The sequence below is a fragment of the Hylobates moloch genome, unplaced genomic scaffold, assembly GCF_009828535.3.
Source record: "Hylobates moloch isolate HMO894 unplaced genomic scaffold, HMol_V3 SCAFFOLD_1, whole genome shotgun sequence".
In the NCBI taxonomy this organism is placed as follows: Eukaryota; Metazoa; Chordata; class Mammalia; order Primates; family Hylobatidae; genus Hylobates; species Hylobates moloch.
In genome coordinates, this window is record NW_026652276.1 from 193,461,558 (window position 1) to 193,533,646 (window position 72,089).

General features: G+C 38.4%; 2 long non-coding RNA genes across 2 annotated transcripts; both read left to right on the plus strand.

Annotated features, from left to right (window-relative positions):
* The first annotated feature begins 35,080 nt into the window (after positions 1-35,080).
* Positions 35,081-37,684, plus strand: LOC116809649 (uncharacterized). The gene is made up of 2 exons (XR_009209200.1): positions 35,081-35,294; positions 37,449-37,684. It is a non-coding gene; the product is annotated as an uncharacterized LOC116809649 (long non-coding RNA).
* Positions 37,685-39,469: 1,785 nt separating this feature from the next.
* LOC131380907 (uncharacterized) lies at positions 39,470-58,555 on the plus strand. The gene is made up of 5 exons (XR_009209199.1): positions 39,470-39,636; positions 49,544-49,651; positions 52,265-52,352; positions 52,823-52,907; positions 58,430-58,555. It is a non-coding gene; the product is annotated as an uncharacterized LOC131380907 (long non-coding RNA).
* Positions 58,556-72,089: the final 13,534 nt, after the last annotated feature.

Consider the following 72,089-nt stretch of genomic DNA (forward strand, 5'->3'; position numbering starts at 1 on the left):
GTGGCGGGCGCCTGTAGTCCCAGCTACTCGGAGAGGCTGAGGCAGGAGAATGGCATGAACCCGGGAGGCGGAGCTTGCAGTGAGCCAAGATTGCGCCACTGCACTCCAGCCTGGGTGACAGAGCGAGACTCCGTCTCAAAAAAAAAAAAAAAAAAAAAAAAGTTAGTGTGAAACAAACAAACATTGATAAACAGATGCCAGAAGAGAAGCTCATTCCATCAACAGTGATGTACCAATTATCTTTTGAAATAAGTGAGAAACCTAATTACATAGTAAATGATAACAGACACAATTTATTAATCTCATGGCTGTCTTGAAGTGTGAGAAACATTTGATGAATGAAATGTTTTTGACTATTAAAAAGGTGACATTATAAAACAAATATATATATTTCTTATAAGAAATCTGGAAAATAAGAAAATTTAAAAATCACCCCTACTTCTACCCCAGATCAAATAATAAGTGTAAATAGTTAAAATGAAAATTACTTTTTAAAAATTACTACATCCATTCCCTTTCCCAAGAGCTAGTCATGTTAATCTTTAGCTTACTAATTTCACATATGTAAGATTATACTTAATATATTGTTCTATTTCTTGGCTTTTCATCGAATGTTCTATATTTTTATTACTCTGGGTGACACTATCACAAATCTACATTTATTCGTCTACTTACTGTCGGGAAGAGAGTATTTTCATGTTTCTGCTTGGTTGGCTTCCTGAGCAAAGGAAACTGACATGTTTGAGCATGTCCCCATCTCCTCAGATCTCTTTGCTCCTCATGTGCAAGGGTGTTAGACCCAGAGCCATCTGCTTCCATTTGAAGAGTAATAAACCTATCTTTCCCAAACTATGGAGACATTCTAAAGGTTGTAAACTGAGAAATGCTTGTGTTAATTTCCCCTTGGAAACACTTACCTATATTCCAAATGATGAGAACCTAGGATTCTTTCTCTTCTGCTCCTAGGAGAATTTGTTTAGATTGGGGAGCAAAGGTTTCCTTTCTTTTCTAAGGACAAAAGTTGGGGACTAGCTGCCCTCTTCTGTATAAGCTCCCAGATTCATATTTATGAAGTTCCTCACACCTACAATACAGACCCTGTTCTATATATGATGATATCTATCTGACTCTCATTATACCATCTCAGAAAGCGAAATAACTGGGGCGAAGGGGGAACAGATGTGATTACTGTAAGTAATAATTGATCTGTCCCTGTACTGAAGTCTTGTGTCTATTTCCAGGAATAAATAGACATAGATATCAAAAGCTGCTTACTTATTATTTTCATAGAATGGCTGTGCCTAAGTTATTTAACACTATTTCCTTTTGATGAAAGCATTTAGGTTGTCTCCATTTTTCACTATCACAAATGATGCATTACTAAGTAGATTTCTGGATGTCTGATTCCTAGAAGTGAAAATGTTCAGTTAAATGGCATGTACATTTAAAATTCGGTCATATATCAGAAATTTTGACAAATGGCTCTCCAGAAGATAATACTAATGAATACTTCCATCAACACTGTATGTCAGCAACTAAATATTTTTTTTCTAATCTGATAGATCAAAATCATATTGCCTTGTGTTAATATGCATTTCACTCTTCAGTGGTTAGGTTCAGAATCCTTTCATGTGTTTATCATTTGTGTATATTTCTTTTTCTATTCATTGTTCTGACACTCTCTTCATCTTTCTATTGTGTTTTTTTCTTAGTGATGCAGTCATCTTTATACATTATGAGCACTGATGTTCATCTGCTCTATATATTGCAAACATTTTCCCCCAGGATATTGCTTGTTTATTGTTATTGTTTTGGTTTATTTTACTTTTTTATCACTTATTTTACTATATCAAAGTTTAAATTTTATGTAGTTCATTCATCAATCATCCCTTTTATAGCTTCTAAGTTTTCTTTCTTATTGTACAAGGAATTGCAAACTGACTCCCTTGGTAAATTTCCAACCTGCTTGTAGTATGCTTTAATTCATACTAGAGGCTAGAAAGTAGAAAGACTACAATGTGTAAAAACTAAATTTCACAAAATCCATCAAAGCTTAAATTTTTCATGTAAACTAATATCTAGCAGACAATTCCTTGCCTGCCAGCATTTAGAAGGTGGAAGTGAAGAGTACATCTATGCCTTTGCTATTCTAGCTATTTCCACAGGCAAGCAGAGTGGGAGGTGCATTTGATTTTCAGAGGCAGCAGTAGTAGAAGTCCCAGTTCCTATCTTTACTTTCATGGCTATCAAGAAATCCGGTAGATGGGAATTCATTTGGCTAATATGGAAGGGCTAAGGTAGAGTGGTCTTAGTGTTAGTGGATTCCCCAGCTTCCTGATGTTGGAGTTTTCTGATCACAGAAGAGTTACTGTTTATTTTGGTGGCCAGATCTGCAGTGATGTTTGGAAATCTTTTCTGAAAGTTCTACTTAAATTATGCTCCTTCAATCCCTTCTGTTAATTTTCTCAGTATTAGGCTCTTTGTGTTAAACTGTTTTCTGCTTAAGCCAGGTAGAATAATTTCTGTTATCTTCTAGTGAACTCTGACTAATATACTTTGCAATGCCTCCCTCTTAAAGTTATATACTTATTTCCCTATATTTTCTTCTAATACTTTTATAGTTCATTTAAGTAGAGACTACATCTGGAATTTATCTTTGTATTTGGTGTTGGATAAAGATACAATGGATAGTTATTAATTCCAACAAAATTCTTTAAATAGTCAATTCTTTTTCCATGGATTTGAAATGTTACATTTATCTTACGCCAAGTCCCACATATACAGATAAAGGAATCTGCTTCGACTTTCTATTTTATTGTATTCTTTATTCATTAATGATGTTTATTGTTTTAATAAATACTACACTATTTGAGTTACCAAAGTTTTTCACAGTATGCTTTCAAATAGATGCAAGGCAAGTTCCCTGTCATACTCATATATTTTCATAGGTAATTTTTATTTTTTTTTGAGATGGAGTCTCGCTCTTTCGCCCAGGCTGGAGTGCAGTGACGCTATCTCAGCTCACTGCAAGCTCCGCCTCCCCAGTTCACGCCATTCTCCTGCCTCAGCCTCCCAAGTAGCTGGGACTACAGGTGCCCACCACCACGCCTGGCTAATTTTTTGTATTTTTAGTACAGACAGGGTTTCACCGTGTTAGCCAGGATGGTCTCGATCTCCTGACCTCATGATCCACCCGCCTCGGCCTCCCAAAGTGCTAGGATTACAGGCATGAGCCACCACGCCCAGCCTTTCATAGGTAATTTTTAACATTCATATTTGCAGATGAACTAAAGAGTTAATTTTTCATGATCCATTAAAATATTTTTGGCATTTTATTTAAAACTGCATTGAAATTATAAATTGAGAAGACTTGTTTTTATTACTAATAACAGCAAACAATGACATTATACTTTACATAAGTTAACTATGTATTTTCATTTATGACATATTTTTATTAGTGATAATAGCAGACAATGACATTATATTTTACATAAGTTAATTCATTTAATCCATATCACAACCTAATGAAATATATACTGTTTTGCTTTTCATTTCAGAGACAAGGGAAAGAAGACATAGGTTAAATAATTTGCCCTACTTATACAACTGGAAAAATAGTATATCCAGAAACATACTGTGCATAACGTGATGTTCCACTTAATCAAGTCTTTAAACATTTTTTAATAAAGTTTTGATTTTTTTTCTGATGCATTTCTTATGATGTTTAGTCCAAGGCTTGGGAAACGCCACTTCTCTCGTGGATATTTGCACCCCTAGGATCAGGAGATCCCCTTGTGAGCCCACATCACCAGGGCCTCAGGTACGACATACAGAGCTGTGTGAGGTCTTGGCAAGCAGCTGCTCAGGCATGCACAGAGACCCAGGAGCTTTACAGTACTCCAGCCCCAGGAACCCCAACAAATGCGTCTGCAATGAAGTCAAGGTGGGAGGTCCACACATAGCCCCAGGAAGAGGACAGAATCCAGGGAACTGAGTGGCATCATCCTGTAGGCCCCACTTTCACAACACCTCACAAGATAAGACCCACTGGCTTGGAATTTCAGCCAGCCACCAGCAACAGGATAGAGCCTGCCTGAAAAGAGAGAGAGTCCCCAGGGGGAGAGGTGGGCACCATCTTGACTGTTCAGTCAGCTCAGCCATTCTGGCCTGCTGGCTTTGGAGAGTCTGGATGGTCTGGACAAGGAAGGGTCCCCCAAGCAGCACAGCACAGCAGCTTTGTTAGATTGTGGCCAGTTTGCTTCTTTAAGCGGGACCCCTATCCATTCCTCCTCACTGGGCAGGACCTCCCAGCTGGGCCCTCCAGCCACACACACCCACATGTATTATAGACAGAGCTCTGATCTCTCCCTGGGATGGAGTGCCCAGGGGAGGGGAGGACCGCCACCTGGGTTGGTTGTACGATTCAGCCATTCCAGCCTGCGGGCTTTGGAGAGTCCAGGCCAAGGGGGCAGAAGTGGTTCCCCACCATGACACAGTTATTTTGTTGAGGCATGGCCAGACTACTTCTTTTAAGTAGGACCCTGATCCACTCCTCCTTGCAGGGTAGGTCCTCCCAGCCGTGGCCTCTGGCCACCCCCACCTGTGTTCTATGGGACTGACAGAGCTCTAAGTTCTCCCTAGGATGGAGTGCCTGAGGGGTGGGGCAGGCCACCACCTTGGCTTTTTGGGCTTCTCAACTGGTTCAGCCTATGGGCCTTGGAAAGCCCAAACTGATTGGGGGCTGAAGGGATCCCCAGCATAGCATAGTTGCTCTAACAAAAATCAGCCAGACTGCTTCTTTAAGCAGGTCCCTGATCCTGTTCCTCCTCACTGGGTGAGACCTTTCAACTGGGGTCTCCAGCTACCTCCTATAGACGTATTTGGGCCAGCAATAGATCAGAACTACCCAGGACAAAGCTTCTAGAAGAAGGGGCAGGCTGCCATCTTTGCTGTTTCACAGTCTTCCCTGCTGATACCTCCAGGTATGGGAAAAATCTAGGCAACTAGGGTCTGGAGCAGACCCCAGAAATCCACAGCAGTCCTAAGGAAGAGTGGCCAGACTATTAAAAGAAAAACAAACAGAAAACAACATCATCAACAACATAAAACCCATAAAAAACCCAATCTGAAGGTCAGCAACCTCAAAGATCAAGGATAGATAAGCCCACAAAGATGAGAAAGAATCAATACAAAAATGCTGAAAACTCAAAAAGCCAGAGTGCCCTTTTTCCTCCAAATGCCCACAACACCTCTTCAGCAAGGGCCTCAGAACTGTGCCAAGGCTGAGATGGCTGAAATGACAGAAGTAAGCTTCAGAATGTGGATAATAACAAGCATCACTGAGCTAATGAAGCATGTTGTAACCCAACACAAAGAAGCTAAGAATTGCAATAATACAGGAGCTGACAGGCAAAATAGCCAGCTTAGAAAGGAATGTAACTGACCCATTGGAGCTGAGAAACACACAAGAACATCACAGTGCAATCACAAGTATTAACAACAGAATAGACCAAGCAGAGGAAAACCTCTCAGAGCTTGAAGACTGATTTTCTGAATTAAGACAGGCAGACAAAAATAGAGAAAAGAGAATGAAAAGGAATGAACAAAACCTCCAAGAAATAGGGGATTATGTAAACAGACCAAATCTAAGACTGATTGGGTTACCTAAAAGAGACGGGGAGAATGGAACCAAGTTGGAAAACATACTTTAGGATATCATCCAGCAGAACTTCCCCAACCTAGTAAGACAGGCCAACATTCAAATTCAGGAAATGCGTAGAACACCAGTAAGATACTCCATGAGAAGATCATCCCCCAACACACATAATCATCACATTCTCCAAAGTCAAAATGAAAGAAAAAATCTTAAGGGCAGCCAGACACAAAGGCCAGGTCACTTACAAAGGGAAGCCCATCAGACTAACAATGTACCTCTCAGTGGGAACCCTACAAGCCAGAAGAGATTGGGGACCAATATTCAACATTCTTAAAGAAAAGAATTTCTAACCCGGAATTTCATATCCAGACAAACTAAGCTTCAAAAGTGGAGGAGAAATAAAATCCTTTTCAGACAAGCAAATGCTGAGAGAATTCATCATCTCCAGGCCTACCTTGCAAGAGCTCCTGAAGGAAGCACTAAATATGGAAAGGAAAAACCTGTACCAGCCACTACAAAAACACACTGAAGTACACAGACCAGTGACACTCTGAAGCAACCACATAAACAAATCTGCAAAATAACCAGCTAGCATTATGATGACAAGATCAAATTCACACAAAACAATATTAACCTTAAATGTAAATGGGCTAAATGTCCCAATTAAAAGACACAGAATATCAAGCTGGATAGAGCCAAGATCCATAGGTGTGCGGTATTCAAGAGACCCATCTCACATGCAAAGGCTCACATAGGCTTAAAATAAAGGGATGGAGGAAAATCTGCCAAGCAAATGGAAAACAGAAAAAAGCAGGGGTTACAATCCTAGTTTCTGACAAAACAGACTTGAAACCACAAAAAAGACAAAGAAGGGCATTGCATAATGGTAAAGGGTTTAGTTAAACAGGAATAACTAATTATCCTAAATATCTATGCACCCAATATGGGAGCACCCCGATTCATAAAGCGAGTTCTTAGAGACCTTCATGAGACTTAGACTTCCACACAATAACAGTGGGAGACTTTTAACACCCCACTGATAATATACAGATCATAGAGATAGAAAATTAACAAAGATATTCAGGACCTGAACTCAGCTCAGGATCAAGTGGACCTGATAGATATCTACAGAATGCTCCATCCCTAAACAAGAGAATATACATTTTTCTCATTGCCACATGGCACTTACTCTAAAGTCGATCACATAATTGGAAGTAAAACACTCCTCAGCAAATGCAAAAGAACTGAAATCATAACAAACATTCTCTCAGACCACAGTGTAATCAAATTAGAACTCAAGATTAAGAAATTGACTCCAGGCTGGGCTCGGTGGCTCACACCTGTAATTCTTGCACTTTGGGGGGCTGAGGCAGGCAGATCACAAGGTCAAGAGATCGAGACCAGCCAGGCGCAGTGGCTCATGCCTGTAATCCCAGCACTTTGGGAGGCCAAGCAGGGCAGATAACGAGGTCAGGAGATCAAGACCATCCTGGCTAACATGGTGAAACCCCGTCTCTACTAAAAATACAAAAAAATTAGCTGGATGTGGTGGCAGGTGCCTGTAGTCCCAGCTACTCGGGAGGCTAAGGCAGGAGAATGGCAAGAACCTGGGAGGTGGAGCTTGCAGTGAGCTGAGATCATGCCACTGCACTCCAGCCTGGGCGATAGAGTGAGACTCCATCTCAAAAAAAAAAAAAAAAAAAAAAGAGATCGAGACCATCCTGGCCAACATGGTGAAACCCCGTCTCTACTAAAAATACAAAAATTAGCTGGGTGTGGTAATGCATGCCTGTAGTCCCAGCTACTCAGGAGGCTGAGGCTGGAGAATCACTTGAGGCAGAGATTGCAGTGAGCCGAGATCATGCCACTGCACTCCAGCCTGGTGACAGAGCGAGACTCTGTCTCAAAAAAAAAAAATTTACTCCAAACCACACAACTACATTGAAATTGAAAAATCTGCTCCCGAATGACTTTTGGGTAAATAATGAAATTAAGGCAGAAATCAAGGTCTTTGAAACTAATGAGAACAAATATACAATATACCAGAATCTCTGGGATGCAGCTAAAGCAGTGTTAAGAGCGAAATTTATAGAACTAAATGCCTACATCAAAAAGCTAGCGAGATCTCAAGTTAACAACCTAACATCTCAACTAAAAGAACTGGAGAACCAAGAGAAAACAAACCTTGAAGCTAGCAGAAGACAAGAAATAACCAAGATCAGAACTGAACTGAAGCAGATAGAGCCACCAAAAAAAAAACAAAAAAACAAAAAACTTTCAAAAAATCAATGAATCCATGAGCTGGTTTTTTGAAAAATTAACAAAATAGGTAAGCTGCTAGACTAATAAAGAAGAAAAGAGAGAAGACTCAAATAAACACAATTAGAAATGATAAGAAGGATATCACCACTGACCCCACAGCAATACAACCACCAGAGAATACTATAAACACCTCCATGCAAATAAAGTAGAAAATCTAGAAGAAATGGACAAATTCCTGGACACATACACCCTCCTGAGGCTGAACCAGGAAGAAATTGAATCCCTGAATAGACCAATAATGAGTTCTGAAATTGAGGCAGTAATAAATAGCCTACCAACCAAAAAATGCCCAGGTCCAGATGGATGCACAGCTGAATTCTCCCAGAGGTTCAAAGAAGAGCTGGTACCATTCCTACTGAAACTATTCCAAACAATTAAAGAGGGACTCCTCTCTAACTCATTCTATGGGACCAGCATCATCCTGATACCAAAACCTGGCAGAGATACAATAAAAAAGAAAACTTCAGGCCAATATCCTTGATGAATATCAATACAAAAACCCTCAACAAAATACTGGCAAGCTGAATCCAGCATCACATCAAAACCTTATCCCCCACAATCAAGTAGGCTTCATCCCAGGATGTAAGGTTGGTTCAACATATGCAAATCAATAAATGTGACTCATCACATAAACAGAACTAAAGACAAAAACCACATGATTATCTCAATAGAGGCAGAAAAGGCCTTTGATAAAATTCAACATCCCTTCATGTTAAAATATCTCAATAAACTAGGTATTGAAAGAACATACCTCAAAATAATAAGAACCATATATGACAAACTACAGGCGATATCACCATACTGAATGGGCAAAAGCTAGAAGCATTTCCCTTCTAGAAGCACAAGACAAGGTTGCCCTTTCTCATCACTCTTATTCAACATAGTGTTGAAAGTTCTGGCCAGGGCAATCTGCAAGAAAAAGAAATAAAGTGTATTCAAATAGGAAGAGAGGAAGTCAAACTATCTTTGTTTGCAGATGACAGGATTCTTTATCTAGAAAATCCCGTTATCTCAATGGTTGAGCTTCTTAAGTCCAGCCTAAAAGCTTCTTAAGCTGATAAGCGACTTCAGCAAAATCACAGGTTACAAAATCAATGTGCAAAAATTCTCATGCTATTTTCATTCTATTCCTATTCTCATGCTATTCTTAGATTATTGAGTGTAGTGGTTAATATTTAGGGTCAACTTGTTTAGATTGAAGGATGCAAAGTATTGCTTCTGGGTGTGTCTGTGAGAGTGTCGCCAAAGGAGATTAACATTTGAGTCAGTGGGCTGGGAGAGGCAGAGTCACCCTCAATCTGGGTGAGTACCATCTAATCAGCTGCCAGTGTGGCTAGGATAAAAGCAGACAGAGGATGGTGGAAGGACTAGACTGGGTGAGTCTTCTGGCATTCATCTTCTCCTGTGCTGGATGCTTCCTGCCCTCAAACATCAGACTCCAAGTTCTTCAGCTTTTGGACTCTTGGACTTACACCAGTGGTTTGCCAGGGGCTCTCGGGCCTTCAGCCACAGATTGAAGACTGCAATGTTGGCTTCTCAACTTTTAGGTTTTGGGGACTTGGCATGGCTTCCTGGCTCCTCATCTTGCAGATAGCCTATTGTGAGACTTCACTTTGTGATCGTGTAAGTCAATACCCCCTAATAAGCTCCCTTTCATATATACATCTATCCTATTAGTCCTGTCCCTCCAGAGAACCTGGACTAATATACTGAGTTTATTTCAGGAGTAGTTTTGGAATTTTACCAACTGCCTTTTCAGCACCTATTATTGCATGAATCAAATAGATTTTCTGGTTTTGTTTATTTATATAAGAAATTAAATGAATACATTTCTTATTATTTAATCATCTAACCACCCTTTCATTCTTGTAAAAAGTTCTACTTGGTTATGATATATTATTGTAATATGTTGCTACTTTTGATTTGTAATCTTTTAAGAAGACTTTTCCTTTTATAATCTTATGTGAGATTTAGAAAAAGGTTATTTTGGATAGTCTTTCTTCAATTTGGTGTTGTGCTAGCTTTATAGAAAAAATAAGGAAATTTTATATCAATTCAATTCCCTGAAATGAATTAAGTCAAACTTGAAAAAAAGTCTTTCCTTTAAAGGTTGTAGAACTCAGTCACACAATGGTCTGGGACTGATGCCTTTTTTTGTAGAGCAGGTTTTTAAAAACCATGTTTTCAAGTCTTTTCTATGGCTATTTGGCTATTCAGTTGCACATTTTCTCTGATATTCCTTTAATAATCTATGCATCCCTAACAATTCTTTCCTTTAAAATTTTAGATTTATTGATATAAGTATTAGATAGATTCTTTTGTGGTTTCACAAGTATTATTTGCATCCTTGGCTATGTTTGCATTCTTATTTCTGGTCTTCTCTCTTTCTCTGTCTGGAGAGAATTGCCAGAGGCTTCTGAGTTTTATTGGACTTTTTAAAGAACTAACTTTATCTTAATTAATCCAGTCTGCCTTTGAGGGGTTATTTTGTATTTAATCTATTTGTGTTTTTATCTTTTAAAATTCATTTATAATTTTTTGTTTTGTTTTTATTATCATCATGGGTTGAAAGCTTAACACACTCATTTTCTGTCTGTCTTGTTTTCTAAAAATGCACTTAAGGCTGTGCGTTTCTACTGAGTATTGCTTTGACCCCATGCCACAGACAGGAAATGCAGTCTTCTCATTGATGCTCATTTTTATCAGTAATTTTCGATGTAACTTCTCCTTTAATGCAAGGATTACTTAGAAAAATGATTTTAAATGTCTCAAATGCCTTTACTTTCTCTTCACATCTGTTTTTCATTAGACGAATTCGACTGTGTTCTTTAAATACCACAAATAGGTCCTAAGTACCATTCAGCATCTCATTGTTCCCTTAGCTGAGCAGCTCCCAGATGGTATTCATCTGCCTGCTGAACCGTTCCTTTATTATAGACAGACACTATTAAAAACCTCTCTGATATCCTTGGTCTCAACTATCAGGGCTTGTTGAATTGAAGCAGCTGAATTCAATACAATTTAAAGTTGTTTCCTTCAAGAGTTAACTCATTTTTCTGGGCTTCAGACATTGAACAAGCAATGGCCTGGCCTTATCCAAAACTTGTGAATATATATATGACCAATTTTGGATTTCAAGACACCTACTCTCCTGAATAATAACATAGTTGGGGAAGTGAGGATACACGGACTTCATCTTGTAATGGAAGATGTCTCCCAGTTTTGATGATGTTTTGTATATGACTACAGATAGTATGAACCATGTGTAGTGAGCTCCTGTCTACTTTCCCATTATTTGTCAACCCAGGTCTTATCATTTTTCTTTCCAAATGGATTGGGTTCTATGGTGAAGTGACTGATGTCCCCCTGCGATATTCCTCCGTGGCCGTTTGTAATAAATGTGCATTCCTTCAGATCAGCTAAACACTATGCTCTTAGAGTTTAAAAATAAAATTAAAACTAATACAAGCCATAAACAAAACAAAACCAAAAATGCCAGCTAAGGGTGTTATTCTTCCATCTTTTAGGAAAGGAAGATTTTGGTACCTGAATGACTCCTCTGAAGTTCCTCAGGGGACAGAAAGAATAGCAGTCCTTACCCAGGGACCACAGATCTCTACAGGCCAATTTTTCCCTAGAAGCCTCAGCTACTGGTCTGCTCTTCCTCCTAGGACTTTCTCTTTGAGTCCCTGGGTGCTCCTTGGGCTCATCTCTTTCCTTAAGGACTGGCCAGAGCTCACACCTTCCAAGCCCAGGAGCCATTTGGCTGGACGGTGTTCTGGCTTTTGGACTGGAAGTGAGGGCCCAGCAAATATTGAGCACGCAAAACTAATTCAAAGCACTATCCTCCTCCCTTAGACATTTACATCTTTGCCAGTCTTATGAGCATAAAATGGCATTTCATTGTGTTAATCTGATATTTTCTAATTACTGGAAAGATTGAGCATCTTTTTATATGGCCATTCAAACTCTCTCTTTTGCAAGTTGCTAGTTCATATCACTTCCCATTTTCATACTGGCAGTTTACCTTTTCCTTAATAATTTGTAGTTGTATATATTAACATACCTAGACTCCAGACACTAGCCCTTTGTTAAATGTATTACAACTCCCAGTTGGTGGCTTGTCTTCATTGTGTGTTGTCTTCTTTTTTTTTGTACAAAAGATTTTAATGTTAATCTAAGTAGTTAATTTTTTTCTTTTTAATGAAGGAAATAAATTTGAGGATGTCTTGTCTTCTCCACTGCCTCCAATTCCCAAGAAAATGTTGAAAGGGGGAAAATTAATGATTCACTTCTCTGACTATGATAATAAATAATAGGTGATGTTAATAGGAAAAAACCCAGACGGTGTTAACATTTTTATACTAGAGCTTTAAAGAGCTGCTTAAATGTCAATTTGTGCTAAAAGACAGGCTTTAAAAGAGGCCTGCAAAATTAACTGTCGAGGTTATAAATCCTAAGAAAAAAACCAAACCTTAGGTCACATGAATATCTGCCAGGACTGGGTAATTTTCACTTTAACCACTTTTTAGTTTACAGGAGTAATCTGTAAATGTTGCAACCTTATTATTTACAGGACCGAGTGGCTGAGTCATCTTGATATTAAAAGGAAAGAGTTTAAGTGCATTGTGGATCATCTTTATGCTGTAATATTAGAGGGAAGAAGCACATTTAAAAGAAACATAGTTGAAAACAATGGATCTAAAACGTTACTACTCACATTTCATCTACGTAGAAAGGGAGGTCTCTGGCCACCATGGTAACTGTTTTTACACATATACTCATTGGTCACGTAAGGACACCAAGTAGACTAAAAATAAAAATGCCAAATTTTACATTTCAAGACCAAAAGTGAATCCTCTCACACAAAAAATATTTTTGTAATTAAACATCTCATAGCTGTTCATTTTCACTCCAAACTATGTATTTAACTCTTGATGGAAACATGCATATGTTTCTGACATTAATTCTGAAAACTTGCTTATGACATTTAAAATAATTTAAAGTGTGGCTTTGAGTTATTATTAGCATTCATCATTTTTTATATCCCATTTTTTCCCCTAATGCATGACATTGGGAAAAAACTCAAAATAATAAACTTCTAGATTAATAATTTAAGCAATTTATAACTCTGGTCTTTTAAAAGTGATCTTCTGCAAACTCCTTCCTTCTTTCCAATCCTTCAGGGCAAGCTAAGCCCTATATTGTGAGAGTGGTCCATCTCAGAGGGTGAGACTTTTATTGGCCCCATTGTTGAGGAAGCCAGCAAACTGCGTGCATCTAGGGTTGGTCAGCCAACTCCTGTGTTGTTTCTGGATGCTGATCAAACAAAACTCAATTCTGTTTGACTCTGATCCCAGTTCCATCTTCTAACTTCTAGAAGAAACCCATACTTTCTTGGGTTCTGTGACATCCTTGACTTGTGGCTCAGATCTTTGGCAGTGCTATGGGGCCTCAGTTGTTCTCTAGGTCGCTCTTGTTTCCTCAACCCTGTGATAACTCCCAAGTTGGTTCTTAAAACCTGTATTTTAGAACATTTTTATTGAGTATACCATTCGCCCTTTGTATTCTTGAGTTTCACATCTGCAGATTCAACCAAGTACAGATAAAAAATATTGAAAAATAATAATAATAAATAGCAATACAACAATAAAAATAATTTAAAACCAACACAGCATAGCAACTATTTACATAGTATTTACATGGTATTATGTATTATAAGTAATCTAGGGATGATTTAAAGTATACAAGAGGATGTGCTTAGGTTATAGTCAGATAATATGCCATTTATATCAGGGACTTGAGCATCTGCAGATTTTGGTATCCATGGAGGTCCTGGAACTAATCCCCCTTGGAAACCTATCCAAGAGACAATCTGGGGATACATATAGATAGTATAATGGTTACTATAGTGAGGCAGATTAGCATATCTGTCATCTTACATATTTGCTTTTTGTGACAAGAATAGCTAAAATCTACTTATTTAACAAAAATCCCTAATGCAATACAATTTTATTAACTTTAGTCCTCATTTTGTATATTAGCTCTTTAGGCTTTTTCATTCTACATACCTGCTACTTTGTGTCCTTTGTCCTACATCTCCCTATTTCCTGCCACTCCCCCAACTCTTGGTAACCACTGTTTCATTGTCTGGCTCTATGTATTTGAACTCTTTTTACAAATATATTCCACAGGCAAATGAGATCATACCATACTTTTCTTTCTGTATCTGGCTTATTTCACTCAGCATTTTGTCCTTTAGGTCCATGCATGTTGTGGCAAATGGCAGAATCTCCTTCTTTTTAAGGTTGAATAATATTCCACTGTGTGTGTGTACACATGCCACATTTTCTTTATCCATTTGTTCATCAGTGGACATTTAGATTGTTTCTATATCTTGGCTACTATGAATGATACTGCAAGGAACATGGGAGTGCAGATATCTTTACAAGGTGGTGATGTCACCTCCTTTGGGTATATATCCAGAAGAGGGGTTGCTGGGTCATATGATAGTTCTATTTTTAATTTCTTTAGGAACCTCCGTATTGTTTTCCATAATGGCTGTACCAATCTACATTCCCACCAACAATGTATTAAGTGTCCCTTTTCCGGAGACCTTTGCCAACATTTGTTATCTATTGTCTTTTAGATAATAGTCATCCTTATGAGTGTGAGGTAATATTTCATAGTGGTTTTAATGTGCATTTCCTGTATAATTAGTGATACTAAGCACCTTTTCATAAACCTGTTGGCCATTTTTATGTCATCTTTGGAGAATTGTCTGTTAAGATCTTTTACCCATATTTTCATTGGGTTATTTGTTTTTCTGCTATTGAGTTATAAGGGTTCTTTATAAATTTTAGATATTAAACCATTATCAAATATGTAGATTACAATTATTTTTTCCCAGTCCGTAGGTTGCCTTTTCATTTTGTTGATTGTTTCCTTTACTGTGCAGAAGTTTTTTAGCTTGATGTCATCCCATTTACTTATTTTTGATTTTGTAGCTTAAGCTTTTGTGTGATAACCAAAAAATTATTGCCAAGGTCAATGTCAAGGAGCTTTCCTCCTATGTTTTCTTCTAGGAGTTTTATGGTTTCAGGTCTTACATTTAGGTCTTTTATCCATGTCAAGTTGATTTTTAAGTATGGTATAAGATAAGAGTCCAGTTTAATTCAGTTTTCCCACCACAATTTATTGAAGAGAGCACCCTTTCCCCATTGTGTCTTCTTGGTGCCCTTGTCAAAAATTAGTTGTCCACATATCTTAGTCCATTTAGTTTTGCTATAACAGAATACCTGAGACTTGTTAATTTACAAAGAAAAGAGGTTTATTTGGCTCACAATTCTGGTGGCTAGAAAGAAAGTCCAAGAATATGGTGCCAGCATCTGCTTGACTTCTGTTGAGGGCCTTGTGCCACATCATAACATGGCAGAGAAGTAGAAGGGGAAGGAGGCATCCCAAAAGAGGCCAAACACTAGAGACATCCTTGCTTTATAACAACCTACTCTCTGGGAGGCTGAGGCAGGAGAATCGTTTGAACCAGGGAGGTGGAGGTTGCAGTGAGCTGAGATCATGCTATTGCACGACAGCCTGGGTGACAGAGTGAGACTCCATCTCAAACAAACAAACAAACAAACAAACAAAAAACCTACTCTCTCAGGCACAAATCCATTTCTATAAGAACGAGAAATCACTCACTCCTGAAATATTGCATTAGTCTCTTCATGAGGGATCTTCTCCCATTATCCAAATAAATACCTCCCAGTAGGCCTCACATCACAATTCTGGTACATTGAAGATGAGGCTTCTTACATAGAAACTTTTTGGGAACACACTCAAACCATAGCACCCCACATGTTTAAATTTATTTCTGTACTCTATATTATGTTCCATTGGTTTATGTTTTTGTTTTATAATTTTAAATCTTCCCTGTCCTAAAAGATGGAAGAATAACACCCTTAGTTGGCATTTTTTGTTTTGTTTTGTTTATGGCTTGTATTAATTTTATTTTTTTTAACTCTAAGACCATAGTGTTTAGCTGATCTGAAGGAATGCACATTTATTACAAGGGGCCACAGAGGAATATCGCAGGGGGACACCAGTCACATCACCATAGAACCCAATGCATTTGGAAAGAAAAATGATAAGACCTGGGTTGACAAACAGTGGGAAAGTAGACAGGAGCTCACTACACATAGTTCATACTATCTGTAGTCAGAACTGCACAACTACATGGAAACTGAACAACTTGCTCCTGAATGACTACTGGGTAAATAATAAAATTAAGGCAGAAATAATTAAGTTATTTGAAACCAATGAGAACAAAGACACAATGTACCAGAATCTCTGGGACACAGCTACAGCAGTGTTTAGAGGGAAATTTATAGCATTAATTGCACACAGGAGTAAGTGGGAAAGATCTAAAATTGGCACCCTAACATCACAATTAAAAGAACTAGAGAAGCAAGAGCAAACAAATTCAAAAGACAGCAGAAGACAAGAAATAACTAAGATTAGAGCAGAACTGAAGGAGATAGGGACACAAAAAACCCTTCAAAAAATTAATGAATCCAGGAGCTAGTTTTTTGGAGAGATTAACAAAATAGATAGACTGCTAGACAGACTAATAAAGAAGAAAAGGAGAAGAATCAAGTAGACACAATAAAAAATGATAAAGGGGATATCACCACTGATTCCACAGAAATACGAACTACCATCAGAGAATACTATAAACAACTCTATGCAAATAAACTAGAAAATCTACAAGAAATGGATAAATTCCTAGACACATAAACCCTCCTAAGACTAAACCAGGAAGAACATAATCCATCACATAAACAGAATGACAAAAACCACGTGATTATCTCAATAGATGCAGAAAAGGCCTTCGATAAAATTCAACACCCCTTCGTGCTAAAAACTCTCAATAAACTAGGCATTGATGGAACGTATCTCAAAATAATATGAGCTATTTTATATGACAAACCCATAGCCAATATCATACTAAATGGGCAAAAACTGGAAGTATTCCCTTGGAAAACTGGCACAAGACAAGGATACCCTCTCTCACCGCTCCTATTCAACATAATATTGAAAGTTCTGGCCAGGGCAATCAGGCAAGAGAAAGAAATAAAGGGTATTCAAATAGGAAGAGAGGAAGTCTAATTGTCTCTGTTTGCAGATGACATGATTGTCTATTTAGAAAACCCCATTATCTCAGCCCCAAATCTCCTTCAGCTGATAAGCAACTTCAGCAAAGTCTCAGGATACAAAATCAATGTGCAAAAATCACAAGCATTCCTATACACCAATAACAGACAAACAGAGAGCCAAATCATGAGTGAACTCCCATTCACAATTGCTACATAAATAATTAAATACCTAGGAATCCAACTTACAAAGGATGTGAAGGACCTCTTCAAGGAGAACTGCAAACCATTGCTCAAGGAAATAAGAGAGGACAAAAACAAATGGAAAAACATTGCATGCTCATGGATAGGAAGAATCAATATCGTGAAAACGGCCATACTGCCCAAAGGAATTTATAGATTCAATGCTGTCCCCATCAAGCTACCATTGACTTTCTTCACAGAATTAGAAAAAACTATTTTAAATTTCATATGGAACCAAAAAAGAACCCGTATAGCCAAGACAATCCTAAGCAAAAAGAACAAAGCTGGAGGCATCATGCTACCTGACTTCAAACTATACTACAAGGCTACAGTAACCAAAACAGCATAGTAGTGGTACCAAAACAGCATAGTAGTGGTACCAAAACAGATATATAAACCAATGGAACAGAACAGAGGCCTCAGAAATAATGCCACACGTCTACAACCATCTGACCTTTGACAAACTTGACAAAAACAAGCAATGGGGAAAGGATTCCCTATTTAATAAATAATGTTGGGAAAACTGGCTAGCCATATGCAGAAAACTGAAACCAGACACCTTCCTTACATCTAATACAAAAATTAACTCAAGATGAATTAAAGACTTAAACGTAAGACCTAAAACCATAAAAACCCTAGAAGAAAACCTACACAATATCATTCAGGACATAGGAATGGGCAAAGACTTCATGACTAAAACACCAAAAGCAATGGCAACAAAAGCCAGAATAGACAAATGGGATCTAATTAAAGAGCTTCTGCACAGCAAAAGAAACTATCATCAGGGTGAACAGGCAACCTACAGAATGGGAGAAAATTTTTGCAATCTATCCATCTCACAAAGGGCTAATATCCAGAATCTATAAGGAGCTTAAACAAATTTACAAGAAAAAAACAACCCCATCAAAAAGTGGGGGAAGGATATTAACAGACACTTCTCAAAAGAAGACATTTATGCTGCCAACAAATGTGAAAAAAAGCTCATCATCACTGGTCATTAGAGAAATGCAAATCAAAACCACAATGAGATAGATACTATCTCACACCAGTTAGAATGGTGATCATTAAAAAGTTAGGAAACAACAGATGCTAGAGAGGTTGTGGAGAAATAGGAATGCTTTTACGCTGGTGGGAGTGTCAATTAGTTCAACCATTGTGGAAGACAGTATGGCAGTTCATCAAGGATCTAGAACCAGAAATACCATTTGACCCAGCAGTCCCATTACTGGGTATATACCAAAAGGATTATAAATCATTCTACTGTAAAGACACATGCACACGTATGTTTATTGTGGCACTGTTCACAATAGCAAAGACTTGGAACCAACCCAAATGCCCATCAATAATAGACTGGATAAAGAAAATGTGGCACATATACACCCTGGAATACTATGCAGCCATAGAAAAGGATGAGTTTATGTCCTTTGCTGGGACGTGGATGAAGCTGGAAACCATCATTCTCAGCAAACTAAGACAAGAACAGAAAACCAAACACCACATGTTCTCACTCATAAGTGGGAGTTGAACAATGAGAACACATGGACACATGGAGGGGAACATCACACATCGGGGCCTGTTGGGGAGTGTGGGGCTAGGGGAGGGATAGCATTAGGAGAAATACCTAACGTACATGACGGGTCGATGGGTGCAGCAAACCACCATGGCACATGTATACCTATGTAACAAACCTGCACGTTGTGCACATGTACCCTAGAACTTAAAGTATAATAATTTAAAAAGAATCATCAAGAAAGGATGCTAAACTTCGTCAAATGCTTTTTCTGCATCAATTGTGAGGAACATGCGGTTTTAATCTTTTGTTCTGTTTATGTGATATATCACATTGATTGACTTGCATATGTTAAACCAGCCTTGCATACTGGAGATAAATTCCACTTGGTCATGATGAATAATCTTTCTGATGTGTTGCTTAATTCAGTTTGCTAATGTTTTATTGAGGACTTTTGCACTGATGTTCATCAGAAATATTGGCCGTAGTTTTCTTTTCTGGCAGTGTTTTTGTCTGGCTTAAGTATCAAGGTGATGCTGACCTTATAAAATGTGTTTGGAAGTGTTTTCTCTAGCTCTGTTTCTGGAAAATTTTAAGAAGTGTTTGTAATAATTCCTCTTTAAATGTTTGGCAGAATTCAGCTGTGAAGCTATCTGGTTGTGGCCTTTTCTTTGTTGGAACGTTTTTAAACCTGTTTTAGAGTGATATGGAGCAACTTTAAACTGTTATAAAGAAGTTCTTCCCTGATAATAGTGTATTATTTTAAATTAAAAACGTTGATGTGTGGGATTTGGGGAACAGGTGTATTCCAATGTTCTTTGTTTCCCTCAGATAGGTTGTTCTCCTCTTTTTTTTTAATGCGAGGAGTTCTTTTCCCCAAGACAGTCCAGCTCTGGGACCCTCTGCTTTCAAATCAAAGGCTTCACATTTTCCCCCAGAATGAGGGAAGCCCAGAATTCCCTAAAACTAAGCCCAAATTACTCTCTTAGGAGGGAAACAAAAATACAGGCCTGTGTAGAGGGGGAATGGGGCACCCCTAGCCGTATCCCTAAATGGTACGTAATATAGTGAGGCTGTTGTTATTGCTATTATTATTATTTTTATCGTTGTTAGATTTTTTTTTTAGTTCATCAGTAAACAACTCACCTTTTCTTTTCAGAGGGCACCTCAGCTTCCAGGTAACAACAGTTAGTATGTGTTAAGTTCTGTAATGGCTTTATATGCAATTCCCACGTGTCGTCACAACCACCCCTTGATACAAGGACTGTTAACATTACCATCCCCATTTTACAGATAAAGACACTGAAACCTAGAAAGTTTAAATAATTGCCAAGTCCCACAGGAGGTAATGCTGGATGCAGCTCAGAAGCCCTTCTCAGAAGAGTCCGGAGGCTACTTTTTTTTTTCTCCCGGGATTCTGCCTGACAGTTGCATGGTGCTGCGGGGTACATCCAAGACTGCTTTTCCCTTCCAGATAATTATGGCCCCATGCCAGACTCTTCCTTCTCCAAGGGGGATTCCCTTCCCTTCCCTTGCCCTCCCCTCCCCTCCCCTACTCTCCCCTCCCCTTCCCTTCTCTTCCCTTCCCTTCTCATCTCTCTCTGTTGCCCAGGCTGGAGTGCAGTAGCATGATCTCCGCTTACTGCAACCTCCACTTTCTGGGTTCAAGGGATTCTCCTGCCTCAGCCTCCTGAGTAGCAGAGATTACAGGTGCCCACCATCACACCTAGCTAATTTTTCTGTATTTTTAGTAGTAACAGGATTTCACCATCTTGGGCAGGTTGGTTTCAAACTCCTGACCTCAAGTGATCTGCCTGCCTCCACCTCCCAAAGTGCTAGGATTACAGATGTGAGCAGCCACCATGCCCAGCCAGGGGGGAATTCTTTCTTAAGGGCACACCTAGATTCTCTCAGTTCCCCTGCTTCTTATCCTGGTCCATCAGCTGAGTCTTTTAACTGTGTACATGTAAACATAACTTGTTATTCAAAATTTTTTTCCCCAAGAGAGTCTTTAGTTCCCATATAAGTCAGAGGATGAGACTAAGTATGAACTTACCAAGCAATTCCAAGTTCTAGCTATAGTCTAATCAGGACCTATGCTAAGAGCTAGGAATTATGATTCATAAATGCAGTTGCCCCTTCTTTCCTTCCTCCTTTCCTTCCCAGAAGCTATATATTTCCTCCTATTCGCTAGGTCTACATTTAAGGAAAATTACAACCAGGTGAACAGTAAGTAACATATGGATTGCATTTTTATGGTGTGAATATAGATTTGGTTTACTGGAAGTATGAGTAGTCACATTTACACTCAAATCTGTCTGTCTGTCTGTCTACCACCTTTTTTTTCCCCTGCAGAGCTGATACTCAGAAAGCATGTACCAGTATGACCATACTGGGTATTTGTTGCCAGTCTCTGTCCTAATTAGTTGATGCTAAACTGGTTGTAAAATATTTTGAATATTACTCCAGTGTATATGTATTCACAGAATCACATATCTATATTTAGATTTATATCTATCTCCATTAAAATAACAAATTCCTACATTCAGTATAATTTTAGATTTTAGATTTGTGCACCCTGAACCATCCAAAGCGAAACAAATGATCAATGGCAATATTTGGAAACTAGAGAGCTTCTGTGGCTTACCAGAGGACACTAACAGAAAGAATGAAGTCTGTAATCCACTGGAGATCAAAGTTTTAAAAAAGATAAACATCTGAGTACATTTAGGTAAACTGCCCTGTACCTTTTAACAGAGTGCATTTTTATTCTAAGCTTTGGTTCTCCTAACTGACCTTAGAATTTTACCTACAGCTATTAACAGTGAGTATAAATTCCTTGATGCAGGATTTTCCCCTCTTGATGACAGTTTCCTCATACTCCAGCTGCTTTCTCCAGCTTCCTCCTCGGACATTCCTAGACTTCCCATTCAGTGGAAGTTCTCTTGTTAGCTAAATGTTTTTCCGTAGCTGCTTGGTCATCATTCTTTACTTGAATTCCCATGTCTATGTTTTTTTCCCAAACAGAAGACACAAATACTTTCTTCTTTTTCACATTCTTTTCCATCCTTTCTCATTTGCTCCTTTCCATTATATATTTACTTCAACCTAGCATATAATGGTTAAATCTACTTGTTTAACATTTTCTTTGTCAATGTACTCTTCCTAAATTTTTGCAACCTGTCTTTTACCATAGGTTGATTTTGAAAGGCATTTGAGATACAAAACTGCAGTTTATCCTGAAAGTAACTTTTAAAAGTACATTTAAGAAAATATAACAAGAATTTGATAAACAGTGTTTTTATATATACTTTCCAATCTGATAATTGAACTGATTTTCTACTTACAACAAATTTCAGAGCACTCTAAGACCATTTAATTCTGAATTGCAAATTTTCATCTTGATAAATCTTATGATTTAATTCAATTTTTGTATGTCCCCATCCATCTTTTGTATTTTAAAATCACTATCAAAATGATTAAGTCACTATCAAAATCACTATCAAAATGAACAAAGAAAGACATTTTTCTCCTTTCCATTTCAGGGAATAGAAAATGAACAATGCCAGATGTATAACAATGTGAGGAAGGGTATGGCTGATAGAGAAGCCTGTCAGGACCATACAAATCTGACTAAATTCTATATATTAGTCAGGGATTCTGCTATTGAAAAAGTTGAAGCATCCTCACCTCAAGGAAGGTGAGGTTCTCAGACATTTTCCTTCCAAAAATAAATTAAATAAGCTTAATAACCAGCTTAATAAATTTAATAACATTGTGCATACTTCAAAAACAATAGAGCTGTGGTTATAAGTTGTGTTAATTCATTTGCTTGGCATTTAAACTCTTATTATATGATATCTTTGTCAACTCTGGATCACACAAGAGAAGTAGACGATGATACTTCCTTGTACTTAAGGATACTGTTTCTAATTTGATGGAAAGCCACACTGAGCTTATTTAAACCCCTAAAATAACAATATAAATTCATACAAAACCATATCAACGATTTTTACAAAGTGACTGCCTAGTGCAAGATATTACAGTGTAAATGTGGATCATAATTGTTGCTCTCTTCTTCCTTAATGATAATAGTAAATGTTTATTGAGTGCCAAGGGCTTTTCAGATACTATTTCTTATGGATTAAATTGTTTCTCCTCAAAAAGATATACTGAAGTCCTAAGCACCAGTACCTTTCAAATGTAAATTCATTTGCAGGCAGGGTAGTTGCAGATGTAATTAATTAGGTCACACTGGAGTAGTATAACCCAATATGACTGATGTTTTTATATGAAAAAGAGAGACACACACAGGGAGACGATGGTCCTGTGATGACAAAGGCAGAGATTGGAGAGATGCATTTATAAGCCAAAGAACATCAAAAATTGCCGGCAAAGGCCAAAGGCTAGAAGAGGCAGGAAGGATTCTCTCCTACAGGTTTTAAAAGGGGCATGGCCCTACCAACATCTTAATTTTGGACTTCTAGCATCTAGAACTTTAAGACAATGCATTTTTGTTGTTTCAGGCCAAACAGTTTGTGGTACTTTCTTATAGCAGCTTAGGAAGCTAATACTCCGTCTCATTTAATCCTCTCAATAAACTTATGAGTTAGATAATATTATTACCTCCATTTTAGAGGCTAGAAAATGAGTAACTTGTTCATAGTAACACAGCTAGTAAAGGAATAAGAGTAGAGCCTGGATTTGAAGTAAAGCTGTTTCATGGTTGTTATCTTTAATAACTTCAATGACTCCCATGGATGCGAGAGCTCACATTCCCAGTGCCAGTTTTTAAAGATAGGTATTTTATCTAGACATTTGCTAAATACAGCAATACAATTGATCAGGAATTGATATTTTTTCATCACACATCTAATAATGTAGCTGATTATAGAAGGAAAAATTTAAAGGCTCTATTTCCAAAGTCGTCATTTGACTGTGGCCTTTTCCCTCCCCTCCAGCTCCATTTATGAAGCTAGAGTGTCCCTGTGGTGCCACACATATCAGAGGCAGAGCACTGCTTATGGAGCCACATCCAAGTTGCCTAGTTTAGCCTATGGGGCCTTTCATGATCTGGCCCTTGCCATCCCACCTGTCTTATCTCCTGCCAACCCCACTGACCTTACATTGTGATTATACCCTCAACACTGCTATTGTTGCCAGAACACTCTATGTCACAAGAGGAAGAATAGCGTCTGTCCCTGTGCTGTTTGATTTGCCTGGAATGCCGTTCTTCCTCTTATACACCTAGAAAACTGTCTGCTTTCAAAACACAACTTTGTGAAACAATCTCCAGAATGCCTTATCTAACCTCCCCCTAACTCTCTTTACTCCTACCCCCAGAGGGCCTATAAATTATATATTGGGACCCTATACTCAAATCCCCACTAAGCACTCATCATCCATGCAGTTGATATACATGGGGCCATTTTTTTCCTACCTTTCCTCTCATTGTTTGAGTTACGATCAAGGGGAGCTCTGTGGACAGTAAGATGGGAATGGAACCTAATATCGCCCTGTTTTGTTTCTCAGCTTAATGCATTGTTGAAAAATATTGAGCCTTTAAAGGTTTGGTTTTGTTCATGAGCAATTCAGATGTGAGTCCAAGTACCTGGAGTGAAGAGGTGAAAGTGACATAGAAGCAATACGTTAAGTTCTGGGAGAGAAGACTGATGTTACTGGGATTTGTAGAGAAGCAATGACTAGCTGAGTTGAGCTGCTCTCAGGGGTGTCTAGAAGACTTTATTAGTTTATGGGGGCCCCTGATGGGAAAACAGCTCTACATGGGGGCCATGGTCTGAATGTTTATATCTCCCTAAAATTCAGATGTTAAAAGCCTAATCACCAATGTGATGCTATTTGGAGGTGGGAAATTTGAGAGGTGATCAGGTCATGAGAGTGCAGCCCTCATGATGGGATTAATAGTCTTATGAACAAGACCCTGGAGAGCTCCCTCACCCCTTCACCTTGTGAAGACACAGTGAGAAGGCACCATCTATGAAACAGGAAATGGGCCTTCACCCGACACCACATCTATCAGTGCTTTGATCTTGGATTCCCAGCCTCTAGAATAGTGAAACACAAATTTATGTTGTTTATTAGCCACCTAGTTTATGCTGTTTTGTTATAGCAGCCCTAATGGACTGAGACAGTGGGCAACAAAAGAAGCAAGTGTGCCCTTCATCCTCTCCTGCATGTTCCAATATTGGAACTCTCCCAGCGTGATTCCAACCATTAGATGTTTTTCAAGACTTCTAGTTCCTTCCTAGACATTGTAAGGCTTTCTTCCTTTGCTGGACCATTTCAAAAGTCTTTTCTTAAAATATATAAGAAGCAGGTTTCCTCTAATGTGTTGGGAAGAGACAATGCTTAGAAATGACTCATTAAGGAAAATTCTCCCAGAAAGGATAATGATATATTCTGGATTATACCTGAGGAGTTGGCCTTCACTGACCTTTGGGAAAATAAGTCACAAGCAATTAAAGCCAATCTTTACTTGTTTGGTGTGTAGTTAAAATATGTTTTTAACTTGATGACTTTGAGGGGCTCAAGACTTTGATGGAGGAAGTAACTCAGATTGAAAGAGTTGCAGTTTTGATGCAGAATTTTGATCTGACTTGCATATCCTGGCAACAGATTTGGGGAAGATTGTCCTATGAACTGATTGCTGCATTCAATTTATGAATTTATTTAATTCATACATTTATGAATGTGTCTTAAGGGACAAATGTAAAATATCCTTAATTTTCTACTTAGAAGACGAAGGCCCCCAAAAGAGTAAGTACTTTTCAAAGTCACCAAGAACTTTGCTTGGAATAAAACGTGATTCCTGTGTTAATCCCCAGGAAAATCAGGGAAAATATGCCAGAGTGGTCAATGCTGAGCTGTTAAAATGTACTCATATACCAGTTAATATTGTTAGGTTGCATCTGTATGTGCTTTACATTTGACAAAATAATTGCAGTTCTCAGAACAACCAGTTCTATAGAGGAAACTAAAGCACAAAGACTAATTAAGTAGAGCATGAGTTCACACTGAGATCTTCTGACTCCAACTTAGTAACTATCACCCACCATGTCAACTCAAGCAGTGAAGAGAGAGATCATGACTCTTGCAAAAATGGTCATTATGGTATGTAAGCAGTCTGTTGATGAGACACACCCACTAATTTATTTCCCAAGTTATTTTGGTGATATACTTTTTTATAGAACCACTGTTCACAAATCATTTATTAGCATTTATGAATTATAGTTTAAGAACATTAAAGCAGCCCAAGTTTCAAGTTCAACTCAACTGGAAGTAATAGCAATATTATTTTCTTTTGTTAATGCTAAAACAGAACAAACATAAAATGCGTGATTTCCTCATTCTACGAAACAGATATAGTGCACGAGTACTTCATTTTAAGATTATTTTAAATTTAAATAGCAGTGCCTGGAGCAATATTTTTTATAGACCTTGAAGTCTTGTGAGATATTTAAATAAAAAAGCTGATATGGAAAATCTTGATGAAAAGTGATGTTACTTCCTACGTTAAAAATTCTTGGCCAGGCGTGGTGGCTCACGCCTGTAATCCCAATACTTGAGAGGCTGAGGCGGGCGGATAACATGAGGTCGGGAGTTGCAGACCAGCCTGACCAACATGGAGAAACCCCATCTCTACTAAAAACACAAAAATTAGCTGGGCGTGGTGGCGCATGCCTGTAATCCCAGCTACTCAGGAGGCTGAGGCAGGAGAATCTCTTGAACCCCAGAGGCAGAGGTTGCAGTGAGTGGAGATTGCACCATTGCACTCTAGCCTGGGCAACAAGAATGAAACTCCGTCTCAAAAAAAAAAAAATTCTTTTTATCTTTTAAATTCTATAAATAATAAAGATATACCTTTTTAAATTTCTTTATTGTGCTTTCTGGATAATGCTTTTTTTAAAAACAAATTGAAAGTTTGTGGCAACCCTGAGTATAAAGCACGTCTATTTGTGCCATTTTTCCAACAGCGTGTGCTCACTTAAAGTCTCTGTGTCACATTTTTGTATTTTTTGCAATATTTCAAACATTATTATTATATCTGTTATGATAATCTGTGATCAGTGATCTTTGATGTTACTGTTGTCATTGTTTAGGGGTGCCATGAACCATGCCCACATAAGATGGTGAACATATTCAGTAACTGTTGTGTGTGTTCTGACTGCTGTACCAACCAGCTATTCCCCAATCTCTTGCTGTCTTCTCAGGCCTCCCTGTTCCGAGTTACAACAATATTGAAATTAGGCCAATTAATAATCCTACAATGACCTCTAAGTACTCAAGTAAAAGGAAAAGTTGCATATCACTCACTTTAAATCAAAAGCTAGCAATTTACTTAGTGAGGAAGGCATGTCAAAAGCTGAGATAAGCCAAAAGCTAGGCCTCTTGTGCCAAACAGCCAAGTTGGGAAAGCAAAAGAAAAGTTCTTAAAAAAATTAAAACTGCTACTCTAGTGCCCTCACAAATGATAAGACAGTGTAACAGCCTTATTGCTGATTTGGAGAAAGTTTGAGTGGTCTGGATAAAAAATCAAAGCAGCCCCAACATTCTCTAAGTCAAAGCCTAATCCAGAGCAAGACCGTAACTGTCTTCAATTCAATGAAGTCTGAGAAAGGTGAGGAAGCTGCAGAAAAGTTTGAAGCTAGCAGAGGTTGGTTATGAGGCTTAAGGAAAGAAGAAACCATTCCCGTAACATAACCTGCAAGGTGAAACAGCAAGTGCTGATGTAGAAACTGCAGCAAGTTACCCAGAAGATCTAGTTAAAATCATTAATGAAGGTGGCTACATTAAACAATTGATTTTTAATGTAGACAAAAGACCTCTTATTGGAAGAAGAAAATGCCTTCTAGGACTTTCTTAGCTAGAGAGAAGTTAAGGCCTGGCTTCAAAGCTTCAAAGGACTAGCGGCCTCTCTTACTAGGTGCTAATGCAGCTGGTGACTTTAATTTGAAGCCTATGTTCGTCTATCATTTTGAAAATCCATGCTAAATCTACTCTGCCTGTGCTCTATAAATGGAACAATAAAGCCTGGATGGATGAGAGTACATCTGTTTACAGCATGGTTTACTAAATATTTTAAGCCCATTGCTGAGACCTACTACTGCTCAGAAAATATTCTTCTCAAAATATTACTACTCACTGACAAGGCACCTAGTCACCCATGTGATTTTACAGCAACAGTGTGGAAGTTTCCTATGTCTCCACATCCTCTCCAGCACCTGTTTTTCCTTTTTAATGATCGCCATTCTAACGGGTGTGAGATGGTATCTCATTGTGGTTTTGATTTGCATTTCTCTGATGCCCAGTGATGATGAGCATTTTTTCATGTGTCTGTTGGCTGCATAAATGTCTTCTTTTAAGAAGTGTCTGTTCATATCCTTTGCCCACTTTTTGATGGGGTTGTTTGATTTTTTTCTTGTAAACTTGTTAAAGTTCTTTGTAGATTCTGGATATTAGCCCTTTGTCAGATGGGTAGATTGTAAAAATTTTCTCCCATTCTGTAGGTTGCCAGTTCACTCTGATGGTAGTTTCTTTTGCTGTGCAGAAGCTCTTTAGTTTGATGAGATCCCATTTGTCAATTTTGGCTTCTGTTGCCGTTGCTTTTGGTGTTTAAGTCATGAAGTCCTTGCCCATGCCTATGTCCTGAATGGTATTGCCTAGGTTTTCTTCTAGGGTTTTTATGGTTTTAGGTCTAACATTTAAGTCTTTAATCCATCTTGAATTAATTTTTGTATAAGGAAGGGATTCAGTTTCAGCTTTCTACATATGGCTAGCCAGTTTTCCCAGCTAGCCATTTATTAAATTTATTTATTAAATTTATTTATGGGGAATTTATTTATTTATTGGAGAATTTATTAAATGGGGAATCCTTTCGCCATTTCTTGTTTTGTCAGGTTTGTCAAAGACCAGATGGTTGTAGATGTGTGGCATTATTTCCAAGGGCCCTATTTTGTTCCATTGGTCTATATCTTTGTTTTCGTACCAGTACCATGCTGTTTTGGTTACTGTAGCCTTGTAGTACAGTTTGAAGTCAGGTAGCGTGATGCCTCCAGCTTTGTTCTTTTGGCTTAGGATTGTCTTGGCAATGCGGGCTCTTTTGGGTTCCATATGAACTTTAAAGTAGTTTTTTTCCAATTCTGTGAAGAAAGTCATTGGTAGCTTGATGGGGACAGCATTGAATCTATAAATTACCTTGGGCAGTATGGCCATTTTCACGATATTGATTCTTCCTATCCATGAGCATGGAATGTTCTTCCATTTGTTTGTGTCCTCTTATATTTCATTGAGCAGTGGTTTGTAGTTCTCCTTGAAGAGGTCCTTCACATCCCTTGTAAGTTGTATTCCTAGGTATTTTATTCTCTTTGAAGCAATTGTGAATGGGAGTTCACTCATTATTTGGCTCTCTGTCTGTTGTTGGTGTATAGGAATGCTTGTGATTTTTGCACATCGATTTTGTATCCTGAGACTTTGCTGAAGTTGCTTATCAGCTGAAGGAGATTTTGGGCTGAGACGATGGGGTTTTCTAAGTAGACAATCATGTCATCTGCAAACAGGGACAATTTGACTTCCTCTTTTCCTAATTGAATACCCTTTATTTCTTTCTCTTGCCTGATTGCCCTGGCCAGAACTTCCAACACTATGTTATACATTCCTTTTTCTACTTTCTCTGAAATTATTTTGTTATTTTTTCTCTAGTCACTTGATTAGAATAATTTATTCACTTTAATTTATTTACTTAAAATTATAAATTATATCACACAAACAGAAGTATAGAGAAGGATATATCTGTATTCCCCACACAACTTGGATGAGTCCTAATAATTTGCCAAATTTGCTTCATTTATTTAAGAAATAAGATGTTTTTGGGTATTAAGTCTCTGGTGTATCCTTCACTAGAGATAACTACTATTCAAAATTAGGTATTCATCATGTTTTTATATTTAGCATACTAATGTATGCCAACAAGCGTTAAGGACTTTATATAAGGTCTTAAAACTTTGTGTAATTGGATCATACTCTTCATATCCTTTTGCAAATTGATGTTGTTTTTGCTTAACGCATTGTGTGTTTAAGATTTATCACCATATTGATGAGTCTAGGGGAAAAATGCGTTATTTGGGATAATACTAAAACAAGCAGAAAAGTGAGTGAAGGAAGGTGATATGAGAGTTAAGACGCTGCTACAGAATATAGGCAGAACTTCAATTGCCATCATGTTTGGAAATCAACTGTCATCTTTGCCATTTCTTTGTCCAAAGTTCTTTATTAAGTTTATTCAGAATTTTCTTATGGTACCCAAGTGGAAACCACTTAGATAATGTGATTAATATTATTAAAATTTGCTTTTCATTTAGGGGCCATACATTTTGTAAAGGCTGTTTCTTTTTTAGTTTAAAATCAGGACACTAAAAATCATTTCAAAAATAGTTGAATTTTCTGTGTGTAGGGATAGCTTAAAGTAATACTGGTGAATCTGCTTAACTCTGTTCTTTAGAGTAGGATGAATACTGAATGTTCATCCACCTCTTTTCTTAGATTTCTTTTTTTTCTTCTCTCTCATATGTTGTACTCCATCTTAATTAAATACAGTACAGAACTAAAATATCTAATAGCTTGATGTTCCCAGTTCTAAATTTTAATGCAGCATACTTTTATTTCCTTTTTAGTATAAAAATTTTTTGATGAGGCCGGGCGCGGTGGCTCACGCTTGTAATCCCAGCACTTTGGGAGGCTGAGGCGGGCGGATCACGAGGTCGGGAGATCGAGACCACGGTGAAACCCCGTCTCTACTAAAAATACAAAAAATTAGCCGGGCGTGGTGGCGGGCGCCTGTAGTCCCAGCTACTCGGAGAGGCTGAGGCAGGAGAATGGCGTGAACCCGGGAGGCGGAGCTTGCAGTGAGCCGAGATTGCGCCACTGCACTCCAGCCTGGCTCAAAAAAAAAAAAAAAATTTGATGAATTTTTACTTACGACAGAAATGTCAATTTTAAAATGGGGGATGTCTCTTCTTCTGATTTAAGGCATTGAAATAAAAGACCCCATTCTACAAGGTTGTCCTAAGCTAGATGGTTTGTCTGCATCACGGCATTGAATCTTTCATAAAAGCATTCTGTGATGTCTCCATGTCAAAATTGTATAAGTTAAAGTGTCATGTGCAACTCAGGAAGCTTCCTTAAAAAGGAGTGTGTCCTTCCTCACACATCTTGCTTCCTGATGACTGGAATGCAAGCGGATAGTTGGAGCTTGAGTAGCCGTCGAGGACCATGAGGTGGTATCCATATACTGTGTGCAGTGGAGCAACAAGACAAAGGAGCCTGGTGATCATGGAGCTGCCATGCTGCCCTGTGTAGTTTGCTTCCAGGCTGTATGGAGTACTTTATGGAGTACTTTTTCTGAAAAAGTAGACACAAATCTACTTGCTAACCCTATCCTAATGGCAGTACTTACCCATGTGTCTGCCCTCATTCCTCCCTCCCCACTAATGGTATAATTACCATTAGTCCTTCCTTTTTTTGTTGTATTTTTAGAGATTTTTTGAGACAGGGTCAGCTTTGTCACCCAGGCTGGAGGGCAGTGGTGCATTCTCGGCTCACTGCAACCTATGCTTCCTGGGCTTAAGTGATCCTCCCTCCTTAGCCTCCTGAGTAGCTGGGACCACAGGCATGTATCAAAATCCCCGGCTAATTTTTAATTTTTATTTTGTAGAAACGGGGTTTCACTGTGTTCCCAGGCTGGTCTCGACCTTCCGGGCTGAAGAGATCCACCCACCTTTGCCTCCCACAGCGCTGGGATTACAGGTGTGAGCCACCATGCCTGGCAAGTCACCATTAGTCCTTCTGATTGAACTTCCAATAGACTTCTCACCACAGTCCACTACCTGCTTCCAGGGCTGCAGAATGGTGCCCTGGAATTGGCTCCTTCCTTAGCAGGAAGTACAAGGGCATTTTGAACAGGATAGGAAGGTTCTCTAATTAATAAGGACAATTAGTTATTGGTGTCCTGTGGCTACCGTAGAGTCTACTTGGAGAAAGTGGGGGTGGAGAGGTAGGAGGACTTTGTGACATCTTTGCCTGTAGAGTTTTTTTTTTTTTTTTTTGAGACGGAGTCTCACTCTTGTTGCTCAGGCTGGAGTGCAATGGTGCGATCTCAGCTCACTGCAACGTCCGCCTCCTGGGTTCGAGCGATTCTCCTGCCTCAGTCTCCCGAGTAGCTCGGATTACAGGCATGCGCCACCACGACCAGCTAATTTTTGTATTTTTATTAGAGACAGGGTTTCTCCATGCTGGTCAGCCTTGTCTCAAACTCCCGACCTCAGGTGATCCATCCGCCTCGGCCCCCCAAAGTGCTGGGATTACAGGTGTGAGCCACCACGCCAGGTCGTAGAGTTTTATTTCTGTTGTGATAATAGGCTGTCTGAACTGATATCCTGAGGGCTAACTGATGGCCATGCCTTGTCCTCAGCCTTATGGAATGTTCTTATTTCTGATTCCTTGCTTTCTGGCTTCTTAGTTCGGGTTCGACTCCCCAGCTTTGGCCAGCCTTTTCATCCCTTAGCTTTCTTACTTACTCCTTATGAAAGGCTAAATGTTTTCCACATTTCAATCTCGATTGAGCCAAATACTCAGTGAGTTGCAAACATGGACCATATTATTTAACATCGCATAGCCTTTTATTGAAATGCTTTTTTGACATTATGCCATTGGGTTACATTGATGAATGCAATAATAAATAGCTGTATAAAACATAAGCGGCCGGGCGCGGTGGCTCACGCTTGTAATCCCAGCACTTTGGGAGGCCGAGGCGGGTGGATCACGAGGTCAGGAGATCGAGACCACGGTGAAACCCCGTCTCTACTAAAAACACACACACACAAAATTACCCGGGCGTGGTGGCAGGCGCCTGTAGTCCCAGCTACTCAGAGAGGCTGAGGCAGGAGAATGGCGTGAACCCGGGAGGCGGAGCTTTCAGTGAGCCGAGATTGCGCCACTGCACTCCAGCCTGGGCGACAGAGCGAGACTCCATCTCAAAAAACAAACAAACAAACAAACAAAAAAATAAGCAAATATATTGTCCTACATCACTAATTGACTTTTCAAAGAGAACTCCTGAGAGAAATTTCTCTCAAATCTCTATGCCAGAAAAAAAAAAAGAGTTGTATTTGTTCTTAGTAATGGAAATGTTTTTATGCTATGTCTGTGTGACTTCTGTAACTATTAAGTGTCCATTCCTATTTTTACTGCAACAAATGCAACCAAAATTTGTGGTTCATCTATAGCTTACCTGTGATTTTGTCTTATTTTTTCGACCCCAATTTTGTAATATCATTTTAACCTCGTGTGTGTCTATTAAATAAGCTGTCTGAAATTCTTTTTTAGGAAAACCTATGATAAAACATAATCATAATTTAAAGGCTGCATTATTAATTTCCTGCATAAGAGACTCTAATGTATTAAGTCTTGCCTTTGCCATCTATGTCCAACATTAAACCTAACTTCTCCATCGTCTGCAGGAATGTTTGAAGCAATTGTGATCTAAGAGATGTCAGTTATAGATATCAATCTACAAGTATGGGAGTCTGCCTGTTGAGGTTCCATTGAGTGTAAATTCAATCCTGTGGATCTGGAAAAGATTATGGGATTGAAACAGATGGAACCAAGGGGCAGAAGCCTGGGAAAAGTGATCAGGCCTGGAGATGTACAAGCAAGATTTTGGAGTTTCCACCAAAGGTGATAGCATTAGCAGTCATGGGAGATGTCTAGGGAGAGGTGAAAACAGAAGAGTACAGCTCTAAAGACCAAAGCCTGGGGGAACATCTCCAGGAAGAGGAGGAGTTTGAAAAGAGACTGAAACAAAGGATAGGAGAAAATCAGGGTAGAAGCTGGAGTTCTGAATGCGCAGGCTTACTAGTATCAAAAGTAACGACGACATCTTGATCAATGAGCATAAAAACTATGAACACCTTGGTTTGTTTATTCACTGGTGAATCCTGAGGGTAAGTTTGATAGAAAGAGGGAGCAGAATCTAGATGGCAGAAGTTTTGGAGAGAATAGGTAGTGGTCAGTGAAATGCAACAGAAACCATTCCCTCTGATTGCTTGTCAGTGTAAGATGGGCATGAAATTGGACTGAACCCAGAGGGGAAGCAGGATCAAGGGTTGTTTTCCATTTTGTTTATTGGCTTTTGTTTTTCTCTTTCTCCAACCACAGTGAGAATTAATGATTAAATCATGAACCTGGAGAGAAAAATGAGATTCTGAAGTTTGGGATGGGAGGAAAATGGTAGAAAAGGATCAGAGAGAGAGCCTGGGAAGATGACAGTTTTTTTGAAGGCAGAAGTGGCATCTCTTCTGGAAGAAAAGATAGGAATGAATGAAGGTAAAGACAGATATTTTAATATAAATACAAGGTGAGATGAAGGAATATAAAAGTGATGGCTTAATATTTTCAGGAAAGTAAGAAGGAGAAGGTTTTAAGTAATCATACGAATAAAGGAGACAGGCGGGTTAGTCTTGATATAAACAGCCACTGTAGGGTGAGAGGAATCAAAAAGAGTGATAACAAAACCCCCCAATAGTGTGGAGAAAGGCAGTTCAACAGTTCCAGAAAGTCTGATGAAAATGTACCATGTTCAGACATTGTGCTAGACACAGGATCAGCGAAGATACAGTCCCTTTCATCATAGAAATCACACTTAGTGGGAGAGCAGCTACATGGGACAGAACCAGTTGACAGTAGATAAAAGTGAAACATTAGCATAGTCACAGAATGATTTTCAACAATGTTTGCCAGACTTAGAACAGGAGGAGAGGATGTTGAGTTGAGGGCTGTGAAGATTCAAGTCAGCTCCTGACCTTATGTCAGTATTAAGAAGGGCAGCATTGATCTTGGTGAACATGATGAGCAGTCCAGGAAAGGAGTACAAAGAATAAAGGCAAGCACTGGTCCTATGTGGAGGGAGTGAAAATGGTGTCAGGTAAAGAGGAATCACCTCCAACAGGACCATCAAGTTAGACATCTTTTAAGGGATAAGAGGTCCAGAGGTTAAGCCCTGATGGTGGGTCACTGAGACACTGTGGAGGGAAATGGATAAGCCAGGAGTGTTGTGAAGATGTAATAAGGGCTGCACATGTCATAATGGGATCTAAACAAATAGGAGGTGCACAGGGCTTGTGGGGAGTTGGCTCCCCAGAAATCTGAGATAAACTAAGACATGTAAGGTCCTGCTCACCCATGAAAGTTTCTAAATACAGGAGCTCTGATTCTAAAATCATCTCCATTTATATTGGTTTATCTTTTTAAGACACTTTGTTGTTTCAGAGCTACCTTGCCATGAAGATTCATTACCTTTTCTTTGCTCTTTTCTTCCTTGGCCTGCTGTCTACCTCAGGTAAGGCTTTAGTAATAGTAAGGGAAGCATTCGAGTGAATGAGAAGCCAGCATGAAATGGCATAAACAACCATCTATTGATGGTGTTAATTAGTAGCTGCTCAATGAATTTTGTTGGATGAATTTTTTTAATGGATGAATTAATTTCTCCTTCTAGTCTAGAAAATGTAGTCGAATTTGAAGAATTCCGTGATTCCCTTTCTATTTCATGCCAAATTTCTCATCTCAATGCTGGGATAGACTTAGGTTATTTCCAAGAAAGGGAATTTAGAGATCATCTCCTCTGCCCTCTAATTTTATAAATAATGATTTTGAGAGCTTGAGTACAGGTCCTCTAACTCCCAGTATACCATGAAAATGGAATATCTACTCTCATCTTTCTCTGCCTAATCGAAGTAAGGTGCAAATAGTGAGTTTGTTGTGAGCCTTAAATGTGCTAATTCATGTCAAGGGATTTTAGGAAGTACTTGGCGAATAGAAAGTGCTTAAGAAATGTTAACTAATATTATTATCAATATTACTATTTTCACTTTTTTTTTTTTTTTTTTTAGTTTATCTTCTTCAGCAATTTCTTCTTTTGGTTCAGAATATCCTTAAGTAGGATGAGCCTGGAGAAAAATTGTGAAATTATTGGAGTTTACCTTTAAAACCATAAAATGATAAGGGCCTGATAGGGTTAAGAATCAAAAGAAAGGAATGGTGGGCCAGGCACCGTGGCTCACGCCTGTAATCCCAACACTTTGGGAGGCCGAGGTGGACAGATCACGAGGTCAGGAGTTCGAGACTAGCCTGACCAACGTGGTGAAACCACGTCTCTACTGAAAATACAAAAATTAGCCAGTCATGGTGGCACATGCCTGTAATTCCAGCTATTCAGAAGGCTGAGGCAGGAGAATCACTTGAACCCAGGAGGCAGAGGTTGCAGTGACCTGAGATTGTGCCACTGCACTCTTAGCCTGGGCAACAGAGCAAGACTTCGTCTCAAAAAAAAAAAAAAAAAACAAAGGAATGGTGGAGAGAGATAATGATGTAAGGAAGATGAAAAACACTGATGGTATAAAGGTATAAAGGAGAGAGGAGAGAAGAGGGAGGAGGAGTCAGTGATGGGATGATGGCACCGAAGGAGTTTGTGAGGGATTTAGAAAGTTGTGGTGCCATTAATAGAAATGTGAACACAGGGAAGGGGAGCTGATTGAGATGAAGCCAGTGAAAATGATTTTAGAAATTGTTACCTTGAAGTGACAGGAAGACATCTAACTGGAAATAATGCAGTAGAGATGTGAGACTAGGAAGAAGCTTGTGGCTGATAATAAACATTGTGGGATTCTTCCAAAAAAAGACGGCAATTAAGTTATGTGAATAAATTACTACCTCAAGGGCAATTCTCCCTGTCTCCTTTCTCTTTCTCTTGGGCCTGTTCTGGACATGGTGGTGATAAGTGTCTGTATTAGGGGAGGACAAGGGCAACACAGAAAACATCCACTCTCTTTTCTTCCTTTTTTCTCCTTCTGTCTCTTCTCACCGTCCTTACTCTTCTCCCCTCTACCTTTTGATTTTTTCTTGTTCCTGAACATATAAGGAAGCTTACAAATTACATACAATGCATGGGTTTTTTAAAAGCGAAATAATTAGTAAGAAGATTCAGGTAGAGGAAAATCAGCTTAGAAAAAAGTAATTTGCAAGACTGATGATGTTGTTTTCCAAAATGGCCCTGGGTGAGGTAACTGAAGGTGGAGGGTAGTAGAAGTCCTTGACATGGATTTCAGATAGGAATGGAGTGGTATATGTTGCCTCCTGAGAAATTGTGCCTAAGATTTATACCCCAGCGGCCCTCACCTGCCTGCAATGGCAGAACATCCAGCATTCATGATGTTCAGTACTGACCTTCTAGAAAGCCCAGCATTGGGCTCTCTCAGGATTTTCCAATAATGCTAGGCTTATACAATCCAAAGGGAGGTCAACTGTTTTTCTGCACCAAGTGAGGTGTACCTGCAGGCCCTGTCAGTCCCTTCTGAAATATAATTTTTAATCTGATTAAAAACTATTTTGCTACCATGGGCCATTCTCATCAATGTTTTCCCACAAAGCTTTATATTTGAAGTCTATAGCAAGTAAGTATATCCTTGTTTTTGTTCATCTACCTGTTTATTTTTAGGAACTGAAGATGCTTATGAAGTCATTACTATCATGGACTGTAAAAATCAAACACTGTGTAGTTCTCAGAATACAACTAGACACTGCTCTCAGGGGAAGGAGATTGAACTATGTGTCTTGCGTCTTGGAAAAAATGCAAAGCGACTCACTAACCATGAAGAAATAGCAAATTAGGAAGACAGGATGATCAATTTCCTTGTCTTATTAAAAAATAAAGTCTGCTTTCTTTTCTCTCTCCTTTTATTCTCTAGTGACACATTTATTTATTGACAGTTTAGACAAAAGTTTATCAAGGACCTTTTCACGCTTAGGATGAATTACAACAAGAACCAACATTTCTTTAGTTCCAGCAGATGAGAGAATACATACTTGAGAAACCAAAAGAAGAGCTGTCCTGTTTGGGTTGTAGGGGAAAGTTCTGGGAATTGTGAAGTAGAGGAGGGAAGGATCCGGGGTGACAATTACAGTGTGAGATACATTGATAAGGGCAGATGTGAAAAGAGGTTATCAGGTTTTACTGTAGATTACAAATGGAGTTTTCCCTCAGTGTTTTGTAGGAGATTTTGGTAAAGACTTAATTAGCTTTTAAATTTTTATTTTTTGTTAAAATCTTTGATTGTAGCATTTTAGCACTTGCATTACTAAAGTGAATACTTTCTCCAGCTCTACCCAGACCAGACCTGAAAAGGTAGGAAAGTGATTCTTGGAGCCTGGGACTCCTTTCCATTGTTCTTGGCTTCTATGATGCCTGTGATACCTGCAGCCCAGTACATTTCCTCCACAGTTCCCTGATTCCACTATGCTACCTTCCCTCTGAAACTGCTGTGTTACATGTTTAGGAAAATACGGGATGATGGAACAATTCTAATTTGGATTGAAAAGACTGCCTACCCATGCAGTAGTATCTGTATTTTATTATTTTTTCTTTTCTTTTTTTTTTTTTGAGATGGAGTTTCAGTCTTGTCGCCCATCTTGGCTACACCATCTTGGGTCTCACCATCTTGGCCAGGCTGGTCTGGAACTCCTGGCCTCAGGTGATTCACCAGCCTTGGCCTCCCAAAGTGCTGGGATTACCGGCGTGAGCCACCGCGCCCGGCCTGCATTTCAAATAGGAAGCTTACTGCTAGTAGGTGAATTTCAGACTACATAACTAAAGAATTTAAGGCAAATATAGGAGGATCAGTCAGGATTCTGGCTGGAAACTGATGAGACATTGGAAGAAGTTCACAATATAAGGGCGGGGCTCCGGCACTGAAGGAGGGGTCTGGAAGCACCGGTGGCAGGAGCAATGAAGGGAAGAAAGTCTTCAGCTGACCCCTCGACCTGAAGGCCCACAGCCGGGAACACCAGCAAGGAGAACACAAGAGAATGCACGGGAAAAACACAAGTCAAAAACAATGGTTTGCCTTTTATTATTATTAAGAAGATGGAGGAGGCCAGGCGCGGTGGCTCACGCCTGTAATCCCAGCACTTTGGGAGGCCGAGGAGGGCGGATCATGAGGTCAGGAGATCGAGACCACGGTGAAACCCCGTCTCTACTAAAAATACAAAAAATCAGCTGGGCGCGGTGGCGGGCGCCCGTAGTCCCAGCTACTCGGAGAGGCTGAGGCAGGAGAATGGCGTGAACCCGGGAGGCGGAGCTTGCAGTGAGCCAAGATTGCGCCACTGCACTCCAGCCTGGGCGATAGAGCGAGTCTCCGTCTCAAAAAAAAAAAAAAAAAAAAAAAAAATGGAAGAGCAGCAGTAAGTCTTATCAACGGAAATATTCGTACTGATGAGCATAGAGGAAGAGGTTTTGTTTGCCTGTTTAAGAATTCAGGGTGGCAGCAGCAGGCCCTGCCTTTGGGGTAGAGGTGGCCAGCTAGAAGGGCGTTGTACCTTCCCTAGGTCCCGCCCCTTCCCAGGTGAGCTGGGGCCCTTTGTGATGCTGATGAAAACGCCTAGGAGGGGGATATGACAATGACTCGCTCCTACCCCCTACCGCAGTCCTCTCCACCCCAAGGTAGGCAGCTTCCCGCTCCTCGTCTTGGGACCTAACCCCAGGAAGTCAGATGTCCTTGTCTAGCAGGTCGCCTGGTGAGAGGCCGTGGACGAAGCGGTCCAGGCACAGCCAGCTGCAGGGCGCGGCCTCGGCCTCGGCGGCGCTCCTGGTGGCCCTAGTCAGTGAGCGCACGCACTCCTGGACTAAGGTAACCCGCGCGCAGGAGACCCACCCAGCTCCCAGGTGGCCATCCCAGTTCCCACAAAGCCCTCCCTGACCCTTAGATCTGGAAATTATAGCCCCAGTCCCCGGTCCCAACGTCGTGTGCTTTTTAAAAGGTGCGGAAAAATGTAGACTGTACTGTTGATGCTTCTCATGCTATACATGCATCATTTCCTGTTTCTGTACTCAGTAATCCCTCCCCTCACAAATACCTAGAGCTGGCTGGTCTAGTTTTCCAGTTGGTCTCCCAGTCTCAGGCTTGCTCTCAAATTCATTCTCCTTGCTTCCACTAGAAAGATGGGGAGAGGGAAGAGGGGAGAAAGGAGGGTGAAGCGGAGGGTGAGAAGAAGAGGGGAAGAGAGATGATCCTATGGCTTATCTATTTGTGTGTGTGTGGAGAGAGGGACTGAATTTTAATTCATGTGTTTATGGATATGTGAACCAAGCAAATAATTGAAACCAGTAACAACAGCAATAACAGAAACAACCAGGCAAAACGATTATTTTAACACTTGCAGTGCTTGCTTAGTTGCCTATGTGAGATAGGTGCTACTAGTATCACCTGTGTACTGTTGAAGAAACTGTGGCACCTGAGAGGTTGAATAACCTTCCTGGGATCGTGCAGGTTGTAAAGCGTGATGCTGGGATTCAAATCCAAGCACGTAAGAAAGCAACCAGATACAAACTTGAGGCAACCTATCAAGACAAATGCTAGGGCAGGCTCATAGCAGGCAATACCAACAAGCTTGATTGAGCGAAAATTGGGAGTTCTTTAATTTCTATAGAAGTAGATGTGTTGCCTTTTAAGTGAAGTGGTAGTGTTACCGGAAAGAGGTCCCAATCCTGACCCCTTTCCACTTGGATCTCACTCAAGAAAGAGTTTGGGACGAATCCATAAAATGAAAGCAAGTTTATTAAGAGAGTAAAGAAATAAAATAATGGTTAATTCATAGCCATAGCAGCACTGAGGGCTGCTGGTTGGCTATTTTTATGGTTATTTCTTTATTATATCTAAATAAGGGGTGTATTATTCATGAATTTTCAGGTACAGGGATGGGCTATTTCCAGAACTAAGGGTCTCTCCGCTTTTTAGATCAGATAGGATAACTTTGGAATGTTGCCATGGCATTTGTAAACTGTCATGGCGCTGGTGGGAGTGTCTTTTAGCTAATGCCATATAATTAGTGTATAATAAGCAGTGAGGACGACCAGAGATCACTGTCTTGATTCTGGTGGGTTTTGACCGGCTTCTTTACTGCATCCTGTTTTACCAGCAGGGTCTTTGTGACATGTATCTTGTGATATTAGTCCTGCTGACCTCCTGTTTCATCCTGTAACTAAGAATACCTAACCTCCTGGGAATGCAGCCCAGTAGGTCTCAGCTTTATTTTACTCAGCCCCTATTAGAGATGGATTTGCTCTGGTTCAAATGCCTCTGACAGTAGGGAGCAGGAAATAACAGGAATTGAAGTTAATATACAAACAGGAACCAATTTTAAAACACAGTCCTTATTTACAAATATGCTTTCAGTTTATAATATCTCCAATGGACTCAGTTAAAAATATAGATATTTTATGAGAGACTGCAATTCTTTTAAGAAAAGTATGTGCATTAGTATTAGAAAGACATCAATTGGAATGAATCTGGATCTAATCACATTAAGATAAGACAGCGATGCCAAAAGGCTTTGAACTTAATCATGATACATTCAGTAGTGTGATGCTTTATTCTTGAGGTTAACAAACCAGAAAATAGAGTGCATATCAATATATTTACCTGTGAATTTATACTAATTGGTTGACCAAAATATATGTTAGGCAATGCTTGCTTATTTTCCAAGCAATGTTAAGAACATTAATAAAATGGATTTGAAATTCTCAGCTTAAAAAACAAACAAACAAACAAAAAATAACAAAAAAATCACCATTATTGAGTTCCCATCTCCCTGAGCTGCATCCTGGAAGTCCCTGCCAGCTGAAAGATTTCTGAGAGGCTCTACCAGAACTAATTAGCTAAGCAGTCTGGGACCACGCCACCACATCCCAGGAAACAGATATTGGAATCTTTCCTTTTTGAAAATCTTTGTTCTCTGAAAACAAGTAGCCATACTTTGATTTTAACTTAATTCAGCGAGTTTACTGGATATTTACTGTATTTTCTGCATGGTCTCAGTTTAAACACAAATCTGTATTTGGGAGTCTCTTGGTCTCACTTATGTAGCAATACTATTTATGCTTCCATAATATAAATTATTTCATATAGTTGCCTGAGATAATGGGATAATGTTTTACCAATCAAATTGACAAAGATCATATTTAGTGGTGGTGATGGGGAGGAAAATTGGTATAAGCTTTCTAAAATCACATCAATATGAATCAGGAAACTTTAAATGCTCTTAATTTTTTTCACCATCTACATAGATTTAATTAGTAAAAAATAACCTTTTTTAGTCACATGGTCTCATATGTAGCATCATGGCTACAATGGTAGTGCAAGTCTGGGGACAAAGAACTTTGAAAGGCTCTAGTGGTAGCCGTGGGATCAGTTCTTTAAATGGTACAATTTTATTAGTAAAGATGTCACCTTTACTATAAAAAACTCAATTCTTTTCAATAACTAGGCAGAAGAGATGCAGTGATATAGATAAGCCATATGAGCTCTATCTATCTATATATATTACATATGTTGCAAACCTCATAATTCCACTGCTAGTATTATACAAGAAGTAATTAGAAATATGGAAGAGATTAAGGTGTATTTATTGTATTTTTTCCCTTTTAGTTGAAATTCTCTTGTATATGACCATATATGTTGGAGTTCCTCACTCTTCTCATTCTCTTCTTTTTCCAAAAGCCCCTTCATCTTGCCCATAACTTCAGTTATTTTCTGTCTATAGAGATTTGCAAATTTACCTCTCCTCTCACAGCACAGCCAAGAAACTAAATTGACGCTTCTACTTGGATGTCTCAAAGACATTTCAAATTCAGTGGCCCAAAATTGAACTTAGGTTTTTCTATCTGGTCTGCTTCCAAGTTCCTATGAGGAAACAATGTCATTCCTATACTAAAGATACTCAGTGACCTCCCATAGCCCTTAAAATAAGGCTTTGCCATGGTAATTATAAGGGTGAGTATCAAATTCTAGAAATTAATATGACCAAGCCAGGTAATTTGTTAAATGTCTTCCTTTAGGCTGTAGAATACCATACTAAACTGCTAGACATTCTAAAACAAGTATAAATACACCAGATATTTGACCCCAACATTCTTTTAGCTCAACTGGTAATTTTTAACTTTCTTTCCAAAGAAACTTATTATGGGTAGTAAAAAGGTGATCCTTAAAACAGACTTGAGTTGGAATGAAACGTGCAAAATGTATAATGATTTTCTTTATTGAGTTTTGTCAACAGTTAGTATCCTAAGAAATATTTTCTTGTGGATATAAGGTAGAGTTCTTTTGTCTGTAACTCAGGAAAACCACTGGTACAGGATCAGAAATAGATGAGTTATTTAATTAGCATTCCTTAAATCTTTCGTGCAGCATTATTCTCTTGGATTCACCTTTGCAAAGAATTGAACAAAATAGAAGCCAAAGAAGCAGAGAGAAAATAAATCAATCCACTCTGCTCAAAGAGCACACAATCTAATGAAGATGATGAACATGAAGTCAACTTTGTAGTGTTGAGAGCACTGGTTCTCCAGAGCAGCACTTCTAATCAGCGGCTGCACGTTAGACTCACCTGGGGAGTATATATAAGTTCAGATGCCCAGGCTGTATTCAGAATCTCTGGAGGTATGATCCACAATGTGCATTTTTTTTTTTTTTTTTTTTGAGACAGAGTCTCACTCTGTCACCCAGGCTGGAATGCAGTGGTGCGACCTGGGCTCACTGCAACCTCCACCTCCCAGGTTCCAGCGATTCTCCAGCCTCAGCCTCCTGAGTAGCTGGGATTACAGGCACATGCCACCACACCTAGCTAAATTTTGTATTTTTTAGTAGAGACGGGGTTTCGCCATGTTGGCCAGGCTGGTCTCAAACTCCTGACCTCAGGTGATCCACCCACCTTGGCCTCGCAGAGTGCTGAGATTACAGGGGTGAACCGCCATGCCCGGCCCACAATGTGCATTTTTAAAAGCTCCCCAGGTGATTTCAATGAGCAATAAATTTGGAGAGTTAAGTATGAATGCATCACTTTGTTAATGAATTTCTTTCTTTTAAACCTTGATAGCCTTAGAGCTGAGCCTGAGTTTGAAACAAATGCAGATTTTATCTTATTTTTAAAGATATTTTAACTTTTATTTTACATTCAGGGGTACATATACAGGTTTGCTATGTAGGTGAACTCGTGACCTGGGGATCTAGTGTACAGATTATTTTGTCACCCAGATACTAAGCCTAGTACCCCACAGTTATTTTTCCTGAACCTGTATTAGTCCATTTTTATGCTGCTATGAAGACATACCTGAGACTGGGTAACTTATAAAGAAAAGAGGTTTCATTGACTCACAGTTCTGCATGGCTAGGGAAGCTTCAGGAAACATAATCATGGTGGAAGGCGAAACAGGCACATCTTACATGGTGGCAGGCAAGAGAAGTGAGAACCAAGGGAAAGGGGAAGCCCCTTATAAAACCATCAGATCTCATGAGAACTTACTCACTATTACAAGAATGGTATGGGGGAAACTGCCCTCATGATTCAATTATCTGTACCTGGTCCTGCCCTTGACATATGGGGATTATTACAATTTAAGGTGAGATTTGGGTGGGGACACAGAGCCAAGCCATATCAGAACGTCTCCCTCCTCCCACCCTCCACTCTCAAGCAGTGTCTGTTGTTCCCTTCTTTCTGTCCATCTGTTCTCATTATTTAGCTCTGACTTATAAGTGAAAATATGTGGTATTTGGTTTTCTGTTTCTGTGTTAGTTTGCCAAGGATAATGGCCTCCAGCTCCATCCATGCTCCTGCAAATGACCTAATCTCATTCTTTTTTATGGCTGCATAGTATTCCATGGTATATATGCACCACATTTTCTTTATTCAGTCTACTGCTGATGGACATTTAGGTTGATTCCATGTCTTTGCTACTGTGAATAGTGCTGCAAAGAACATATGCATCCATGTGTCTTTATAGTAGAATGATTTATATTCCTTTGGGCATATATGCAATAAAGGGATTGCTGGGTCAAATGGTAGTTCTGTTTTTAGTTCTCTGAGGAATTACCACACTGCTTTCCACAATGGTTGAACAAATGCAAATTTTAATGTGGGGATCACAAAAGCAAATTTGAAGTTCTTTTAATACTGTTTCACTGACTGAGAAGGGCAAGAATGAGGAACCAAGATGGTGTGACTTTTAGACAATACAGCAATATGTAAAAATTTCTTAATTGACTGTGATACGTCATAGCCTAATTTCTTTTTTTTTTTTTTGACAGAGTCTCGCTCTGTCACCCAGGCTGGAGTGTAGTGGCATGATCTCGGCTCACTGAAGCTCCGCCTCCTGAGGTCACGCCATTCTCCCTCCTCAGCCTCCTGAGTAGCTGGGACTACAGGCGCCCATCACCACGCCCGGCTAATTTTTTGTATTTTTAGTAGAGACAGGGTTTCACTGTGTTAGCCAGGATGGTCTCGATCTCCTGACTTTGATCCGCCTGCCTCAGCCTCCCAAAGTGCTGGGATTACAGGCATGAGCCACCGTGCTCAGCTCATAGCCTAATTTCTTGGACTAGGGGCAGGAAACATCTGAGAAAACAAATTTCTTTTGTGGCAGTCTCCAGAAACATGCTTGTCAGCATGCGTGGAAACCTGAGTGTGTAAAGGAGTCCTGCCATAGCCTGTTGGCTTTCTTGTGGAGGCACTAGAGCATTGATTGCAGAAGCACTCACTTTTTTTTTTTTTTTTGGTTCAAGTAATTTTTATGTATTCACATATTAGGATGCTATAGTTCCTTTATTAACTTATTTTTTCCTCTTAAATATATGACAGATATAGGAGCAAAGCTACAAGTGCTTAAATGTACACTTTGAGAGCTGGTCCTTAGTATCTTCTGCGATGATACCCTTTGTTTTATCAACCAGCACTTCCCTTAGCATCTTAGTGTTTCACATCCTCCTCAGAAAGCCACCCCACCCATTCTGAGCTCCACAGCAGAGTGGGGTTTTCATGCTTCTGATATATGACTGATATTCAAAAGCTCACCAGAACCAACTATGCCTTAAAGCAGAAATTAGCCCTGAGGCATTCTCAAGTTAAGACCCTTCTGCTCCTACTACTATCAAATTGGGTTGAAGTAATTTTAACAAATCATCTTCTAAACCATTAATTACTCATACTTATTAATTGGACGTTTTGAATTTTCTTACCTTTATAAAATATCATCAATTTTATTGATTTCACTTTTTTAGGAAAGAATAACAAACCCATCTACATTTATGAAGCAGCACATATTTAGAGGATTTTTTAACTGTGCTGAAGCTATAGTTTTAATTAGTGAAATGTAATTTACTTTGCAAATAATTTGTTCTTATAAATACTGTTCCAAGTGTGTTGGTGGCGCTGATACCTGATGGAGATATAAGGCAGAAAAAATGACGTTATGCTTTAATGGAAGAGATTGTTAGCCAAAATTATTTTAAATAGTATTACCAAACCCATCTTAGGCCTGGCCACCATTTGAATAAATATTCACACTTGAAGAAACCCTGCTTGTTAAACTGTAGGTCAGATTTAGAGTCTTGCAACCTGGTTTTCTGTTCCTGACAGTGATAAATAATATTTTTCAGAGGTCATGGTTGCATTTCATGATATCCCCCAGACTAAGCTGTTACTCAGACATTCCTACCTTTCTTAGGCCTTGGTTATAAATTTATCATAAATTTCTCTAAGCATTTTAAAAATCAGTTTTAGCAGGGACTATAAGTTATAGTGTGGGAAATTAAAATGTAGAAATAGGCTGGGCGTGGTGGCTCACGCCTGTAATCCCAGTACTTTGGAAGGCTGAGGTGGGCAGATCACGAGGTCAGGAGATTGAGACCATCCTGGCTAACATGGTGAAACCCTGTCTCTACTAAAAAAAAAAAAAAAAAAAAAAAAAAAAATTAACCCCGCCTGGTGACACATGCCTGTAATCTCAGCTACTCAGCTGGAGAATGAACCTAGGGGTTCAGTTGCAGGGCTGATCCACAGCCTGGGTGACAGGAGATGTGTCTCAAGAGAACTAATAGATTTTTTATGTGTCAGCATTTTTCCTGGGATTTATATGACCTCTAAACACACATTACATGATATAATGAATTACTTTTTAAAATTTTATTTTTATCTGAGTAATATATAAACATAGTGTTTTAAGGAAAAAGAGTAGCCCTCAGATATACCCCATCCCAACCCTGATTCCTGCTTCTAGTCTGTTTTCTCTTAGTACTTACCCCTGTATTTCTCAATAACTTACGTTTATTGCTACTTCCTGGCCTTTTTGTTATAAGTATTACATATTAGCTTTCTATCCTGGAAGATGATGATTTAGCATTCTTATATCATCTCTCTCAGACACAGAATGTCACACACATACACACACGCACACATACTCCCAACTGCATAGATGCTTCCCTTCCTCCATTCTTTTTATCCAGCTATTTCACAACTTTTGGTTAAGTCCATATTCAGTGTTTATATCATCATGGCACAATTATTATGAACCACACGTAGTGTATCATTATTATATTTCCTTATTGTTTTTCCTGACGTTAACCATACCTTGGTGGTTTTTTGTTTGTTTTTTGTTTTGCTTACTTGGTTAGCTATTATTTACTGAACACTTAGCTTATGCCAAACACTGTGCTAAACACTTTACAATATATTAACAGTTTGCACTTATGAGGTAAATATCATTATCACCCTCATGTTTGCAAATGTAACTGAGACAGAGAGGTTGAATAAGTTGCCAGATCACAAAGCTAGCAGATGACTAGCTTATGATTTGAACCCAAGCAATTTGACTCCTCCTTAACCATGGCAAAATACAAAGAAATGTCCAAAGTTTTTGAGGCTAGTTTCTTGAGAGAAGATCAGTGTTATGAATGAAGATGAAAGAAGTGGAGTTAGGACTTAGCCTGGATTTTTCTTGGCAAGCGGAGAAGGAAAGGAAATGATGAATTTGTTTTGGACTTGTTAGAATGATGTGATGTCAGGATATGTAAATATTTATATAATAGTTGGACATATGTTAGGAAAGAAACTTGCACTGTGAGTATGAGTTGGAGAATCTTTGACATAGAAAAGGTTGGCTATTAGATGAGAAAGTGTGATTTCTTCAAGCAAGTGAATACACAGAAAGAAAAGCAGAAAAGATGGGGCTGAACTTTATGGTAAATATGAAGTTAAGATGGGGGAAAAAGAAGAGAAGCTCAGGTCAGAGGGACAATCATAAAGGTAGGAGGAGAATGAGAAAAGGGCTGAAATCCCAGCTGGAAAAGACTTTCCCCAAAAATGAACATAAAACAAAGAGGGTTGTGTCCTTCAGAGAAATGGAGGAGGGTGATGAGCAAGAAGAAATCAATCTGGAGAAAAGGTGGTTATTGACAACCTCCACCACAAACTATTACAAATATTAAGTATAAATAACAGGAGATAGTACTACACTCTATTTTGTCTTATTTATACTTTTTTCATGTCTGGTGTTTTATTATTTATTTGTTTTTGGTAGATGGAATAAATTATTATTATTGCTTATCGAAATATTTCTGGGCCAAATCCCAGAAATCTGGCCAGAACTTAGGTACTGGCAAAGTCAGAGAACCACAGAACGTTAAAAATGAGAAGGACCTCAAGAGTTCATCCTGATTTATTTCATTTTATTTATGGGGAAACTGAGTTTCAGAGTGGTTGAGTGACTTCTAATACTGAAGGCTCTTGAGATGGGCCTGGAGGTCTGATCTGAAACCAGGCCCCTGCTCTCATGTATCTCAATGTGACTTTGAAACAGCAGGTACATTCAACTAAAAGCCTTACGCTCCCTTCTGACTTTCATATATCTCAACTTGAGGATCCAATACTGCGTCATGGAGGGATGTCCTGGACCAGTAAAGAAATTTTTAAAAATCCTTAATTGTTGAGTCAGAAAACTGAGCTGTGTCCAATTTGTTTGGTCCCACACTTCAGGTGCCTTGGTGACTCTTTTAAATGTAATGGGGCATAGTTAGGATCAGTAGTGTCAGAACAAAATGCATACTTTTTTCTTTAAAGACTTTAAAATTGTGATGTATAACTTGTAACATTGGAAAATATTGAAAATAATGGTGGTTGGGATTTTAATTTTTTTTTTGTAATTTTGTAATTTCTGTGCAGTTTAGCATATTACCATAGCATAGGCTGCTGGAGTCACATCTGTGATTTTCTACCTATGCTGCCTGTCGTTTTGGCTGCTGATGCATCTTTTTATTCATTGGGCAGGAGATTTGCTCTAATATGTTTAGGAAAGTAAGCTGACCAACCAAAAATTTCACCGTATCCAGGAACCCATAGGAAGTGTCATTGTTTCTAGAGGGAACTGTGAGCTGTATTCTTTTGTAATATAAAAACATGTGCCTGCCATTTCAAACTACTAAACACCTCGACTAGTGAAAGTTTGGACTGTCCTATACAAGGACCCATATATAGAGTGTGATCATAGAATCATGTCCTCATAGATCACAGAGTGTGTGTCTTTGGATCAGTCTATTCCTAATGGCCGTGGGGAGATAAGGCAACTTACTCAACTTCATCAGCAACCTTACTAAAGTGGTAAAAAAAAACCTTCTGTTTTAGAGTTTAAACTTAGCCAAAAGCTTGTTACTTAAACGCCAAAAAACAAACGAAAAAAAGTTTAAGCACTTTGACACTGTTTTTATTTTTCAGCTCTATGCGACTCATTTTCATCTAGCATTACCTCTCCAAAACCTGAATCTCCACAAGAAAGCCATACAGCAATTAACCAGTGTTGCAAGGACTGCTTCTGTAATAAAGGTAAACCTGGGAGCTATTGCTTAAAATTTTCAAAAATGTGCAAGTGGTAGGATGATTCCAGGGCATTGCATGACTACGTATATCATGTAAATACACCAGCCTAGAAAACACAATGCATTGCTTCGTTTATATCAGGCAGTATCACAACCCATTTTTTTCTGAATATTTTTTGCTGCTTTCTGCTTTTCTTTTTTAACCCTTTTCTGATTGTAGAGATCATGTGTACTCATTGTTGAAAATAGGGAAAGTAAAAGAAGTACAAATCCCACTACCCACAGTGCCTTCTGCATTTCGTAAAGCTATGACAGCACTCTCAAATGTAAGTGAAAGAGACTCTTGATAAAAACTGAATTTTACTTTTTCTTTGGCATTAAATTTGTGTCTAACAGAATCAGCTTAGGGAGAAATTAGCCCTTCCGACTGTTCTTCAATGTCATATTACTTACATAGTTGTTATTATTACTAATAATAAGCTTTCTCTCTGAGCACTTAGCATGTGTCAGGCAGAATGCTAAGAACTGCACATAAATGCTCTCACTTAGTGAAAAACCTAGGAGCCTGGCACTATCCTCAGTAACTGATTACCGATCATTTAGTGGACTCAGAGTACTTATATAATGTGCCCAAGGTCATGTGGAAGATAGGATTCAACCCCAGCCCTCTGAAATCATCATACTACCTTAGTTGTGAAAGGAATGGAGGGAAGGAGCTAATTTATTGAGATTCTCCATTAGGTAAGTTATTGTGCTGGACACTTCACATGCTGATAGTGTTCAATTCTCACAGCCTCACAAGGTAAATAATATTATTGCCACTTACAAATGTGGAAGGAAACTGAGGCTTAGTGGGACTAAATATTTTATTAAAAGGCACACAGCTGATAAGTAGGGAAGCTAGAAAAATGACTTTGCTTTCTTTCTTTCCAAAGCTGTCATTTCTACTTGACCACATGAGAATTTTTTTTTTTTTACATCTCTTTCCCCCACCTGACTTCTAAGATCAAAATGTGTTGCCAATTTTGTTAAATTTTTACAAGACAATGAACAAATTGGATTTGAAGCCTTCTTCAATGAATGAATGAATCTATAGATTCATGCTAATCTGGACTAATGTCCAGCTTAGGGGATTTCACCAGAGACTCAGCATGATGCTTCAAGATTATACTGAAAGCATAATCTGATGTCTCAGTATTTTAATGTATAATCTCAATTTAAAATAAGAGTAGATTTGACAGTCTAGCTTAAAAGAGATAGCATTTTTTAAAATGTATGGAGGAATTCAAGCATATTGCTAAAGTTTTCCCAATCAGTGTTCTCTCATTTACCAATTAAATAACAAATGAAAAAATAAACAGGTCTGTCATCACTTAGAATATGTGTTTTCCCATAAAAATAACTTTTAAAGAAATTATAAATAGCTTAGAAAAATGATATAAGAAACCTAGGTTAGTAGCAGTTACTATAGATTATTTATTCAACAAATATGAGGGAAAGTAATTGTGGTGTGTAGGGGGAGTTGATTCCAATAATGAGGACAGAGGATCTCTCCTTGTAAAATGGAAGCTGCAACTCCTGCCTTATAGTGACAATGCAAGAATGTGGGATGAAGTATACAGAGCTCCCCGTGCTGAGCATAGGCAAAGCTATTATTATATTTTGTAGATGAGAAAACAGATGTGGTTTAATGGGGTTAAGTTCACTCAGTTGCTGCCAATTGGCAAAGCTTGGATTTGAACTCAGGTTTTCTGATTCTAAGATCTGTGATCTTCTCATTTTGCCTGGTGGTTGTGTTGTTTCCTCTGGATACTGATCACACTTGTACAAATGGACAGATGTTGAAAATACATCCACTGGTGGATAAACCTGAAATAAATGCTAATTTTTCATTTTTATAAAAGTTTCTTTTTGATGTATTTGTGTTTTGAGAATATATTTGCTGTTCAATATAATTTTGTGTCTATGGAATGTGTTTTAAAAATTATAATCTCTAAGGATATGAATTAATGTACATTAATGTGTAACTAATGTTACAGCTCCTTTTATAGCCACTTGGGTTTTCATGCTGTTTTTAAGAACTGAGTGCAATTATAGGAAACACATTTGGAATGATGGCATAAGTCAGCCCTAAAGGAATAGCAAAAGTCCTGGGATTGATCTTGTAGAGTCCTGTCAAGACAAATAAGGGTGGTGATTTAGAATAAAGAATCAATTATGCAAATACCATTATGGTATAAAAATATTATTAGATTTGTTGGGAAGAATTTTTATATATAATAGTTTTAGTTAATTATTAAATTTCTTTAAAAAAATTATACCATTAAGAAAATAGCAGACAAAGAAAAAGATTTTAGTATATATAATCAGAGCTAAAGATTACATACAAAGAGTACATTTAGTTATAAGGAAAAAAGTAGTATCCCAGTATAACTGGCAAACAAAATACAATTTCATCAAAGAATTAAAAATACAACTATTAAGGAAACAGTAAAAATGTTTGTGGTTGCTAGTAATCACAGAATGTAAATTAAGACAAAATAACTTATTTTTACATTCAAATTAATTAAAGGATATGATTTAGAAAATGTCATGAAAATGGTACTTTTATATCTTGCAGGTGGGAAGACAAATTGATGCAACTCTCTTGAAAAGCAATCTGGCAATATGAACCAAGAGCTATGAAAAGGCTTATGCTATTATAATTAGTAAGTCAATTTATAGAAATTTGTTTTTTAAAAGTAAAGTAAAATAAGGGAAAACCCTTGTTGGGAAAGATGTTCATTGCAATATTGTCTACAACAGGAAAAATATTGGAAGAAAAAAATCTAACAAATTGATAAAATCATATTAGGTAAATTAGGGTGGGTCTCTGTGGTAGAAAATTATGCAACTGATAGAAATGATAATAATAAAAATCACATAGCAACATAGAAATGCCTTAATTAGAATCTTAAGTGGAAAATAAGCATATGAAATAGAATGCAGGCTATTGTCATTACATACAGTTATGTAGAGAAGACTGAGAGGAAACATTTCAAAGGTTTCTAAGTTATTTAAAGATAGTAGGATTACAGATTTTTTTTTTTATTTTCCATATATATTCTTCAATGTGTTATAATGATTTAACAATGAAAATGTAATTGATAGTGTATTATTGCTATTTCCTTAATTCCAGAATGGCTGTAATGTTGGCTGTAAATATGAAATTTTCTTTCAGACACCAATATTTTCAAGAATGGCATATTCACATGCAGTATGTGGTAAGTTGCATCCATCATTTCTCTTTGAACTGGGCTGATAATTTTCAAGCTAACAAATCTGTTCCTCCATGAAAGTAAGTTGCCACTGAAGACCTTACTCTTACTATACATAAGCAGTAGTTAACAAAGAGCTATTATTTTGAAATGGCAAACGCTTCCTATACTCAGATGTTTTTATACATTCACAACTCACAAGCAATCAGCCTGACTAAAGCGCTGGGATTTAAAAAATGCACTGAGACAGCATCTTCATATGCCTGGAAGACAATTCAACCCAGTGGTGCAAATGCAGAATACATGTTTATAAGAAAGGTCACTGATTTTTCATTACTTAGCAAAGCCATGCTATGTATGCCAAGATAAGTGTACTTAAATCTAAGGCTTTCATGCCTTGAAAGATAGATGGAAATCACTTTCTATCATTCACCTCCTAGATTTTCTAAAACCTAACTTGGAGAGACATCCAGTTCTGTAGGTTAAGCAGAGAATAATGCAAATAGCTTGAGCTCAAACTACATCCAATTTTATATAAGATTCCACATTTCTGAGCTTTTCTTCCTAAGCCTGCATCTGTTTTTCTGTTCCCCGTCTTAATTAATGTTTCTGAATTCCAAACATTTTCCTAAGAGAAACACCTCAAAGTTATTCCAGACTCCTCTCTCTCCTTCATTCAGAGACTGTCAGCTTTTATCACCTGAACCTCTATAATGCTTCTTGAGTTGAGTCTCTATTTCTATACTTGAAATATTATATTAGCTTTTTGATAGCTTCTTCCAAAGTTATCTTCTTCAAACAATATTTAAAAATATTTAGCTTTTGGCTGGGCATGGTGGCTCACACCTGTAATCCCAGCACTTTGGGAGGCTAAGGTGGGCAGATCACTTGAGGTCAGCAGTTCAAAACCAGCCTTGCCAACATGGTGAAACTCCATCTCCACTAAAAGTACAAAAATTCGCCAGGCGTGGTGGTGTGTGCCTGTAATGCCAGCTACTCGGGGGGCTGAGGCAGGAGAATCACTTGAACCTGGGAGGCGGAGGTTGCAGTGAGTTGAGATCACATCACTGCACTCCAGCCTGGGTGACAGAGGGAGACTCCGTCTCAAAAAAATAATATATATATATATTTTAGCTTTTATATTAAAAAATCTTTGGTGGCTCTTTACTGTCTGCAGGATAAAGTCCAATTTTCTTTTTTTTTCTTTTTGTTACAACATTATCAGTGTATTTAATACCACTGAACTCTACACTTAAAAATGGTTAAGATACTAAATTTCGTTCTGTATATTTTACTACAATAAAAACACTGGAGAAAAAAATAAGTAAACCTTTTTAAAGTGGTTCAGTAACTTGTCTAAAATCCCATAGCTATTAAGTACAGACATTATTATTCAGAAAATCCTTGTCATACTCCAAAATGTACTCCTTTTCTATCATAGTCATGGCTTTCATACTGCTTCATGAACGATACAGTATTTTATTTGAATAAAGGTTCTTTACTGCCCTTTTGTACACTTTTAACATAAAAATGATTAATGCTTACTTTTTACGTTACTCTTTCGGATTTAAACTGTGGTCTTAGTTTTGTAAAATTTAGCATATCTTCATGTGTTTGGAAATTGAAGGGTGCCTGAATGTTTCTTCTTAGTCATTGCTTCTGTAATCCATATATTTTCTCCAAATAAAAGATGACATCTTAAACTGTGACTTAGCAAGCTACCTATGTATTTGCCTTGTGTGTAAATGGAGATAATAGGAAATACAATCAATTTTTCTTCAGAACTATAATGTAAAAAAATTATCTCTAATTACTACTCATAAACATCCTTTGTAAAGTTTTTAAAATCACATATACACTTTAAGTGAATGATGCCAAACTTCAATAGTTAGCTGTTGTAATCTGAGGTGATCTTAGAACTCATCTAGTGCTTAATGGTAAATTTTTTCTCATGTCTGGGACTAACTCTTCTAAGCCTTGCCAATAAATCTGAGTCACTTATCTATAGCACTCTTTATCACACTCTGAGGATCTTGTGACTGCTGTCTCCCCAAAAGTTGATCTTTTAAAAAAATATATTGGTAAGTGGTCACCCACTTTTTAACTCTTGTATTTCTATTTTTCACCTCTTCCTCATGCACTTCATACCTAGACACAGCCCATTGTTTTCTTTCCTTAATTCCAGGAGGCCTTTGCTTGATTCCATGCCTTTGTATGAAATATTTTCTGTAGTACATGACAAACACACAACCATTATCTGCTCATATATGTCTCGCTTACTACATTAGGAGTCATTTAGAACAGAGACCATGTCTTATTTATCACTGTATACCAAGCATCTGCAGAAGGTAAAGACTCGAGATACGTTAATTGAGTGAGTAAATAATTTAATTAATCCAGTAGTGTAGAGTGCAGATTAAGTTAATGTGACCCTCCAAAAAAACAACTCTTTAGTTTTCATAGGTGGGGAGTTTTGGGTGGGGAGATGCTGGTAACGGGTGAGTCTATAGACCTGGCCCAGGCTTGACCTGGAAGCAGGGCTCTGAATGTTCACAAGCAATTCTAACTAAAGCTAGAAAGAAGAGAGCTAAACTGAGAACATAGTAGGGGCTGCATTCAAGATCAGGAATTAAAGATTAAGTCAAGACTATAATTAAATATTGTTAGAGGATCATAGACCCTGTTTCATATTTCCTGGAACCTCCCATAGATAGCTTTTCTTGCTGCAGATAGGCTAAATTTATATGCTCTGCTAAGAACCTGAAATAGAATCTGTATTATTGATAGAAGTAGAACCCAGTATTTTGACAGGCAGCTGGGTTGAGGGCAGGACTGACTTTTGTTCTTGAATATTAAGAGACTTAACAAACACATACATGCACTGACAACTAGAAGTGGGCCAAATGACATTTCACTTAGAAGAAACAGAATGTACAAAGGCTCAGAGATGTGACAGTCTGTACCATGTTTGGGGGATTTCCAATACTTTCATTTGGTGTGAAGATAGGATGTGAGGGACCAATAGAAGTGATTAGTGACTTTTGGGAAAGAGTGAAAGATCCAAGGTGACCCCCATGGTCCTTGCCTCCTGGTGTTCACATGTAATTCTCTCTCTGTAAATGTGGCCAGAAACAGTGACTGCATTCGAATGAATAGAATATGGAAGGGTGTTTTAGACATGAAGTCCTTGCCCAAGCCTATGTCCTGAATGGTATTGCCTAGGTTTTCTTGTAGGATTTTAATGGTTTTAGGTCTAACATTTAAGTCTTTAATCCATCTTGAATTAATTTTTGTATAAGGTGTAAGGAAGGGATCCAGTTTCAGCTTTCTACATATGGCTAGCCAGTTTTCCCAGCACCATTTATTAAATAGGGAATCCTTTCCCCATTTCTTGTTTTTGTCAGGTTTGTCAAAGATCAGATAGTTGTAGATGTAAGGACTTCATGTCTAAAACACCAAAAGCAATGGCAACAAAAGCCAAAACTGACAAATGGGATCTAATTAAACTAAAGAGCTTCTGCACAGCAAAAGAAACTACCATCAGAGTGAACAGGCAACCTACAGAATGGGAGAAAATTTTTGCAACCTACTCATCTGACAAAGGGCTAATATCCAGAATCTACAATGAACTCAAACAAATTTACAAGAAAAAAACAAACAACCCCATCAAAAAGTGGGCGAAGGACATGAAGAGACACTTCTCAAAAGAAGACATTTATGCAGCCAAAAAACACATGAAAAAATGCTCATCATCACTGGCCATCAGAGAAATGCAAATCAAAACCACAGTGAGATACCATCTCACACCATTTAGAATGGCCATCATTAAAAAGTCAGGAAACAACAGGTGCTGGAGAGGATGTGGAGAAATAGGAACACTTTTACACTGTTGGTGGGACTGTAAACTAGTTCAACCATTGTGGAAGTCAGTGTGGCGATTCCTCAGGGATCTAGAACTAGAAATACCATTTGACCCAGCCATCCCATTACTGGGTATATACCCAAAGGACTATAAATCATGCTGCCATAAAGACACATGCACACGTATGTTTATTGCGGCACTATTCACAATAGCAAAGAGTTGGAACCAACCCAAATGTCCAACAACGATAGACTGGATTAAGAAAATGTGACACATACACACCATAGAATACTATGCAGCCATAAAAAATGATGAGTTCATGTCCTTTGTAGGGACATGGATGAAACTGGGAACCATCATTCTCAGTAAACTATCGCAAGGACAAAAAACCAAGCACCGCATGTTCTCACTCATAGGTGGGAATTGAACAATGAGAACTCATGGACACAGGAAAGGGAACATCACACTCCGGGGACTGTTTTGGGTTGGGGGGAGGGGGAGGGACAGCATTAGGAGATATACCTAATGCTAAATGACGAGTTAATGGGTGCAGCAAAACAACATGGCACATGGATACATATGTAACAAACCTGCACATTGTGCACATGCACCCTAAAACCTAAAGTGTAATAAAAAAAAAATAAATAAATAAATAAAAGAATATGGAAGGGTGATGATATATTACTCCTATGATTATACTACATTCTACAATACTCAATGTTGGTAGCACACTCACTCCCTCTCTCCTGTTGCTGGTTTTGAGGAAGTAAGTTGCCATGCATTCTGTAGCCACAAGAAGCTGAATGCTGCCAACAACCATTTACAAGCAGGCAGGCAGATTCTACCCTAACTGAGCCTCCCTTCTGTAATCACCTCCATCTGAGTGCAGGCAGAACCTCTGACTTGATTCTAACCAATAAAATATTACAAAAGTGATGGAATATGACTCCTATGATTTCATTATGTTATGTTAGTCTGTCTTACTAGCATACTGTCTCTCTCTCTCTGCCTTTATATTTTTAAACAAGTAAGCCTTCATGAACCTTGTAGCTACAAGAAAGTGAAAATGAATGCTTCCGATAACAACAGGAGCAGGGAAATGTATCCTTCCCTAGTTGAGCTTCCAGATGAGAACCCAGCCTGGGCTAGGGTCTTTGTGCTGTAGTAATTTGTTACTCAGCAATAGGTAACTGATACAATAGCAGGAAGCAAAAGCCCTTGATAATCTCCACTTTCATCTCCAAACTATACAAACGGTTAAAATATTGTTCAAGGGGGAGAGAATTATATTTTATCTTATCAAGCTTCGTCAAAGCCTTATCAAGTATTTTATTAATTTTCCATTACTTTGAAGAAGTAAAAAAATTATTAAAGCCAGTTTTACAGACTAATCTTCTACTTTCTTCTTTCTTTTGCCCTTTTATATCTGCTGATCTTTATCTCCAATATAAGCTATGTCCAAAGCCAACTCTCCTTGTCTAGTTTGAGGTGAAATGTCTCTTACTACCGTCAACTGCTTTTAGATCACCCCAATAGCTCATTTTTATTTTCAAAAATCTTTTCTCACTTTATAAATATACGGCACCTTTTAAGTGAATTCCAACTATCTCTGAACATGCCACATAGGTGAATATTAATTAGAGTATTATATGCATTTGTTATCTAGTTTCCCCTTGGAAATAAAATGTAAAGGAAAACTATGGAAAAATATACTTACTCCAGACATTCTCTGCATTGATTTATGGCAGATGAAAGAAGCAATAAAGGATGCTAACAAAACTATTTCTTTGGACAATCTGAACCTGGTAGGTTTGATACATTTTAATTGCAAAATAAATGACAAATAATGGTGCACTGCTATGATTTTTTTCCTTTATCATTATGCTTGCTGTTTTTTACATATTGTAATTACTTATCCCTATTTTTATGTATGTCTGTGCCATGGTATATCTCTCTGATTAGTTTTTAAGTCAGGAGGAATTGTGTATCATGGGATACAAAATGAAATTTAGAAAGACTTAAGCAAGTTAAAGAATGTTTGTAACCAGTAACCTTATTCTATGGCTGACTCACTTCTGCACATCTTCTCCATAAAAATTGCCTTATAAAAAAGAACTTCATTTTCAGAGAAATAGGCTGATAAAATGTGGCATTAATATTATTAACAACTTTCCATCAAATGATATACGCAGTTTACTGAAAAGAAAAGCAGAGCTAATGGTAATAGTTGTAAATGTGCAGAGAAGATACTTGTAGTTCTATAGTTGGAGAAGCCTGGAAGATATCTATTCCAACTTTCTCATTTTGCAGATGAGGACACTAAAATCCAGGGAACTGATTGGTTAAAGTTATGTCTAAGTTTAAATCATGTAAATGGCTCCTCTGGGTTTCCAGTGCACAACCTGCATGGCTGTACAATTAGTAAAACCCTGTTTGATTTCATTCCATTTTCTTTGAAGCTTAAAGATTGACTACGTTTTTTTGGATGACCTTTGTGTTTTCCAGGATGTGCACTGTGTTAGAGCTCTTGTGTGGAATTCATGCAAAGAAACCAAAAGAGCCATTTATGATTTGAACTATGGTCTCAGACTAAATCCTTCTCACATTTGTACTTTAATATTAAGAGGTGCCATCATCAGTCTATTACAGATGTAAATGAACAGTTTAATGCGAATGAAGATCATGAAAACACAAATGCAATTTTTGTGGTTTTTTTTTAAATTTATTTTTTCTAAAAAAAAAAAGGATACATGTACAGAACATACAGGTTTGTTACATAAGTATACATGTGTCATGGTGGTTTGCTGCACCTATTGACCTGCCCTCTAAGTTCCTTCCCTTCACCCCCCACCCCCCGACAGCCCTGGTGTGTGTTGTTCCTCTCTCTGCATCCATGTGTTCTCAATGTTCAACTCCCACTTATGAGTAAGAACATGTGGTGTTCAGTTTTCTATTCCTGTGTTAGCTTGCTGAGGATAATGGCTTCTAGCTTCATCCATGTCCCTGCAAAGGACATGATCTCATTCCTTTTTATGGCTGCATAGTATTCTATGGTGTATATGTACCACATTTTCTTTATCCAGTCTATCATTGATGGGCATTTGGGTTGCTTCTCTGTTTTGGTATTGTAAATAATGCTGCAATAAACATACGTGTTCATGTGTCTTTATAGTAGAATGATTTATATTCCTTTGGGTATATACCCAGTAATGGGATTGCTGGGTCAAATGGTATTTCTGGTTCTAGATCCTTGAGGATTCGCCATACTGTCTTCCACAGTGGTTGAAGTAATTTACATTCCCACCAACAGTGTAAAAGCATTCCTGTTTCTCCACAGCCTCGCCAGCATCTATTGTTTCCTGACTTTTTAATAATCACCATTCTGACTGGCATGAGATAGTATCTCATTGTGGTTTTGATTTGCATTTCTCTGATGATAAGAGATGTTGAGCATTTTTTTTATGTTTCTTAGCTGTGTAAATCCTTTTTTGAGAATTGTCTGTTTATGTCCTTTGCCCACTTTTTGATGTTTTTTGTTTGTTTGTTTTTTTCTTGTAAATGTGTTTAAGTTCCTTGTAGATTCTGGACATTAGATCTTTGTCAGATGGGTAGATTGCAAAAATTTTCTCCCATTCTGGAGGTTGCCTGTTTACCCTGATGGGAGTTTCTTTTGCTGTGCAGAAGCTCTTTAGTTTGATTAGATCCCATTTCTCAATTTTGGCTTTCGTCACAATTGCTTTTCCCATTTTTGTCATGAAGTCTTTGCCCGTGCCTATGTCCTGAATGGTATTGCCTAGATTTTCTTCTAGGGTTTTTATGGTTTGGGGTTTTACATTTAAGTATTTAATCCATCTTGAGTTAATTTTTGTGTAAGGTGTAAAGAGGGGGTCCAGTTTTTGTTTTCTGCATATGGCTAGCCAGTTTTCTCAGCACCATTTACTGAATAGGAGATCCTTTTCCCATTGTTGTTTTTGGTAGGTTTGTTGAAGATCAGATGGTTGTAAATGTGTGGTGTTATTTCTGAGGTCTTTGTTCTGCTCCGTTGGTCTATAGGTGTGTTTTGGTACCAGTACCATGCTGTTTTGGTTACTGTAGCCTTGTAGTATAGTTTGAAGTCAGGTAACGTGATGCCTCCAGCTTTGTTCTTTTGCTTAGGATTGTCTAGACTATGCAGGCTCTTGTTTGGTTCCGTATGAAATTTAAAATAGTTTTTTCTAATTCTGTGGAGAATGTCAATGGTAGTTTGATGGGAATAGCACTGAATCTATAAATCACTTTTGGCAGTATGGCCATTTTCACGACATGGATTCTTCCTATCCATGAGCATGGAATGTTTTCCCATTCGTTTGTGTCCTCTCTTATTTCCTTGAGCAGTGGTTTGTAGTTCTCCTTGAAGAGGTCCTTAATATGCCTTGTTAGCTGTACTCCTAGATCTTTTATTTTCTTTGTAGTAATTGTGAATGGGAGTTCACTCATGATTTGGCTTTCCACTTGCCTATTCTTGGTGTAAAGGAATGCTTGTGATTTTGCACATTGATTTTGTATCCTGAAACTTTGCTGAAGTTGCTTATCAGTTCACGAGGTTTTTGGACTGAGATGATGGGATTTTCTAAATAGACCATCATGTCCTCTGCAAACAGAGACAAATTGACTTCCTCTCTTCCTATTTGAATACCCCTTATTTCTTTCTCTTGCCTGATTGCCCTGGCCAGAACTTTCAATACTATGTTGAATTGGAGTGGTAAGGGAGGGCATCCTTGTCTTGTACCAGTTTTCAAAGGGAATGCTTCCAGTTTTTGCCCATTCAATATGATTTTGGCTGTGGGTTTGTCATAGATAGCTCTTATTATTTTAAGATATGTTCCATCAACCCCTAGTTATTGAGAGTTTTTAATATGAAGTTATGTTGAATTTTATCAAAGGCCATTTCTGCATCTATTGAGATAATTATGTGGTTTTTGTTGTTGGTTCTGTTTATGTGATGGATTACTTTATTGATTTGTGTATGTTGAACCTGCCTTGTATCCCAGGGATGAACCTGAGTTGATCATGGTGGTTAGGGTTTTTGATGTGCTGCTAGATTCGGTTTGCCAGTATTTTACTGAGGATTTTTGCATTGATGTTCATGAGGGATATTGGCATGAAGTTTTCTTTTTTTGTTGTGTCTCTTCCCAGTTTTGGTATCAGGATGATGCTCGCTACATAAGATGAGTTAGGGAGGAGTCCCTCCTTTTCAATTGTTTGGAGTAGTTTCAGAAGGAATGGTATCAGCTCCTCTTTGTATTTCTGGTAGAATTCAGCTGTGAATCTGTGTAGTCCTGGGCTTTTCTCAGTTGATAGTTTATTAATTACTGCCTCAATTTCAGAGCTTGTTATTGGTCTATTTAGGGATTCAACTTCTTCCTGGTTTAATCTTAGTAGGGTGTATACATCCAGGAGTTTATCCATTTCTTTTAGACTATTTAGTTTATTTGCATAGAGGTGTTGATAGTATTCTCTGATGGTAGTTTGTGTTTCTGTGGGGTCAGTGGTGATATCCCCTTTATCATTTTTTATTGTGTGTATTTGATTCTTTTCTCTTTTCCTCTTTATTTGTCTAGCTAGCAGTCTATCTATTTTGTTAATGTTCTCAAAAAACCAGCTCCTGGATTCATTGACTTTTTGAAGGGTTTTTTGTGTCTCTATCTCCTTCAATTCTTCTCTGATCTTAGTTATTTCTTATCTCCTGCTAGATTTTGGATTAGTTTGCTCTTGCCTCTCTAGCTCTTTTAATTATGATGTTAGGATGTCAATATGAGATTCTTCTAGCTTTCTGATATGGGTATTTATTGCTATAAATTTCCCTCTTAACACTGCTTTAGCTGTGTCCCAGAAATTCTGGTATGTTTTCTCTTTGTTCTCACTGGTTTCAAAGAACTTCTTGATGTCTCCCTTAATTTCATTATTTATCCAGGAGTCATTCAGGAGCAAGTTGTTCAATTTCCTTGTAATTGTGTGGTTTTGAGTGAGTTTCTTAATCCTGAGTTCTAATTTAATTGCACTGTGGTCTGAGAGACTGTTATGATTTCAGTTTTTTTGCATTTTCTGAGGAGTGTTTTACTTCCAATTATGTGGTCAATTTTAGAATAAGTGCCATGTGGCATTGAGAAGAATGTATATGCTGTTGATTTTGGGTAGAGAGTTCTATAGACGTTTAATAGGCCCACTTGATCCAGAGGTGAGTTCAAGTTCTGAATATCCTTGTTAATTTTCTCTCTCATTGATGTGTCTAATACTGACAGTGGGTTGCTAAAGTCTTCCATTGTTATTGTGTGTGAGTCTAAGTCTCTTTGTGGGTCTCTAGAACTTGTTTTATTAATCTGGGTGCTCCTGTATTGGGTGCATATATATTTAGAATAGTTAGCTCTTTTGTCAAATTTTACCCTTTACCATTATGTAATGCCCTTCTTTGTCTTTTTTGATCATTGTTGGTTTAAAGTCTGTTTTGTTAGAGACGAGGATTGCAACCCATGCTTTTTTTTTTTTGCTTTCCATTTGCTTGGTAAATTTTCCTCCATCCCTTTATTTTGAGCCTGTGTGTGTCTTTGCACATATGATGGGTCTCTTGAATAAAGCACAGTGATGGGTCTTGACTCCTTATCCAATTTGCCAGTCTGTGTCTTTTAATTGGGGCATTTAGTCCATATACATTTGAGGTTAGTATTGTTATGTTTGAATTTGATCCTGTCATCGTGATGCTAGCTGGTTATTTTGCACACTAGTTGATGCAGTTTTTTTTTTGTGATGTCCTTGGTCTTTATGTTTTGGTGTGTTTTTGCAGGGCTAGAACCGGTTTTTCCTTTCCATATTTAGTGCTTCTTTCAGGACCTCTTGCAGGGAAGGCCTGCTGGTAATAAAATCCCTCAGCATTTGCTTGTCTGTAAAGGATTTTATTTCTCCTTCTCTTATGAAGCTTAGTTTGGCTGGATATGGAATTCTGTGTTGAAAGTTCTGTAAGAATGTTGAATATTGCCCCACAATCTCTTCTGGCTTGTAGGGTTTCAGCTGAGAGGTCCACTGTTAGTCTGATGGACTTCTGTTTGTAGGTGACCTGGCCTTTCTTTCTGGCTGCGCTTCACAACTTTTCCTTCATTTCAACCTTGGAGAATCTGACGATTATGTGTCTTGGGGTTGATCTTCTCATAGAGTATCTTAATGGTGTTCCCTGTATTTCCTGAATTTGCATGTTGGCCTGTCTTGCTAGGTTGGGGAAGGTCTCCTGGATAATATCCCAAAGTGTGTTTTTCAGCTTGTTTCCATTCTTCCTGTCTCTTTCTGGTACTCCAATCAATTGTAGGTTTAGTCTTTTTATGAAGTCTCATATCTCTTGGGGGCTTTGTTTATTCCTTTTCATTCTTTTTTTCTCTATTCTTGTCTGCATGTCTTATTTCAGTAAGGTGGTCTTCAAACTTGGATGTCTTTTCTTTTGCTTGGTTGATTTGGCTGTTGATACTTGTGTATGCTTCACAAAGTTCTCGTGCTGTATTTTTCAGCTCCATCAGGTCATTTTTGTTTCTCTCTAAACTGGTTTTTCTAGTTAGCAATTCCTCTAACCTTTTATCAGTTTCTTAGCTTGTTTGGAGTGGGTTAGAACATGCTCCTTTAGCTCATCGTAGTTTTTTTATTACCCATCTTCAGAAGCCTACTTCTATCAATTTATCCATCTGATTTCCCATCCAATTCTGTGCCCTGATGGAGAGACATTGCTATCATTTGGAGGAGAAGAAGCACTCTGCTCTTGTGTTTTCAGCATTTTTTCATTGATTCTTTCTCATCTTTGTGAGTTTGTCTAGTTTCAGTCTTTAAGGCTGCTGACCCTCGGATGGGGATTTTGTTGGGGCCTTTTTGTTGTCGTTGTTGTTGATGCTGTTGTTGTTGGTTTCTGCTTGTTTGTTTTTCTTTCAGTAGTCTGGTCCTTCTTCTATAGGGCTGCTGCAATTTGCTGGGCGTTCACTTCAGGCCCTATTCATCTGATTTGCTCCTGTGCCTGAAGATGTCACTCAAGGAGGCTGGAGAGCAGCAAAGATGGGTGTCTCCTCCTTCTTCTGGGACCTCTGACCTTGAGGGGTACCAACATGATGCTAGTAGGATCACTCCTGTATAGGGTGTCTGACAAACCCTGTTGGAGGGTCTCAGCCAGTTGGGTGGCACGGGGAGCAGGACCCATTTAATGAAGCGCTTTTCCCCTTGGTGGAGAAGGTGTGTTTCTCAGGGGAAACCCACTCATCTGGGCTGCCTGGATTCCTCAGAATTAACAGGAGAGGCTAAGTTTGCTGGTCCACAGAGACTGTGGCTACCCTGCCCCCGACCAGGGACTTAGGCCCAGGGAGATTTGAATTCTGTCCCTAGCCTCTGGCTGGAGTTATTAGAGATCCAGCAGGGAAGCCCCATCGATTGAGGAAGGATGGGTCAGGGTTAGGCTTAAGAGGCCCTCTGGCCACAGACTGCCACAGCTGGTGTATTGGGCTGTGGGGACAAGTCTTGGTACCAAGTCGTCCAGCCTCCCTGGCTCCAGCAGGGGAAAAGTAAAGCCTGGAGCTATAGAAATGGATGTCGCCCTTTCCCCTCCCAGGGAGCTTAGTGTGTTAGGCAGTTGTGAGTCCCAGTGCTGGCTGTTGCCCCTCCCCCAAGGTACTCAAAAGGCTTAGACAGCAGACAACCACAGCTGGTGCTGGTGACCCCTCCCCCAGGAGTTTGGTAGGCCTAAGCAGATTCCAGCTGACAGGCTGTAGGAATCTGCACATCTGGGCTGGGGACGCTAGGCCCTGGTGCAGTGGGTCCACAAGTGGGATCTTCCAATCCGTGAGTTGCATAGTTCCGTGGAAAAAGCACAGTTTCCCCGGTTAGGTAGCGTGATCACTCATCGCCTCCCTTGGCTGTGGGGTGTGGGCTCCCCTGCCCCATGTGGCTCTCAGGTGGGCTGCTGCACCACACTGCTCTTCTTTCTCTCTATGGGTCATGCTAGCCTTCTAGTCAATTTTTTTTTTTTTTTTTAGACGGAGTCTCGCTCTGTTGCCAGGCTGGAGTGCAGTGGCACGATCTTAGCTCACTGCAACCTCTGCCTCCCGGGTTCAAGCGAGTCTCCTGTCTCAGCCTCCTGAGTAGCTGGGACTACAGGCATGTGCCATTACCCCCAGCTAATTTTTATATTTTTAGTAGAGATGGGGTTCCACCGTGCTGGCCAGGATAGTCTCAATCTCTCGACCTTGTGATATCCCCGCCTTGGCCTCCTGAAGTAGTCAATTTTGATGAAAGAACCTGGATACCTTGGTTGCTGGTGAAGTATTCACATGCTTGTTACGATTTTATTCAATGGGAGCCTCTGAATGCCATGGCTTCTAGTTGGCCATCTTGACCCCATCCCCTAAATGCGATTTTCAATTTTCTTCTACTGGCAGAAATATATAAAGAACATGATCTCTATGATTTTTTCAGCTCAGGCTGAGTCTTTGTCCACTTATCGTAGGGAAGATGGGCTCCTCTTAGGTGTTCTTTGTTTTTCTCACAGATTGCCACACACCCCAGATTGTTCCTACCAAGATGAGGGTGATCGTTTTTCCAGAATTTTTTCTGGGTTAACAAGATGGCAAAATAGAAGGTCACTGACTTTAGTTTCTTTCACAGAAATACTGATTAGTAACTATCCACAGACAAGAATGTCTTTGTTAAAAGTCCCAGAACCCAAGACGTAGTGGGGAGAAGGGACAGGGCAGGTGAGGCTGAAGCACTCCCTTGGAGTACAAAAACTGAGAAAAGTCACATTACAAGTCACATTTTGACCATGCTGCCCCTCTCACAGCCTGGCACAGTGCCACTCCAAGAGGGACCCGTCGGGCTTATGGTTTCTCCAGTGAGAAAAAGGGAGGTTGAGGTAGCTTCCCTAGCATTTCAGAGTGCTCCCCAGGAGGCCCACTTATATCTCACTTCATGAGAAACACTGGGGGAATTGGCATGGCTAGAGCACAAGGGGTGGGCTAGGTACAAAAGAAGGGAGGCAGAGCTTATAGCTACCAGCAGGCAAATCTTAGTGCTGGCACTAGATCCCTGCCAGCAGCCTTAACTAACCAGAGAGACCAGCCACTGGCTCTGCCCACCCACAGAACTAAGCCAGCTGCCCCAACTGGCCAACAAGGATGGTCAGAGTTTTGCCCAGCTGAGATTGCTGGCTAATAGTCTGGCCTAGCCATGGAGCCTAGACTATAACCACACCAACTAGCAGAGCACAGCCTATAGCCCTGCCTGACAAAGAAGCCTGGCCAGTGACCCTTCCCATCCAAGGAACACAGTTTGCAGCCCTACCTAGGCAAGGGACCCAACCAGTTATGTTGCCCAACTTTGAGGTACAGACTATGGCCATGCCCAATTGCATCGTCCAGCCAGTGGCCCTGCTTGACCACAGAGCATAGCTAATAGATTCACCTGACCAAGGACCCCAGCCAATAACCCCCACTTGACCTCAAAACACAGGCACTGGCCCTGCCCAATCAGAGACTCTGGCAGCAAGCCTCATCTATCCATGGATACTACCAGGTGGCCTATCCCACTCCAGGCTGGGATGACTCATGAACGTCTTTTCCGAATGAAGTAAACCTGTAAGGCTGGAAGAGGGAACAGCTTAGTCAAATGCATAGACACCAATACAAGGATACAAGCATCACGAAGAATCAGAGGAACATGACATTACCAAAGCAAACAAATAAAGCCTCAATAACTGACTCTAAAGAAATAAGTATCTATAAGCTGACTGGCAAAGAATTCGGAATAACCCTATTAAAGAAGTTTGTAACTACAAGAAGACACAGATAGGCAACTAAACAAAATTAGGAAAACAATATGTGAACAAATGAAATATTCAACAAAGAAAGCTGAAGAATGGAATTCTTCAACTAAAAAGTTCAATAAAGAGCTGATAGACTCAGGCAAGCAGAAGAACGAATCAGTGAACTTGAAGACATCCTTTGAAATTATCCAGTCAAAGGAGTAAAAAATCAAAAAATGAAAAACAGGGAAGAAACCCTATAGGGTTTATGGGACACTATAAGCAAAACAATATATATATAATGGGAGTCCTAGAATGGGAGAGAGAATGGGAAGAAAGTCTATTTTAAAAAATAATGACTGTAAACTTCCCAAATTTGGGGAGAGAAATGGACATTGAGATTCATTAGACCCAAAGGTTCTCAAATAGGTTGATCTCAAAGAGGTATACAGCAAGTAAATGAGCAGAATTCAAAGACAAAGAGATAATTTTGAAAGTAGCAAGAGAAAAGTGACTCATCACCTATGAGGGAGCCTCCCCAGACTATCACTGAATTACTCATCAGAAACCTTGCAGGCCAGGAAAGAGTAGGGTCATATATTAAAAATATTGAAAGCAGTAAAACTGCCAAGAATACTATACCCAGCAAAGTTGTCCTTGAGAAATGAAGGAAAGATAAAGCCTTTCCCAAACGAAAGCTGTGGGAGTTTATTACTACTAGACCTGACTTACAAGAAATGCTAAAGGGAGTTAAGGGAGTTTTTCAATCTGAAATGAAATGATTATAATTAACAATGTAAAAACATATGAATGTATAAAACTCACTGGGAAAGGTAAATACAATCAGCCCTCTATATCTTTGGGTTTCACATCTGTCAAGTCAACCAACCACAGATTTAAAATATTAGAAAAAAATCACATCAGTATTGAAGATGTACAGACAATTTTCTTGTCATTCTTCCCTAAACAATACAGTGTAACAACTATTTATATAGTATTTACATTTTATTAGCTATTATAGGTAAATTAGAGATTATTTAACATTGGAAAATGTGCATAGGTTATATGTAAATATTATGCCACTTTACATCAGGGATTTGAGCATCTGCAAATTTTGATATCCACAGAAAGTTCTGGAATCAATCCCCTGCAAACAGTGAGGGGCAAGTGTATATAGTTAAATTCTGAATTTTCTAATATTGAAATAGTGTTATGTAAATCACTTTCAACTCTAGTGTAAAAGTTTAAAGACACATATTAAAAGTATCTTTAACTGCAATAATTTGTTAATGAATACACAATATTAAACAGATGTAAATTATAACATTAATAACCTTAAATGTGAGTTGGTGGGGAGAATTAAAAGTATAGAGTATTTTTGATGTGATTGAATTTATTATGAGCTTAAAATAAAATATTATAACTATAAAGTATTTTTAAATAAGCCTCATGATAGCCAAAAAGGAAATATCTGTAGTTGATGCAGAAAAAATTAAGATAAAGGAATCCAAGCATACCACCACAAAAAGTCATAGAATCACAAAGGAAAACAGCAAAAGAAGAAGAAGGGAAGAGAGGAACTCCAAAACAGAAAACAACAAAATGGCAATAGTAAGTCCTTACCTATTGATAATTAAATATAAGTGGATTAAGTTATCTAATCAAGAAACATAGAGTGGCCAAATGGATTTTAAAGACCAAGATCCAACTATGCTGCATATAGGAGACTCACTTTCAGTTTAAAGACATGCATAGGTCTCAAGTGAGAAATAATTTGGCAAACAAAAATTAAAAAATAAAAAAAGACACACACAGCTGGAAGTGAAGGAATGGAAAATAATATCCCATGCATATGGTAATCTAAAGAAAGTTGGGGTGGCTACTTAGACAAAATAGACTTTAAGTCAAGAACTGTGACAAGAGACAAAGAGGGCCATTATACAATGACAAGGGGGTCATGTCATCAAGAGGATATAACAATTGTAAATATATATGTACCCAAAACTGGAGTACCTAAATATATAAAGGAAATATTAACAGAACTGGAGGGAGGAGAAATAGATAGCAATACAATAGTGGTAGGGGACTTCAATACCCACCTTCCACAATGACAGAAAATCAATAAGGGAACAGAGGAATTAAACAATGTTGTAGACCAAGTGGCTCTAACAGACAAATATAGAACATTCTGTCCAAAAGCAGCAGATTACATATTCTCCAAATAAAGATCAAATGTTAGGACTTAAAACAAGTCTTAAAATTTTTTAAGAAGATTGCAATCATATCAAGTATCTTTTCTTACCACAATGGTATAAAACTGGAAATCAATGACAGGAGAAAAATGGAAAACTCACAAATATGTGGAAATTATGCAACACATATCTGAACAACCAATAGGAAAAAGAAGAAACCAAAAAGGAAATTTAAAAAATATCTTGAGACAAATAAAATGGAAACACAACATACTTAAACTTATGGGATGCAGCAAAACCAGTTCTTAATATAGCAATAAATGCCTATGTCAAGAAAAATGAAAGATCTCAAATAACCTAACTTTAAACATCAAGGAAGAAGAGAAGAAATCTCAAACTTAGCCAAATAAACAAAATAATAAACATAAGAACAAAAATACATGAAATACAGATTAGAAAGACAATATAAAAGACTAACAAAATGAAGACTTTGCTTTTTGAAAAGACAAACAAAATCGGCAAATTTAGCTAGATAACCAAGAAATAAAGAGAGGATTGAAATCAAATTATGAATGAAAGAGAAGGCATTACAACTGATACCATCCAACCACAAAGGGTCATAAGAGATTACTACGAACAATTATATACCAAGAAAATTGGGTAACCTTTTCTAGAAATATACGACCTACCAAGACTGACTCATAAAGAAATAGAAAATCTAAACACACCAGTAAAGAGTAAGGAGATTGAATTGTTAATTAAAAATTACCCCACAAAGAAGAGAACAGGACCGATGGTATCACTAGTGGATTCCACCAAATATTTAATGAGCAATTAATGCCAATTCTTTTCAAACTTCCAAAAAATTGAAGAGGAGGAAACACTTCCAAACCTGTTCAATGAGGCCAGCATTACCCCAACACCAAAGCCAGATATGGATACTACAAGGAAAGGAAATTACAGGCCAATATCCCTGATGAAAATAGATATAAAAATTCTCAACCAAATACTAGCAAACAAAATACTAGCAAAATTCAACAATACATTAAAAGGAACATACACCATGATCAAATGGAATTTATTCCACGCATGTAAGGGTGGCATGATATACCAAATCAATAAGTATGATACACCACTTTAACAAAATGGAGGATAAAAATCATGTGATCATTTCAGTAGGTGCAAAAAAGGCGTTTGACAAAATTCAACATTCTTTCATTGTAAAAACTTTAAAAATAGGATATAGAAGCAATATACCTAAACATGATAAAGACCATATATAACAGGCCCACAGCTAACATCATATGTTGATGTTGAAAAGCTGAAAGTTTTTCTCTAAGATTAGGGGCAAGTCAGGATGCCCACTCTTGCTTCTTCTGTTCAACATGGTACTGAAAGTCCTAGCCATTGCAAGAGGCAAGAAAAAGAAATAAAAGGCAACCAAATCAAATAGGAAAAAGTTAAACTACCTCTGATTGCAGATGACATGATCATATCTATGTAAAACCCTAATGGCTCCACCAAAGAAAACTATAGAAATAAGAAATTTAGTAAAGCTACGGGGTACAAAATCAATAAAAATCAGTTGCATGTCTACACACTATCGGAAAAAAAAAAGATGTCATTTACAATAACATCAAAAACAACAAAATCCTTATGAATAAATTTAACCAAGGGGTGAAAGATCTGTATATTGAAAACTATGTGATATTGATAATAGAAATTGAAGAAGACACCAATAAATGGAAAAGCATCCCATGTTTTGGAAGAACCCCTATCAAAATTCCAATGCCACTTTTCACAGAAATAGAAAAAACAATCCTAAAACTCATATGGAACTACAAAAGACCCCAAATAGCCAAAGCAATCTTGAGAGAGAAGAGCAAAGTTGGAGGCATCAGACATTCTGATTTTAAGTTATTTTACAAAGCTATAGTAATAAAAATGGTATGGTACTGGCATAAAATCAGAAATGCTGACCAAAGGAACAGAATAGAGAGACCAGAAATGAACCCATGTCTATACAGTCAACGAATATTTTACAAGGGTATCAAGAACATACAATGCAGAAAGAATAATCTCTTCAATAAATGATGTTGGGAAAACTGGATATCTATATGCAAAAAGAAATGAATTTGACCTCTATCTTATATCACACAAAAAAATTAACTTGAAATGAATTAAAGACTTAAATATCAAACCCAAACCATAAACTTCAAGAAAACATTGGGAAAATATTCTCTGTCCTCGGTCTTAGCAATGATTTGTTTGGATATGACACCAAAAGCACAGACCACAAGAGAAAAAATAAACAAGTTGATCTACATCAGTTTTCA